Raw genomic sequence first — 72,089 nt, 5'->3', positions numbered from 1 at the left:
ATCGACGGAAAGCAAATAAAATAATAACAACGCACGGCGTGTACACGCGGAGAACGAGAAGCGAACAGTATAACACGACTGCGACGGTTTAATAACGTATACGAACCAACGTCGTTACCACGCGACCACGCGCGCGAGTAATATTAATAATAATTTAACCGTCGCGCAAACGAATAATACCGTTACGTACGCATAAATTACGGTACATTGGTAATGCACGGCGCGTAACGCCGCGGTATAGCGTTCGCGGCACCGACACGTGGGCCTGGCAGAACTCCTGCGCAAGATGAAAATATTCTTTACATATTGTATCCCATATCCGTGCGCGTTAATGATTGCGGTTTATACCGTCCGTTGTTAATCACGGTGTATGCGTGGCGGGCGCCACCGAGGAGTTGACATTTTAGCAACGTCTCGGAAACGTCTTAGCCGAATGGTCGATACGGGTTTTTTTTTTACACAACGTCGCGTGCACGATGCGTTTCAAAAGCGTCGTCCTTGTACGTTCACACATGGGCAGACACAAACCTCGAGATTTTAAGTCCAAATCTCTGTCGTAAACAATTGTTTTTTTTTTTTTTTTTTTTAGTAAATTAACCTAAGTAATAAAATATTTTCTTTTAATCGTTATTATATAATATTTTCTCTTCGTTGTTCGTCGAACAACACAACGTTTCAAAACTATTTTAGTTTTTTCAAACGATATTAGGAAAAATTGAATTTTCAATATTACAATTAAAGTATTCAACAATTTATTGTTACACATAATTGTACGTTAGTTCTTACGTTCGTTGCGCGAAAACTGTTATCTATTATTTCTAACTTTGGTTTCACGTTTTAAATATACGAGTAAAACCGTTTTTATTTACAACCGTTAGTACATTACATAACAAGTGATATGGAAACAACGGGATTAAAACGGGATAAAAAGCGTCCCATCGAAGTTTGTCACGACAACGTCTGGTCATCCTAAGACTGTGTGCGCAACGTGTGCACCGCAACGAACGTTTATCCAATCCGTTCGCAAGACGTGCACATGGATCAGTGATCCTTACTTAACCTGTACGGTACGCAACCTACCCGCGCGTGATGTTAACTTAAGACGGCGAACGAGAGTGCGAATTGGTCGCTAATGAATGGACCCGAAGTCCCGTGTTCAAACGAACACAATAATATGCGCGTACACGTTTCTATACATTAGCAGTGCGATGCTAATCGAGGGACTGGCGATAGGATTAAAAGCGTACACGTCGTTGTTCATTGACCCGTTCCGGCTATCAACGCACACGTTGCAGTTCCCGTTGGCACATTGATTTTTTCCGAATAAACAGCAAGAGGTAAATCGAAATCATTTTATAGATGGATTTACATTTTATAATTTTTATTATATTTTTTTTTAAAAAAACTTAACCTAAATTCCTTATACTTATATATATATATATATATATATATATTCTGTCCGAGAACGGAGATAGCGAAATTATAACTTTTCCTTGACCGGTAGAATATAGAGCGGAATGCAAGTGCTTCCAAGTCCCTTGAAATGACGTCACCGAAACTACAGATAAGCTCGCGATCGGCGTATTGGGTTATTGTATAATTTACAATTTTACAATGATCGTCACGGGTAGGGGATAGGTACACGATGTGAAGTAACAATAATCCGATTAAATGTTGCAGAGTAGAATGAGAACCCGACAGCAGCAAACCAACAACAATAATGGGAAAGTCATTCAAGAGCTTGGAAGATCAAAGACATTTCGGCCATTGCTATTTATTTATATACTTGTATTATAAAGTTTTAAAACCTACATAATGTTTAGATTATGTATGTTGCATATGCCTAGGTGTTATTAACTTGGATTTATTTTAACTTCAAATCGACAAATCAAGAATTTTAATGTATATCACTATACTGCATAATGTGTTTTCTTAAAATAATTTAAAACAATAATCGAATTTCGATTATTGAATAATTTACCTATGTATAATACTCTAAAACCGATTTAAATATACGGTTAGGATAGTGTATTTAGGTACTGTTTAGATTTTAGATAATTATTAATTAAAATATTATTCGACACTACTTTTAACCCCATTGCAGCATTTATTTTTTTTTATATACAATGTAAGCATAATACAAGTAAATCTTAATTCTATTAATTGACTGAATCGGAAGAAAATATTAAGATATTTAAGACCAACGTAGTGTTTCGCAAGACGTGGGGTGAAATTTGATTTAAGAATCAAAGACTGAGGATAAAATGGTGTGATAATATAGCCTTTATAATTAATTAAATTTTGGTTGATATTAAACAGTCGTATATTATAACTGCAGGTTTCGATTTAGAAAACATAATTATTCTTTCAAAAAAAATATAAAAAATTGTTTTCATTTCAAAATTATAGCTATATACATATTATAGTACTAGAAATATTAAACAAATATAAAAAAAAAAATTATCTCGGATTTATAAAAACATGAATGATTATATCACATTTTTATTTCTTTATTCTTCTATACAGTTATTGCAGACTTCATTAAGAATTATTTTTTTTTAATTATTTTAATCGTGATGTAACTATCTGCAAGCTTACAATAACACAGTACAATCTGAGACAACCATCATAATTGCTAGTGTCAATAAGTTTTTATTTTTATTTAACGCAAGGTTATAAGCAAAATGCTAGTTTCTTGCGAAGTTATAGAAAATCTCGTGATTCAGGCCGGTGATTTTGTTAGTTTTACTTACGTGTATAAATGTCCATCTACTACTCTAAGATGATATATCTACTCATAGATTTATGGTTAGGATAAAATACAACCATTTACTAAAGCGAAACATCGCTGCGTTATAATTAGAGTCTTAGGGATGCAATAACTACATACTTGCAATATGATTGAGGGAAAAAAAAAGTATAAATGAAATAATTGGTTTTATTGAAATGAAATAAATTTTATTATTAGGTAAAATATACATATTTACTGATATTGAATTTTTCCATAGTTTTCCTTCAAAGAAGTCGTCAGAAATAATGGGTTTATCCCACCACAAAGACTAAAAAATGTACCATGTCGACAAAATACATTGCATATTACTATATTTATTCATTGGAAATGTTTAACGTTCTTTGTAGTTCGTTTTGAAAACTAATAAATCCTACGTATCTTGTGCACTCTTCCTATATAATATACTAATACTTTCGAAGCGCCTACGGACGTAGGACTACGACGGACGTCAAACACACGTCGGACGAGTGTGTTTGACGGATTTGATGTAAAAGGTTACTACAAAGAAGAGGTAAATACAGGCCTTTTTACCTTTATAAAACATATTTTCGAAAGTATAAAAATATGTACATCGACTTTAAACATATTTTTTTCTCGTCTGGTTATGAAAACTGTCTTCATTAGCGTTGGTAACAACTAATTATCAACAATTTATTAACCAGTCAAAAACATCCAAAAACAGTCACGAATTCTCAATAGTTATTTCTTTTCGGTTAATAACTGTATTAAAGTTATGTATAATTGTTTATTCAGATGTGTAAAGTGAAATTTTTTGAAATAATTTGTAAGTTGCAGAACTGAAATAGCATGCTCTTAAATTGCTTTCAGTGATATTTGTGCTACAAATTAGAAACATTTATAACACGCAGAATTGACTAACCACTAAAACAAGAGATCTTGTGCATCGTGATCAATTATAAAAATATCCCAGGCATACCTATCAATAATTGAATATTAATATTAAAGGTAAATATTCTATAACATGTAATTATTAGATTATTATTATCATCCACTCGTAAATAAATTCGTAAATAAACTCATAAAAATTACATGAGATACAATTATTTATTAAGTAAATGTATTGTGTATGACGGTGTTAGTTATACAATTATCAGCAGATATGAACTTAATCTTTTCCAACTTAAATTGACTTCCAACATTTATTTTCGTTCAATAGATTTTTGATTACTCGGAAGTTTTGAAACGCAAATAAATCACGAGTATAATAGTGATAACAATTATTTAGATAAAAATTGTTGATTTCTGGTTTAGTAATATTTTTGTGACGTAATTAGCCTCTATTCAAAATACTATTCATGTATTTAAATATACTTGTATAATGAATCACTACCACCACTACTATAACTATTGTATGATAAAATTATGTGATGTAATAATACGTATGTATAAATAATAGTATAATAATTAGTGCAGAGTTTCCCTACGATGAATTTTTCAAGTAAACAGAAGAGAATGACGTATTTTATATATATTAATTTTATACTAGGCGATATCCCAGATATTATTGGTAATATGTTACCAATCGACTAAACGTAATATTCGCTGAGTCATTTCAAATGTATAACAAATTTAGAAAATTATTGGTTTTACCATGTTTTTTTTTTTTGTGAACACTTTTTTAAAATAATAAGCAGTATCAAACTTTTTATGTGGATATTAATTTAATAGGAAATTGCAGGACTGAGTAATACTTCAATTTTCTTTGAGTTTATTTTATAAACGTCGGAAATATTGAGTTTTGTATGACAAGAAAAGTTTTTACATTTCCATTAATTTTGATGAAATAGATAATTTCGTTTTATGGTTTGAAAATTTAGCGTAAATGGCACCTATAATTCAGAAATTAACCTACATTTAGACCATTTATAGAAATTTTACTATAAAACTGACAAGTTGAGTCTGTATATTAAAAAAATTAAAAGTAAATAAAATTAAAAGTATTGCGTATATAGATAATTTTTTTTATTTTTTTTAGATGCCTGCTGTAAATAATGATAGCATAACAAAAACAACATAAAAAAAACTGTAACCATAGTAATAGTAATAATGGAAACATAATAGAATGATGATTACAATTTTGACCATTAATACATTATTGAACATAAATAATAAGTACGTATAGTATAAGTTTTTCCAAGTAAATGTGTTTGTTAAAATATATTTTTGTCTAATAAGTGCCTATGTTTCGTTGTTGAAGATTTATAGTTTTTTACAATAATGTAAAATATATTTAAGTTTTACTGTGATATATTTAAATTTAAATTAAAAAATATAAATATTCAGTTAGTGGTGCATTGCTCCATCTTTGCTCGAGATCAGTTATCTGCTTTAATATTTATATAAATATTACAACTGTAGGTATTACACAATAGTTTAATTAATTAATTATTATTTTTTATTGCGGTCTATAGTTCCCGAGAATTGAATGCACTTAAATGTTAGAATAAAAATATTTTCGTTCTGATATTTTTCACACTGTCGTTAACAAATGTTTAATTTTAATTGATATTAAGATCATGTTCTATTGTTCATTTAAAATATATTTTCTAAAAAATAAATTTATACTAAAACATACTCGTAAAGTATTGTGGTATAAATACTGCATCTTTACAGTATTGAAATTTTATTGTTTATAAATCAACATATGTGTAGAGAAATTTGGAATATGCAAAATGAGACGTCTCTCCTTAAGTGTTAATATAATGCGATAACATATATTATATACGATGTGAAATTTTCAGAGTTTTCCCTTTTCTGAATTTTGGTTTGAACGATCGTGAGCTTTCTTGAAGTAAGATTAAAAACTGCCAATAAGATTTGAAACCGCATAGCAAAAACGGGAAATACTAAGTCAAAAATAGGAAATGGGTAAATACGAGTATTACGTTTATATTGCTTCCGCGAGTGGCTATTACAGAATATACATTATTCAGTGATTTCAAAAACTTAAGAATTCATTAATTTTATTGAAATACGAGAAAGAATAATTTGGTTTGCTCACAAAACATTTCAGCACGAAGTTATAATCTTTAACTGCGTTATTGTGTGGAATAAATAATATACATTTTATATGTTAATTTTTCTAACGTTAATAAGATAACATTTTTAGACTTTTAAAAATATCTCTAAGTTCAAAGAAAATATTAAAAACTGTTATTACTCGATAAAAGTATAAATATAGCTACGATAGAAATTTTGATTTTAGAAAATAAAACAGTTTTTTTTTAACAATTAAGAAGATAATTGGAATAAAAGAATAATATGAATTAGTGTTTAGAGAGTAAATATCCATGAATTTATTTGATAAATTTGGCGTGGTGTAGTTGGTTTCGCTTTGAGTATTAAATAATTGAATATTCAAAAAAAGAAAGCAAATGTATACACAAAGAGGACGTGAATAGTGTTTTTTTTTATTAAAATTACAAAAGTGTTATATACTTACAATTTTGTTAGACATTTTTTTTTTTATTATTAGAAGACAAAAGACCTAACTAACCTATAAGATAAATCCTATGTTTAAAGTGATGAGCAATTTAAATAAGATTTTCAAACATCTTATTAATATAAGTAATAAATATAAAAAATTACTAAAAGCCTTTAGGAGTTAATATTGTAATGACTGAACACGAATATTTGGTTTTATGATTAATACGTATAAAAATATAAGATCATTTTATATAATAAAAATGTATTGGCATACACTATACAATATGTATTAAGGTATAATACCGTTATTGAAAACTAAACGTTTATAACAGACTTTATATTATATTATATTATATTATATTATTATAATATTTATTTTATTAAATATACTTTTAGGAGGAAAAAATTCAATAATAACAAAAAAAAACTTATTGTAAAACTGTTTTTAAAAATTGTAATGTACACAATTTCTGGTACAAAGTTATCGTTTAAAATGTAACTAATATAGTTTTACATTAATTAGGCTTTAATTACGGATCAATCAATAAGTCTGAACAGTAGCTAACTGTATGAGAGAACTTCTTTTATTTTATAACTGTAGCAACCTATATTTGATGTGAAAGTTTATCGTCTTTCACTTTTTCTTAAGGATTTTAAAAAGTCTTGTTTAGGGAAAATGCAAATTATTTCAATACTTAATTTACAAAGAGCCATCTAATGAATTAAAATATTTTTACATAAATATGTTTCCCAATCAAAATTCATTTAAAAATCATCGAAGCTATTTATCTATATTATATTTCTTCGTCTTTATGATCATATTGTATTATAATTAGAATCCAATTACTCAAAGTCAATTACAAACAGTAAAAAATTCTTTGTAGCTAAATTCTAATGTTGAATGTATAGCATGTAGAACATTTGTTATTGTTCCAATAAAATATTAATCAATGTTGAAACTAAACATAATTATATTTCACATTAAAATTATTTTTAAAACCGGATCCTTCCCATAATGATTGAACCAAAGCTAAAAGAATACATTAGTATATTATACTATTGTATAATAAATACGATAGGAAATAGTATAATAATTATTATCAAATGAATTGTTCATCAAATTTTTTCCTTAATTTTAAATTTCAACAAAATTTACACTTTCTTTTTATGTATTGTTAGTGTGCTATGATTTTGTGAATTTAATTTCTCTTTCCATAAAATTTACCACGGTTTTCCGTTTAGAGTTGTGAAAAGTTTTATTAGAGCAAGTATGAATAAACAATATTACATTTTAAGGGTGAATATTTTATTTTACATAAATTAAAATGTGTATAGTGTATTAAAGGATTTCTACTTGATAATACTATTAAATGTGTATATACATTACAAAACAAATATTTTTTTTTCGTATTTAAATTTCGGAAAATTTTTTATGAATCATGATTTTATTCGAAGAAAAAAGTGTTTTTATTTTTAAATGTTAATTTTTAATGGTTTAAATGAATATTAATCATGTTCAATTTTCATATACTCGCAAAAACCAGAATAACCGTTGTTTACATTTAAAGTCCCAACGTTGTGTTCTCATTAATACAGTACAATCTACGAAAACGTAAATAAATCATTTACAGTAAACGCATTTAAATAAGTGAAAACATCGTGACAAAATCAATATCCTGCATGTTATCTAAACGCATGCATCTTGAAGAAGATGACGAATTAGGACGTAGGTACAAATTAGTTTCGTATGCCGTAGTCTTATGCGTGTAGTATTGCTGTTTATAATAATAATTTCACCACCATTACATTTCTTAATGGTATAACTTGGTGTTCGTGTCGACGGTTATTTGAAATAATTTTATTTTTCGACCAACACCTGTTAATGGTGTACAAAAATTGATTTATTTTCTTTACACATTGTATCGATTGCACGCATCCATCCGTTCATGATTATTCGTAAACCATAGACCACTAACTACGTTTAGGTGTAGATATTTTTGTTCGTGAACCGTACAATACGGTTTTATATGATCCGGTGGACTTGACGTTTTTTTTTCTCGACTTTTAACCAATGGTTCGCTCAACGTGATCGATCAAGTCGTCGTATAATCAGTGGTAGTACGAATTAAGCTGGTTTATTTAAAATTAATAATATCATATTACCTTTCCGTGGAGCACAAAATTAGTGCGCACTTCAAACGGTTCATTGTACGCGTCGTGTTATCTTGTTAAACTGTTGTTTCGAATTTTCGATGTTTACCTGAGTAACGTCATCGGTTTATCGGCGGATGTAACGTTTGATCGATGCATACGTGTACGGTTTATGCACACATGACGATCGATTGTTATGATGTTGCTACCAAAATTACATTCATTATACATTATTAATTAAGTCGCGCGCGTGCGGTCAACATTGTACCGGTGATCAGACCTCGGCGGGAGAAACAAATACCTATATTGCATTCGATTGGGTTATTGAATACTAAATACAATACGTCTATTGAACGAGCGACGAATGCACACTCGTTTGGAACGATTTTTTTTTTGACAGATCTTAAAATACATACAAGCACCAAAAGTTTCAAGTAGCAGTTATTTAGCTTTGAAATCGGACATTTAATTTGAAGATCGTTCGTTTTTGGATATTCTCGGTATTTTTCTTCTCGAATTCGTCTCGCAACCGTTTACGATGTTTCTTTCGGTGAAATTAGTATAATTACGTGGTAGTTACCGTCAAAATAGAGCTGTTGAAATAAAAAACTTTTTTACCCTCCACTCATCGGCTATCGAAACTCCCCTTAGAGTTATTTAGCAGTTTCTATCGAATAATACGAACGAACTATTTCCGAGTTCGGGTACCAGTCGGTTCCCCCGCCGGTCGATCCCTCCGCAGTTACAGTCAGTGCCGTAACCAAACCACCCGAGTCCCGTGTGCTTATCTCAAAATCTTGAGGCCCCTTACGGTTGTACGTTTTTGAGCGTTTAACCTTTTGATGCCCCTACGATACGGTACGATGGTCCGGGGCCTGCGCGCAATGCACACTCCGCACACCCGGTTTTCGCGGCATCGGTTACAGTTATTCGTTTAATCAAATATATGCGCATACGAGTACTGCAAGCGAATACCATTTCGCGCACGCTTTACCGTCGTTTCTTTCCTGGGCATGTCGCCGCGTCGTCCGCCGTTCACGCGTCCCACGATTGATATCGTCCCGCGCACAACCCGACTGCCGTCGATTGAACATCGTACGCAGCGCCGCGCACATGTGCGTACCCAGCGACGTACACGGCAGGTTACATTATTACTTTCTTCGGCATCCACAACGCACAATCGCGGTGGTCATAATATATCATTCGCGTGCCGAAACAAAATAGAAAATCGAAATCCAAAACCAGTTATATTTTGTTTTTTTTTTTTTTTTACACACATATTACATTAGATACATCTTCGGGTCGTGTGCGCGTGCCGTGCGTGCGCGTGTGCAAACACGTATCGCATTCCGACCCACTGACACACTTCTAGGTGACAACTGTGCGCGCACGGCAACGAGAAGAAAGAATATAATAGTAATGGCGGATGAAAAAAAAAAAAAAAAAGGTCTGTGACTCCACCTCGGGCCGTACCGGCGGAAACAGCTCTCCGCGCGCGCGCTCAAAGCTGCCCGGCCACCGCCGCGAAACGATTCGCTTTTTTCTCCCGCGCGCCCGTGACTCGTATCGTTTCTGGTCCTCGCGTGGTGCAGCGGGCGCGGGGGTAAAAAAGTGAAATCCGCCACGCGTGCTCGCACCCCTAAGGCTTTTCGGGACCGTAAACATTCCTGCATACCATTAACGGCGGTCTCCTGCCGTATAATAAACACCGAACGCGGTGAAATTACGATTTGCGATAAGTCCGCAGCAGGACGAAATAACGATTTTCTGTTCTCCAATCGCCGGCACACGAAACGTATTCGCGGCTGATGTCGGTCGTGGAATTCGGTTGCGGTTAACCGCGCGGTCGCCGCGCGTTTATCGGCCGAGAGTTTTAATCCGGGCCCGAGCGAAAATCGGTAACGTCGTCGCCGTCGCCCGGACAGCGAAACCCAACCGCGACCGCATAGCTGAACGATAATTGTTCCCTCGTTATTCGTCGTTCCGGGCGCACTGCACGTGTGCAGGAGCGGCATGAATGTCGTTCAAACGTAGAATTTTCCAACCTAATCGTCTCGTTTAAATTCCGATGCACGTTTAAAAACGCATCTGACACACGCACCAAGAATCACAATTAAAAAACCGTGCGACCGGAAAATCGGTGCCGGTACACACAAACATGCACTATTAATTCGGATGTAATGACCACGTTTACCGTGTGCGGTATGTGCAACTAATAATTTTTCGATTTGTTGCGGCGCACACGCCTACAGCCGAAATGTATTATTATGTATAATGTATACTATTACAGTGGTATCGAAAATATGTGTAATGTAAATACGCTTTGTAGTAACGCAGTGTGTAAATATAAGTTCAGCATAAGTATAGTTAAACCGAGATAAAATGATTTTCGTCCGTAGATTATGTACATAAATAATTATAATAGCGCCATTCCGATCCGAGATCAGATTAAACTAACAACGTCTCTGTTTTCTCTAATCATAATATCGTCATCCGCAGGAATAAATCTCCTATGTGAAAAAACGCTACTTTTCAGTAGAGACAAAACAGTTATTTATCTATCTATTCCCATACGACACTAACCTATACACAAACGACAATACCTCCAATGTGATTGCCAATCATATTTTTATTCACATAGGAGGTATTTATAAATTTTTCTAAAACGTCATACACATGAAGCTTAAGTATTGACATTGGAGGTATTTCAGAAACTTTTATGATTAGCCCTACACAAGGGAGATTATTTAATTTATACTATATTTCATTAAACATGGAAGAAAGATACCACATGGGAGTTTTATTCATATTGAAGATAATTTTTTTCTGAATTTAGTGATACCAAAACCTCAATTTGGTAATTTTTCATAAAGGAGATTTATTCCCGCGGACGATGATATCTACTATTTTTTCGCGACGATTTATTATGTTTTTCTTTTCGAATAATAGTTCTACACGTTTGACACAAACGCTGTTGGTGTTTGTAGTATAATACACTTATATTACAAACACCAACATCTAGAATCGTAATTTTGTAAACGTTACTCACAAAGTGCGGTACGATCAAAAAATGTTATCATTAAAAAATTAACACGCGATTTGATCTCGGATAGCGAATTATCCGGTCAGCGATTCGTATACATTGGCAATCGTCTTGCTTCGCTCACTTCGGCGCCACTCAACATCACGTTAATGTATACCTACTTGAAAAGCAACGATGAATCATTGGGTTCGAAAAACGGTTTAGATGGATTTCAGGTTTATTCTTTGCGTGGAACTTGAGAGTTCGTTTTTTGTTATTTTTTGAAGCCTGAGAAGTTCTATGCATATAGTTTTTACGTAATTGAAATTATTTTATTATAAGCGTCTTATTTCGTTCGATTACGTATTTAAGTACTCCTTCACGAAACTGGAAACCATTATATAGTGCAGCAAAAAGTGTACTAGATGCAAAAGTTTAATGTCACTTAGATATCACTAAGATAGATTATTATAAATAAATTTGGCTTTACGAATTTGGAATATTTGACTCTTGTTAATTTTTTTAAGTTTAGAATATGATGAAACTCATTTTGTTCGCGAGAACTGATAATTATTTTTTATTTTGTTTGTAAATATTTTTGTCTGCCGGTTTTGACAGAAAATATTTTTTCCTAAACATTTAATTTTGTGTTTTAGAAACGGAAATCGTGTACAATTATTCTTGTAATATGTTGTGCGATACATTAGAGTTATAGTAATATATGACAAGATAACATTAATGAATATATTCACATGCGCATTAATATATTATAAGTTATTACATTACCTTCACTCAAAACATTTTTTTTTTAAATACGATGATTCATTGTTGCTTTCAAACTTTTACAAAGTTTACTATCAACATGATGACAGGTGGATATGACTCGATTTATGTATTTTGTGTTTTTTAATTTGAGTAATAATCATATTATATACACACATAATATGTGTAATAACATATTATGTACATAGTTTAAGTTCAAGAATTTTTCAATAGCGGTTTCACTCTACTGTAACCCGTTGTTAAATTACAAGAAAACTTTATAGTTCTTTACAACGTTTTATAGACTCATCGGAATTTAAAATAGAAAAAATAATTCTTGTATTTTAGAAATTTGGTAAATGATAATTGGTATGGATAATTTTTTATATTATTATTAGAATTTAATTATTAAACAAAGTTATGGTTCATAGAGTTCGTTCAAGGAACGGAAATACGATAATCATAAAGACGAGTCAAGTAGTGTCAAACCGAATTTTAAAAACAAAGTCTGTCGAAGGAAAAATCACACACACATACACACATACACACAAGTCAGTCTATGTGATTCAAGTGCTATCGGATTGTATCGTCGAAGAATATAATAGGACCTTACGCGAGACGCAGTAATAATAATTTCAAGACATATCTCGAGAATTTCATACGTTTTTGATTAACACAACTCTCTCCGACCGACGACGTCAATCAACGGACCATCCACGCGGGGGGGTCTGTGCGGACAACGAACGCCCATATATTACATTTTTATTTGTTGCGAATAGGCCTCTCGAGTATGTGCGGCAGCACGATGGTTCTCTCCCACCCCATCCCCTGTCCTCTCCCCCCTGTTATACCTATTATAAATAGGTAAAAGGTTTTAATTTCTCGGAGTTCCCCTTTTATATATTATTACACCTATGTAAGTATTAAACATTTCAAGTTCTCCGAGACAAATCTATACGTTATTGTTATATTCTTTTCAACGAGCACGTTCGTGTACCGACGACCGACTCTGTTGTCCGGGAAATGACAATGAACGATACTCTGCACGGCGGTGTGCTGAATCGGTGTAACAGAACGAAAACATATTATATACATCGTTACAGCACACATTTGATGACGGTGTATATATATATATATATATATATATATAGTGGTTAATGGGTCCACGAGCGATCTCCCGTGTTCGACGCAGACTTAATAAAACGCATTGTGACGGATATAGTGCACCGCAATAACCGTTAAATTTAATTTCTAACTTTTCGAAACCAACCGGTTCGGGTCGGGGAATGCGTGTCCGAAACGTATACGTCCGACGACGCCATGGGTTCGTGAGCAACGAAAACATCTGGGAAACGTCAACTGTCGCGGTTTTACGCTTTTTACGGACGACGAAAATCCTTAAGCGTTCGTCGAGCGCGTAACATACAAACATTTTAAACGCGATGCGAAAATACAATTTTATATCCTGATGCCGCCGATGAATGATCGTACATTGCAATATTCATTCTAATATTGTCGATGAGTCATCTTAAAATGATGTGCACCTCTAATTCTACACTTTCGTCTTTTACACCGTACGTTCGATTTTATTGCGACGCCTCAAGTCCTCGAGATTCCTGTCACTTTTACGACACGTGCTAATTAAAACATAAAGCATATTTTCAAGCTACGTCGTAGCTGCGCCGAAGCGATTTCACGCATTGATAGTGATTTGCTTAGTAAGAATCAATATGACCGTGTGATTTAGTTTAGTTTCCTCTTGTACTTAGTTGTCAGTGAAATATTTGACAGCCGTACTCTGTGTTTCTGAGAAATTTAAGAGATCGAAATTATGATATTGAGCATACTTTTTCCTTTTTTTTTTTACTGACTGGCCCTCCTGTATAGAAACTCTTGGCTATGGTACGGATGTTTCCCATAAATTATTTAAACTAAACAAATCATATTGTAGACGCCATGTAATTGAAGTAATAAATTATGAAAATGAATAAATGATAAAAAAAAAAGAAAGAATATTGCCCCGTAAGCCATATTTAATACTGAGAACATTTTCAAGAGTAAAAACAAATCGATTTATATAAAATTTGGTTTAAACTTGTTTTCGATTACATATTCACAAAGCATGGAGAAAATCGATAGCATTCAGACTCTGAATTTCAGCCACTTTTTATTTATTATATTTTTTCGTACAAGCGTCACAGCATTTTTATTTCGATTATATTATTGTTATAATATGATAATTTTATCGCAAAATATTTTGAATTATTTAAAAAGCCCGGTTTATTATTTATTTTTTAGAAATATCTACGCCATAGTCATAAATTCTTTCAAATAAATTTACATTTTTGTGGAAAACCAACGGTTTGTGGGACTAAAGAGTATTCTTAACGTAATCGATTAAAGGTAATGTTTTTGAAATGTACGTATATGGAATTACGTACATATTCAGCGAATTTTGTTTTTTACGTATAGAAGAGGCGAGTATAGGATTATTTGTAGATATTTTATAAACATAAAACGTCTATGTATCTTATGAAAGGCATACTAAAGGAAAATGTCAATACATTTTTGGCGTCGACCCGAAATATTTTACTGAGTATAACCCATAACTTTGCATAATATGCATACAGGAATTTAGGCAAAGAAATATGTTATGTTGAGAAAATATATCGAAATATTTTTTTTCATTTGATTTCTTAATAAATCTGTTAATGTGCCTCTTTAAAGCATTGCAGACTGTATTCGCCAAAAAAAAAAAAAAAAAACTATTGATTTTTCCATAGTTTTTTCCCCATACATTTTGAAACATTTTTACTTACTTGAAAGTTTTGCGCAGTTCATAATGTAATTAATAATTAGTTTTGCAATACATTGTGTAAAATGTATTCTATAACTTACCAACGAATTGCAAATTTATTTCGTGAAAAATAAAAGTTAAAAACTATGTTGAATAATTATAATTGTATTAAATTAGTAATATTAACATCGTATATTTTTGTGGTGATATCCCAATTAAACAAAAAAAGTTAGGAACAAATAAATATTTTTAATAAACTAACAGTGTTTTTATTCTAATTGTTGTGTTTAGTATGCAATTAATATAGGTATCTATTTACAAGATTTTTGAAATAAATGAATTTAAAAATGTACAAACGTTGTTAAAAAACGTTGGTAAAGACATGTTTAGAAGTTTTAATATGTTAACATGTTGCAAGTGTCACTATCTTCAATGTGTCTTGCATCAAACGGTGGACTATTCAACATATAAAAAATACCAGCTTAAGTTCGTGTGATGATCTGAATATTTTAGGAGCGTATAAATATGTCATGTGTATCGCACTGAAAATCTTGGGAGTTATACCAGAACGTAAATTTGATCTACAGAAGGACAAGGACCGTCGCAGTAGCTGTACATATAATTACCGGCCGCTGTGCCTTATCATAATAACTTATCCGGTATTTATAATAATAATATCGCATTGTTTTTTTTTCCTACACTGCTGCAGGTATCGATCTTCGGAATCCTGGGAAAATAGTTTCCGAATAAAACATTACATAATGACCACAGTATTTCCGTTATCGCGCATTCGTGCCATAATATATTATGACCGTTGTTATAATGGTGAGATTTTTTTTTCTCCACTCGTACCTCATTAGGAAGTAAATTATTTTTATACTTTTTCATATATTAGCACCGGAACTTTAATACTGTTTTATAATTTTTACCGAGCACTGCAACGCTTAACGACTCTGTACGACCTATGAAAGATGTCGATGTCTAATTGCGAACCGTACACTCGTCAAATCATCCCGAGACGATTAGATGTACGTAAGTTATTTGTCTTACCGTCCGGAAGTAAATTGGATTATTTGTACGTACATGACGTGAACAAAATAAACGCGTGAGCTAAAGTAGCTTTTTATTGCGTGCAACGTGTATACACAATTATATATATATATATATTTATGAATTTATACACACGTGTAACAACAGTATGCATATGGTTACGCAATGTTTCCTCCTGAATTTTAAAACTATTAGACCGAACGGTTGTTTCTGGCGGAAAAACGAAGATTGCCAGTGCGCCGTAGTACGCTCTTTTACGATTATTATAATTTCGTTAATTAATAGTAAATAAAAAACCTTGAGTATCGCGGTGCATAGAAATCGCATTACAATGTACGCGTATGGCGAACGATATATTACGAGATGAAAAAGTATTATAATGTATTATTCACGTTTTGTGATGTTTGTTACACAACCGTCAACAATAATGGGACTGAAACGTTGGAAGAAATTAAACGGATCATATTTGTTTAAAATACGATAACGACATAATAATTCCATGTCGGTAAAGTCTTAAGTCGTACGACTACGTACGGACGAAGAATTATGTTTTCAAATGAATTATTTTGAGGAAAAAAAGGAGACGAATGAGACCAATATAACGCGTGCTGTACCGTCTCGGATGTACATAGAAAAGAAGACGAAGTTATAATAATGCTATTGAAATGCGTCTACATGCACCTATTATTTTATTACCTACATTGTGCAGAACTATGGTATTTTTATTTGAGTTTTGTCCATTTTGGACACTAGTTAGGTAATAGACCAATAGTTGTATTTCACTCAAAATTTCGGTACACGGTACGGATATATATTGTCCATACAAACGTACACTACAATATTATGAAATGAACGGCAATTGCGTGTGTTGTGTTTTTCAGTACACATTCTCAAGTGAAAAATAGAAAACAATTTATACCTCGAAAAACCTATAAATCAAAAAAAAAAAAAAAAGTTTACACTCCTCTTAGAGAATAAACATTCGTATGTATTGCCTTCAGTTTTGTATTTTCCTACTAAATGTTAGATTTTGCCATTACATTTACGTGAGAGGCAAGACAGTAAGATTATATATGGTTATCTGAAAATAAAGAAGCAACGTTATGTAGGACAATCCACGTATACACATATATGTAAGCACTGTGTACATTACAAGAAGTACGTGCGACGCTAAGAAAATACATTTTTATAACTTTCTTCTGTACAGCTAGTGAAATGCGTCAACATCAATCATACGTATAATTAAAAATTATATCAACTCTTGAATGGGTTTGGTTATATTTTTATTTTTTCGATGCGATATGTTATTTTTATTATTATTATTACATGTTCACACGTTAAAACACACGTGCAATAAATGTGATTTGATTAAAAATTAATCGTTTTGTTTTATATGCTCGATAATATTATTTAAAATATTTAGAAGTTACTTATAGAATAACACAATTATTCAAATATGTTAATAGTTTACAGAAATGTGCGTAAAAAACCAATGTTTTCAGCAACAACGTTTGTAGTCGCTTAAAAAAAATTAATTAATGCGCAGCTTAATTTATATTTAAAATCGATGTGTTAATATGTTGCATGTGTACATATAATAGTGTAATAGTAAGTGCGAAATTCTGTAAGGTTTGGTTGTAAAACGATAAATTTAATACGCAGTGTAGGACGTAAAAACGAATACCTATAGCGATTGGTTTGCAAATGAATAACTATAGTTAATAGAATTTTTTAGTATTCCCATTTGTCCATTCGAAAGAATCTTGCCGAGCAATCGGTAGAAAACTGCTCGAAGGGCTACAACGACGATCGTATTAGACCTATATTTAGGCAAACACGTGGAATAGAACTATTTAAATAAGTAGGTATAGATAAATGCATACGTAATGCAGCAAGCCTATAATGTATAATATAATCGCACTAGATTTTATTTTATTTTATTTTTTTTTTAATCGGAACCCACGTAGACCTTCACTAACAGACTTCATTACAACAAGGTATACAACAAAGGGAACCGTGTCTAATATAATTACGCATTATAATTTTAGTAACTTGAATTCGATTTTTATGTAGGCTAAATTTTAAGAACTAGGCTGTCTAGTCATTAAAACACCTCTGGATAATGCGTATATGTCATATCTATAATAGTGTAACATAATAATGAGTGTTTATCCATGTGGGCCGCGAACAATTTCAAACTATAAAGATAATATTAATAATAAAATTAAATTGAAATCAATATATTTTATTACCTATTTCTTTTCGTATACTTTCTTATTTTATAACACTTTAACGATTTAAACGAACTATTTAATTTGTGTTTTCAGTGTGTAATAAAATAAACTAGTTTGATCCCTAAATTAACACTAATGAATGTGTTAACATTCAAGAACGTCAAACCAATAAGTGATTATTATATTTTAGTTTATGCTAATTGTAATAAAATTCAATTTTGAACTATTCGTTAACTGCCATGTTCAATTAGATAGATACGAAATATAAAATGTCAAGTTTAGTCAATGTTAAGTTATCAACAGAGATTATACTTCTTTAAATAATTAAAGCTATTTTTTCAAGTAAAAATGATATATATCGATATATTTTTTGATAAAACCGTATATTTACAGTACGAGTAGCAGTTGACGTTGAAATTCCTTCGGTAATCCTATGTAGTTATTTATACAACGAAATAATATATTATTAATAATAATTTATAATACATAAGGCACTATTGCTTAGAATTATAATAATGAAGTCTACTCGTTGTTAAATGATAACCAAAAGTATTAACATAATTAAACGTATAATAATAATGCAATACAATAGATTTCAAGTAGAAGTGGACCAAGGGAGGGCGCCCCGTTCAAACATCCTCTCAAAATTTCAACGAATTAAGAAAAAATGTATTGCTCAATATTTTTGTACGATTTAAGTTTAATGTCATAAACATTTGCCAGAGTTATTCGCATAATTCAATGTCCATCAGTTTACTATCATAAAATTAATTATTACCAAATTAATTATATTGTGAAATAAATATACGTGAAATTTATGGTAGTAAAAGTATTGATCCTCTTACCTGAAAAATATTTCTATGCAAGCCCTCGAATTCAATGCTCGATAAAACTTTTCGAATACAATTTGCGTCTGCCGGGAGGTACACGGCGTGCAATGAGAAACCGAGTCATTAAATAGTGCGATTTAATATATCCTAAAGACATAGGTGTAGATATTCTATAATAATAAAGTCTCGGTAGTGTTTGCGAAGATTAACCACGTCTGCAACTAATAATTAATGCCGTAACAAGCTTTTGCGTGGCCCTAGGCAAAGTCAATATGGTTTCCTCCGAATTTGTTTCAAGTGTGAGGTCCTAGGTAGTTGTCTAAGTTGCCTGTGCGCTAATGACGACAATGCCAACAATTCTGGTCGGACGAATCATATTCTAGCAATTATGACCAAGATTTTCTTTTTTCAGTGTACTTATCGTTCAAATGTATACGTGCTTAAAGCACGATATGCGCGTAAGACCGACGAGCATAGCCCTGCAAAACGTCAGAAACTGAGTAATAGGGGGTGCGCATTTGAGTGAAACTAAAATCAGTTTCTTTTTTTTTTTTGTTCACATAAAATAAGTGCCAAAATATAATTGGCCAAGGGCTCCGAGGGCCGGCACTGGCTGCAGCCGTTCCTCCGGAGCTGTCCCGTCAGTCGCACGTCGTCAATACAAATAACACATGTCCTCGTGCACGCGTGTCCTGCGACGTGTTGTTCAAACGGGTTTGCGGTTTGCAAAAAAAAAAAAAAAAAAAAACTCTGTCTAGACGAAATCGGGTATGTCCAGCAGTGGACGCATGGACGCACTGGAGTCCAAATATTGGGGGTGCTGAAATTGCTGAAAATAAAATTAAATGGTATTTAACTGTAATTACTATAGATTACATAGATCTGAGGGGAAAAAAAAACAGGAGTGCTACATTTGAACTCAGGGGTGCTAAAAACCTTATTGCGCCCCCCCCCCTAGTTGCGCCTACGTACGGGTCTGTTCTCGCGCGATCGTCGTACGAGACGTCGCCCTTGTCGCGCGTGTGCGACGTTGTATCGCTACGTAATTTGACCGTTTCGTGCCGTTTTTATTTTGGCCGTTTTGTGCCGTTCTTATTTTGTGCCGGTCTCGAAACGTATTTCGGCCGGAGCCGCAGCCGTCGATGGGCACCGGCGGTCCGAACCGCGCGCGCCGGCCGCCGAAACGGTTTTCTCCCACGGCGGCGACTAGGAGAGGAGATAGTCCGTTCGTTGGTCGCGGCGGTCAACCGGCTCCGCGCGTTTATTCCGGCCCGGCTCTTCGCACACCCAGTCTCCGGAGAGTCTCTCACCTGACCAGTTTCGCCAGCGTGTCCATCCGTGCACGTCGTCTGCGGTGTTCACTCGTCGTCCGTGATCGTCTCGCGCACGTCGTCGTCGTATTTACCACAGCAGTTGCGTACCGGCGCGGTGTATACAGTGCGCTCGTTTCGTTCGTCTCCGTATTTCATTTATTTATTATTTATATATATATATTTTCTATTCACTCCCCCGTCCGATTTTCATCCGTTTCACCGTACGTGGTACAGTAATCGTCCCCGCGATACCGCATCCGCCCCCCTTCCCGTGTTATGCGCGCGACATGAACAGATACTACGAGGCGTACCCCAAGACCGGCAGCACTATGTTGACGCTGCCGCCGCCACCGTTGTCCGACCCGTCGGCCACGTGGAACTCGTACAGCTCGGAGCCGGTGAAGGCGTTGCAGGGCAATCGGATCAAGCCGGACCGGAACCGGCACGCGGTCAACGTGCAAAAGATGCAGTGGCGTAACTCCAACTGGGTGGACGGGTTCCCGGAGCTGGTCAGCTCGATGACCATCGCGGACGTGAGCCCGAGGTTCGCCGTGAAGCGCATACTGCTGCTGTACGAGAACGCGCAGTACCGCGAGGCGGCCAACTTCGTGAACCGGCTCAGCCATGGCACGTTCAAGGCGATCCTGGATCAGCTGCCCGTCGACCTGTTCGTTGAGGCCATGCCGCACAGTCTGTCTATACTGGAGGCGCTGTACGCAAAGGTGTTCCTGTCGTCCGACTGCGGCATCAAGGTGCTGCGGCCCGACCACGTGCTCATGCGGCTGGTCAAGTTGTTCACCGGCACCACGGGCGGCGCGGAACGATGGTTGGGCAGCACGCGCAAGCTGCTCAAAGTGATCGTGTTGTCCGAACCGAAGCTGCGCAAGGCGCTACAGGTGCGGCGCCGCTCGCTGGACAAGGCGGTCGAGGGCCTGGGCCAGCACGGCCTGGTCGGCACCAGCGACGAGACGCTCACCAACCTGCACGACGCGCTCAAGGTGGAGTTCCAGAAGTTGGTGGATACGTACAAAGCGGCGCTGCTCAAGCTCGAAGAGCTCAGCTTATCCGGCAAACGGGACGGCGTGAGTAAGGGACCGGCGCCGGTGCAGGCGTCGCATCAGCGGCAGTTGTCCCTGCAGCAGACCGACATCCAAGAGCGGCTGATCAAGAACAAAACGCTGCTGAACGTCGTTGAACCCGTGCTGGAGAACAAGTCCATGGCCATACTGCTGACCATCCTAAAACGGCGGGTCGAGTACGACAAGGACGCGTTGTTCCAGTTCACGCAGCTTAGGAAGGAACTTAAAGTCGAGTCGGAGCACGTGGTCGCACCGCTGCTAATGAGATACTCGCACGCTTGCGAACAGGTGAGACTTTCCTTTAAGCGACTATACTATACTTATGTTTTAGTCATTATTATCTTTATACTACCTTATTTTACTCTTATCCTCAAAGACGCAATTAGGGGAGGCTGGAAGGGCTAAGCCCCCTCAATAATATTCAGAGCCCCTCAAAAACCATGTCGAACTTTATATTATTATATTGATAAATAAAAAAAGAAATATGTGATTACTACTGAAAAAATTAAATTAATATTTATTTTTAAATTTTACTTGCCTTCCAATAAACACATTTTTTATAGAGGGTGAAAGGTGGAAAAAAAGTTTCTGAGATTGAAAAACATATGGAAGGGGCTGAAGCCCCCCAAATTTTTACTCTAATTGCGTCTATGCTTATGCTGTTACATATGCAGTATCGTAGTTCACTTAAAAGATTTTTTCGTACGAGTATCGCGTGAACTTGACAATGGGAAAAATAATTAAAAAATCTTATGATAAGGTTTAGTTTTCGTTGTAATGTGGTAGGACTATTCGTAATGGTAACTGTGGACTAGCAATTTCCAATGTTTGCTTCGCCGAACCTAAGGGTTTTGCAAGACGTATGTAAATATTAAGAGTGGTATCTGTAATAAACTTTAATCATGAACTATCTTTAAAACGTTTTTAGAGTATTGGTGTTTCAATCAATAATTGAGAAATTGGGGTTGAGTTAAGTACGTTGGGGTTCCACGAAACAAAATCTCTTTCCTAAGGGTTCAAAAGGTTTTGTAAAAGTTTGGAAACCGCTGTAGTAGAACAATTTCGTGCGATTGCGAAATAATTATTTTTACTCCAGAAAGAAAAAGGCTTCGAGAGAAAACATACAAAATCGGTTTTCAATACTGCTTAAAATCAGATGCGTTATCAATCGCACCTCTATTTGATAATCGGAAAAAAAATCGAAATGTTCGCGGGTCCACGGTGGTTGTACTTGACGGCTTTGTATATTTTAAGAGATTTCAACGTGGCACGCGCAAGGGTGATTACGGGGCGGGTCGAATTACCCGGAGTCTTGTTTTGTCGGGAAACGATTACGGTAGCACACAACCGCACGCCGTTGTCGTGAGATTTGCAGAAATATCGTACGCGTTGCGGCAGTGATGTTGAGATCAATGACCGTGTGGACAAGTCGACTGTCCGTGTGGAGCGTTGCTATTATATCCGAGGAACAAGTCGCACACACGCACAACATCCGTTTTTCTCACATATTCATATTTTCCCATTATGTTCGCGTTCTAAACGTTAACGTGGTGCACGGGCGCGTATGTGAACGAACTGACGTGCGTGATATGATTTTTCGCAAACTGCACCCATGTAGGTACTATCAGGTGTGTAACGGTGAATACGTAGTGCTTATACGAACACGGCGCTACGTGACGTCTTAGAGCACTGCCGAGCGATATCGATATTCTATAAATTTACATAATATTATTAGAGGTTTACGATTGATATGGTGGTGTGTACGTAGGTCCCCGATGATCCACATTTATTGGCGTCCGAATCGTATAGCGTCCCTGGTTTACTTTCGGCTACAACTATTGTTTACAGACAATTATTTCTGCGCCCATGAAAACGAGTTTCATCCGGTTTGTATCGGTTGCACTGCGACACCCTTATATTTATATCGAAAAACGCACAAATACGCGATGAGCACCTGTAACAGTTACAAAGAAATGGCGATCGGTCTTACACTTATTAGTGTTTCGTGTCACGTTTTCGTTTTATGATTTTATTTGTGAAATCGAAATATTTTATGTCAGATAGGCACATGGGGGTGTGGGAGTGTGGAGGTGGAATATACCGGGATTAATGAATTCTGGCGTTTCCAAAGTCTTGGACCGAATGTGCGCGCCTACGCGGTGGATCGTCGTCGTTATTGCCGCAACGGAGTGTTGACGAAACGCGACCGTCGTGTGCGCTGTAAAAAATGTTGTTAAATTTCAATTAACCACACTTTTTTTGTAAATTTACGTAGAAAATTGTTTACAGTGTGCGCAACGTTTGTTGGCCCTGCGCGATGCGATGCAATATCACGTATGAGCTTCACAACAGCGAACGGTGCGTGAACGTTTTGGACTACGGTAGTAATTAGCATTTTCGTGTATATAATATGTATACCGTCCGATGACGCAATTCGTGAATGTGGTGCGTATATTACGAAATCACGCGTTCCGATTGCTAGTCATTGTCTTCGATTCGCGCACGTAATGACGACAATCGCAACGAACAGCGTTCGGCGGTGTTATAAACGCCTATACATGTGTATTCAATTCGGAGGCCTCGCTCGCCGTATGCGTGAAATTAATTTTAATTTGCAGCGCACGGAAACGGTACGTCAACACGATGCTCCGGCCGGGATGCGATGCACGCTATAAAAAATTATATAAATCATGTATAATATATGTTATGATTTAGGGATAAATCATTTCTTGAAATCTTGATCGATCGTTCCTGTGGTGCCTACGTTCTAGAAACTTATTCGATTCGAATAAAATTATAATATATTACATTTTACAAACGAACGATTTCGAGTACCAATGTAGAATAGTATAAATATGGTGTTAATAATCGTCCGGTTCAAATCTTTGTAAATTCAAATAGTATATCACCACTAAACACTATACCAGTAACTGCTTTAACCGTGCCTACGTATAAATTATCACAACAAGATAAATAACGAAAAAACAATCACACTTACGAGGTTTAATGAACTTGCAATCATTAGACACATATTACGTCATTACCAGGCCGCAATGTATGCGTTTCGAATATCCTATTAAACGCCAGACAAAATAATCGAAGTCATTATTCATATTATACTCTGCATATTAAACGCGCGCCTATTTTATGGTACCAAAACTTCAAATGGTAAAAATTAAAATTTACAATATTTAGCCATCAATAAGCGTTATATTTCATAGTTCGCTAGAATAGAATATCTGTATCCCGCACGAATAAGATACCTCTTATTATTATAATTATATATATTTGCAAGCACACTTTGAGTGTTATTAAAAAGTGATAGATTCACTATATTCAAATGCATTACGTTTTTGTACAAAACAATGCATTTGAATTATTATTTTCTTCGAAAAACAATTACATAACGTTCTAACCGACAGTATTTTTTTTATAAAAGTATACAAATAAATCTATTATTGCACTTTTAATTTCCCACGCGAAAGTAACTATAGTAAAAAAACATTTTAAATTATAATAACAATAATCAACATGTAAACTAAGAAAGGCAATAAATTAGTAAAATTTTATAATCTTAATTTTTTTTAAATCCATATTATATAACCGAATAATGTAATCCTTATAATAATAGGAATTTAGTGAGGTAGAGGAAGTAATTATAGTTTTGACGTAAAATTATTTGAAAATGTCTTTTAATAAGAAAATAATTATAGATAATGTGAGAATCTTTTTTTTTTTTTGTACTGGTACATAAAACGTATACTTAAAAGCATTATTTTACAGCCTATATTTCGAAGCCTCTTATTTGTGTATTATAATTTCAAGTTATTAGCTTTTATACACAATTTATTCTTATGAACGAGTATAATTTAAATTAATTAAGGGTAAATGGAAAATTGATTTTTAGCCCACCTTTACTCCGTGGTGGCACGATGCGGGTTTTATTAAAGGAGCTGCTTCATGGCTTAAATGGTAGTGTTTAGTGATAGAAAAGTTAAAAGAATTGTTAAATCATTTTTATTTTTGAAAATGCGATGCTAAGCGAAGTTAAGTATTAAATATTTTATAGATTTTATTTAAATTGTTTATAGTTTTCCAACTTTTCTTAACAAAATACTTTTTCAATCAAAAGTTTTGCCACATAGTTTCTTATCTTTATACTAAATTTCTTAAATGTTGAATACGGTATTTTTTATAAAAAAGTCTATAATTTTTTATTTATTGAATTACTACAAACTATGTATAATATTATTTTATATACACTTTTATAGTTAGAATTATATAAAAAATCTTAGGCTTTTTACATCAAATTTCAATTTTAAACACTAATAACTTTTCGATTAATTAAATTTGGAGTATACTCAAAGTAATAACTTTGACTTTGGGTGTGGGTACTCGATACACGTAACTGCTTCATTGGAAATTAAACTTTGCGCCACCATTGCCTGTTCTTATAGTATATATTTGTTCGTTAAATTTATTATTAGTTAACATTTTTGTTTTTACGAATACCAGTATAAAAGAGGTATACTCGTATATAATTATGTAATATCCAATTGTTGCTGAAATTTTGTCCAAATCATTCATCTAGAAAATATCAGTCGTCAAATTTGCATTTATAATTTTTTTAGAATATTAACATATTAATACTTTTTTAAGAAATATATAGATCTATTATTAAAAAACTAATAAAATATAAAATTCTTTGAACGTGTTCGATTTGAAAGACAATTCAACGTTTCAAAAGAATTTTTAAAAACTCTTTAGGACAACTAGAAAATGAATTAAACCTATTATATTTTATACAAAGATCGGAAATAATTTTATGAAAATAAAAAATGTATTGGATACACCGTACGTATTTTATTTAATACGCATTTCATATATTATCGTGATGTCTTTATCGGCACGACCGCAGAACATAGCATTAAGGATTAACGGGTTTTAGAATTTCTTATGCGTAGGTATATTTAAATAATTGGTAGGTATGTAGGTTTATTACTTTAAAATAGTTTTCCAGTCAATGACATTTAAATATTTTCGGAAATTCAAGGTTTGCTTAAAACACCTCGGGACATTGACTATTTTACTTTACTGACCCACTGTAGCGATCTAGCAACGGAGTTATATCTTCTGTTGTGATTCAAACTGGTTAATGATGTGTTGTTTTGCATAATAATTACTACGATCGTTACAGCCTTTCTAACTGGTATTTTCAAATGGAAACTATACCTGATCTCCGTTATAAATTATGTATGCGTTTAATAACGATTAACAACAATATAATCCGATCGCGTTTAGAAAATTTAACATTTATTTTATTTTTTATTTTTATTATATATGTAAGCCGAGGAATCTATGTCCATTGACATACAAATAGTCTTAATGGTTCAAATTTTTGGATACATAATTACATATACAATTTACAAATTATAAACTATTGATAGGATTAATCTTGGTTATAAAGGTGATCATGAGGCTTATGTTGTCTGGGTGAAGTGTTTCCGACAGGATGTTTGATACTCCTGCTTCCCGTTTTAACATTTACTGTACATTGTCTTAAACGCATTATTTTGGTGTCGATTTCGAATCCTAATTTTTAAATAATCCACGCTGTAGCATTTAAACGAATCGAAAATGTAAATGGAACCAAGATAATACCTATACGAGTTAACAATAATGTTCAATTATTTATTTTATTTCACTGAGTGGTCGGAAAATAATATTTTTTTATTCGACTTTTCAAACTCAAAGAGTATCAACTTTCGAGTTATTTATTTTGCACTACCATAATTGTCTGTATATATTCAAGTCGCATGATAAATTAAGCCCTTCCTTTATCCTCTCACTCAAACACAAATTATTTCCTTTGTCCGGTCCTCGATTTGATATTTATGTTTACTTATGAATTATGGACTAGTAAATGTATTGACCGCTGGTTTTCCTCGTGATAAGCAGTTTGAATTCGTATCCAGTGAAATTATTTATAATTATTAATTTTTAGTATCGCAAGCAATTATTGTATTCTAGTTATGGTTTAGAGTCAATAAAATACGCTGAATCATTATTAATTTACACTGTTTATTATTAAAATTTCAATCGCGTTATGTGATGCAAATAATAAATAAATCTTATGGAGTTTAAATAATGCATAAATATTTCATAGGTTCGTGCTACAGCCTACGATTAACAGTGTATATACTAATGATAAGCGGAAATTCAATAGTCCACGCTTTTCCGAATCGATTCGAATATAATCGATTCGAGATAAAATGTACACATTTGCAGGAATAAAAATCCTTCCCCGCACACCTACACACTGTACAGCTTTGGGCACACTTGCTTCATAAATTATAAATAAAACAGAGAAGCAGTTGAAAGATTCAACCCAGCAGTTGTCATGCGTAGATTCGGAGTTCCGCTTTACATTCTTGGTGTCGAACGTTTACGATTTATAGTGAATTTTGTATAAAATATGTTGCTGCAGCCAGTTGCGCACACAGGATTTTTTTTCAGGGGAGTTTTGCTATTAATAATTTACTATAATAATTAATGTTGTACCTAATGTTACATTAATGTTAACCCTATGCGAACGTATTGTTAATTGTTGTACAAAAACAGTATATACGATTTATATATTTACATGGAAAATAAACCCCTAATATGATACTATTTGTTATTATTCTGTATACTTAATTATTATACTTCTTAATATAATATGAACAGTTTATAAGGTCAACGAAAACTAAATGAAAATTGTTAACTTGTTATACCAGATAGAATAGAATAATGAATAATGTAATAGAATATTGTATGCATAATAGTATAATTTTATAAATGTAATGCCAAAATCGTTTGTGATGCTTAGGTAAGGTTAAAATTGAATGAAGGAAGACATTTCGTGGGGGGGAATGACCTCTTAAACCCCACCCCCTGTGTGCGCCACTGGCTGCAGAATTTGGTGTTAAAAATGAACTTACACGCAAATCGTTTGTCGTAATTCGTTTTCGTTAAAAACAAAAGATGTTCATGTTTCTCCTTCGACGTCCAACAACACCGGACGGAAAGTGCATAGCTACTCGGACGCACACCGAAATAATTATCGGTCTGGAATATTGGATTTTTATTATCGGTTCGCAGTTGTGGAAATCACGCACACTATTTCGCGTTATTAAATCGTTTTCACGCGGAGACCTCTGACTGCAGCTGCATCACCACACACTGACCTCTCGTGTACGTGTATACGTACATTTACTATACGTATTTCTTAATACGTATTTATATATATGTTCCTACTCAGGAGTCCTGTGCACTATTATTACTGTTATTTTATTACACCACCAGAGCATCGTATAGCATACACGGTAATACGACGAGTCGCTGCGGCATTAATCCCATGCGTTGGTCAACTACACTACACTGCTATAAGAATGCAATGTAATTTGTTATTGTTCTCGCGATGGTCAACGCATAGCGCATGGTAGAGGGTTGATTAGGTTTTCACTACGCCAACCTTCGACCTCTGCGGTCGTTACAAATGGATCGAGTTCCAAATCAACAAATAAACGTGCGCTGCGCTATTTGTGTGTATGTGTTAGGGTATGCGTGTGTGTGTATGTGTGTGTGTGTGTGTGTGTGTGTGTGTGTGCTCATGCGTGTATCTTTCTGCTAGTAGAGTACATGTTATGTTCTCCTGGTACAATTATCGAAATATCGACGACGACGACGATGATGATGATGAGAGAAAGTATATCGATTCGGTCGACAAAACAAATAAATATCGAGATGCGAATCGTTCCGTGGTACCGACAAGTATAGATATCTTTGAAGTTTGCTCGTGGCTCGTCCGCGTGCCAACCCCAAAACGAAACTTTCTAATTACAGGCGGTCATTTTATGCATTCGTATTAAGCATGAATAATATAGGAACCGTAATATTCGGACGATAATAATATGATGTACGCAACGAACAACGACGATATATTGTTACATTGTTTTAAATTTTTTTTTAGGTTTTGGAACTGATGAAGGAAGTCGCCGAGGACGAAGATTCCAGCGATATATCTGGCTATCATTCGGACTCGGACAGTGCTATAATGATGTCGGGAAATTCACCTTATGTCACCAAAAGAGCAAGACACAATTTCATTTCACGATCAGGTAGTTTTACACGTTATTTGTTGGTTGCATTTTTTTTCCTATACATGTGAAAATCGTTTGGTTAGTGTATATAACGGGGGTGGCCAACTTGCAACCCTAACTTTCGTATGTGTCTCTTGTCATTTTCAGATGCGGCTCGCTTTTATTTATTAAATTAAAATTTACTTATCATATAATTATTATTTTTGATTTAAATTTTTTAGGTATACATTTATAAAAAAATGATCAAATTGTTTAAAATTTATCTATAAACATTTTAGAAATAATTGTATTTATCCGTGTGCCCCGCGAATCTATTCATGTTGGCCACTCTTGATATATAATGTTAACAATTTACAACTGTAACTTTAACAAAATAAGTTAAAGTGATAGCATTTCTTTTTAAGTTCTTAAATTGAATAATTTTTACAGTAAATTTCAAACATGTTTATTTTATTATTATTGGTTCGAAAATAATTATACTAAAATTTAAACGATTACGTAATCTAATTAATTTCATATTACAGTTCGAACTTAATTGAACAGAATATTTCAAACACTCCATATATCAATAAATGTATATGTATATAAATATATATTACATAGAGTACCAATAACAAAGGTTTTTAATTAAAACGTTTTGAAAACGTAAAGCCATTAACTTTTAAATCTTAATAATGCGTGTAAAATATTTGTCAGAATTGATTAATTTTTAAAACACACACCTATATTAAAATAGTGCAAAGAAATTTTTTCACACTGCAATTCTGCCGCATTGTAATCATATGTTTATTTTTTCTTTAAGTATACCGCGTTTATACCACTTAATAAAAAAAAAAAGTGGAAAGTTAAATAATGAATTTCTATGTATACATACGAGCATGGGCGCCAATTATTGGGGATGCTGCGGTGCTCGAGCACCCCATGAAATAAATATAACATACAAACATTCAATACGTTAATATTGTACGTCGTTTAGAAATAACCATTTTTAATAAATATATGTTTTTGGTTTTATTGTTATTTTGGTCGTGCTGACGACGACGACTGCGACGATAACGGTATTATATGCAGTACTTACGTAATAACAATACAATAATTATTAATAATGTATAGTGCGTGTAGTAGTCTGCACTTAGTAGTTCGGTCAACAAATGTACAAAAATGATATCAACGGGTAATGCTTTGTTGATTTATTTATTTTCATTACATGATTATGATTTTTATTTAGGTACAAGTTAAATAATTTAGGATTTCGGGCACTCCACGGGAATCGGAAAATTCGACGCCCATGCGAGTACAACTGGTCTACGTACTAAACCAGGTTTTGATGAAATTTATTACAGAAACTAGTTGAGAATTAGTATTACACGCATTTCCGCAATAATACGACCGGCCTTCTACCCTCGGTGTGTTGTGGGGTTTAAAAAAAATAAAAATGAGAATGCAACATAAATCATGAGCGGGTCGGGAACAAAGGGTTAAATTGCTGTTATAAATTTAATCGTTGCCTCTTGCGTTCGAAAACGCTCGGGCCATACGTACCGGAAATCTTGCGGAAAAAAAAAAATAAATAAAACAATCCTGGTCCAGCGGAGCCGCTGTATAGCCGCTTGACCCGCGCGATTTGCGTCCGCGTGCGTGATGTACATGCGCGCAACAACATCTCGTACGCGTATAACAATGACCGTAATGTTATGCAGATCCCCGGCACTTCTAAGGGTGTTTCGTCACGACTCGAATGTATTAACGCACTCCGACCGTAAGCGCATTCCGACCGCGTCTCGTCCGCGACCCTTTCGCGATCGCGCGCGCACCTCACGACGACATTGTACGTGCACGTGCACGTATACGACATGGGTGCGTGCGAACGGCCGGAAGCGCCGGGTTACGAATCCGGAACACGGCGGGACCGTTTTCGTGCGCGGGCACGGTGATGTGTTCATCTCGTCCCCGTCAGCGGTCCGCCGAACCGTTGTACAATTACCGCGCGGTGGGCGCTACGCGCACGTCGCCGTTGACCCGTTGTGCCCCGTGTTCGCATCCGCGAGCACGCGTGTTCGGGGACGACCGGTGCGGAGAAAGCGTCGCTATTATTTTTGGCGCGCGCGTGAGAACGTCCGTCGGAGGATCGGCTGTAACAACAATGAACCGGACAACAGAAATGTTATCGTAATTCTTTCCTTCCCCCCCCCCCCTTCACTCCGTCCCGTACGTCGTGCGACGTCCCGACGCGCGTTTCGGGCGCGCCCGCGGCCCGGTTCGTTCTCGATCGTCTTCCGTTCCGCGGGCGACGACCACCGCTCCCGCGGACACGTGTGCGTCACGATCGCGTCTCCGTCGCGCGTTACGTCTGTACGACGTCGTGTCTCCGGGTAATTACGGTACCGGGCAAACGCGAACGGTTATCACCGCGTTCGTTAGTCATTTTCCAGCGCGTTATTTTTCACGCACACCGTTCGGAGACCACCTAGAACACGCGGTGAGACGCGTTTCCGGTGCGTACGGCAAACACAATATCTAGCACAGGTGCCGCGCGCGATGTCCACCCGTAAGAAAAACGTGCGCGGACCGACGGCCCAAGCCCGGATTAGGAGGGGGGGCAAGAGGGACGCGGTTCCGGGGCCCATATTTATCCCCGAAATATATATATTTTTTTAACGTTATTTTTTCGTGTTTTCGAATAAAAAAAAAATATATATAGTTTAGTTACTAAACTATATATATGTATACTTTTTTTTATTTACCTATTAAATTTTAATAGATAAATTATTAATAATATATCAAATATGTTCTTAATTTTTTATCACGAAAAATAACTAAATGATAATACATTTTTAAATTTGAAAAAGGTATCATTTGGTGAAAGTGATACTTTTAGTTTAGAAAATGTTTTTATGAAAAATCATTGCAGGATGTATTCCGAAACGGTTTGATTGCTCTCAGATTATATTTTACTATCCCAGTCACCTATTGTTCAGCCGAAAGAGCATTTTCAAAGTTAACAAGAATAAAAAATAAATATAGAATAAGCCAGACTCAAGAAAAATTAACATCGTTAATGATATTATACTCAGAACATGATATTTTGCAATTGATAGATTTCAATGGAAGTTTACAACAGTTTGCAAAACAGAAAGCAAGAAAAAAAATTAACTTATAGCTCTAATAACCTATGAAGTGTGTTCTTTATATTTATGTATATATATATATATTAAATTAATTTATATGTCTTATATTTTTTTTTTGTATAGTACAATCGTATATAATAAATAATAATATACAGTCCTTAATATACGAAGTAATATAATTATTTTTAAGTTCGAGTTGAAAGGAGGGCCCACTAAGTGTTTAGTGTCCCGGGGCCCAATTGATCCTTATTCCGGGCTTGCCACGACCTAGTGGTCTTGGGCGTCGTTGAAACAATAATTTATTTTACGTGTGTTCCGATAATCACTTTTTTTTGAATTTTTGACGTGCAAACTAATTCATATTATTACATCTCTTGTACGCGAGTTTGCACTGTAGGTTTGATAATATTATTCGTATTTTAGCTTCGTTTCAATATCATAACTTTTCTCATTAAAATGTTTTTTTTTCCTTGGCGATATTTTTGCAGGCAGTTGACGGAAGGATTATGTTGGTACATTTATATCATATTTTCTTGTGGTTTACACCGCATGTATGAAATACGTACACATATATTGTTTACATTTCAGGTGCGCGCACTACATTTTTTCGTCTATTTTCTTTTCTACACGACTTTATTTATCGGGAGAAACGCAGCGTGTGAATCGTTTGAATATTAATTTTTTAACTCACTAATTAAAATATTCCGAGCAGAATCATAGCGTGTGCAGTATAATATTCGATGTATAATATATACTATATTACTATACTGCTATACTTACTATATAATATATACGAACCTACAAGACATTAATCTGGATTATTTTCGGCAGTTGTTTTATCACGACTTTTTTCGATATCGATGCAAAACTATTTCCGCTTAATAAATACACATTTAATTGTTACGTCGAGGGCCGTTGCATTACCGTCAAAATTAGATACCTATGCCCTTGTTATTTCACAGCTTCTAACCGTTTTCAAATAAAACGTCTCGTAATTCGTTGTTTCCGATGGGCGAATATTATCTAAATTGAGTGTTCCTAATTACAAATTTCTGTTGACGAGAAAAAAAAAATCACCTTATACCAAATAATCGAGCAACGACGTCTAAACGTAAGAATCGCTTATTTTTATGATATTATTAATATTACTCTATAGGAAGGTAAATTATAATTTATGTAGATAGGTTACGTATCCATATAGCGAATGGTATTCTTGTAATTACGGTGATACGTTTTTCTAGGACACGACGTAGTATTAATATTACGGTATCCACTTTTTTCCTTATGATACACATTATTTGATTTGCTCGAGAAAAATTAGCCGTAATTGACGAAAAAAGTTGAACTGCAACATTCCTGTTGTCGGACGCGATGCCGCGGGGAGTCGAACGCGACGCGGGAAAACTGTCTGCGATTGTATTTATTTATTGATTTTCGTCCGACGATAATTCTCTTACGAATGCGAGTTGGGTACGACAAAAATAATTATAAAGAATGAAAATCGATTTATCGGCAAGGCGTGCGGCGGAATAATCCGGCGACGTCTCGACTGTAATAATATCAATCGGTACCCGCGTGCAGTAATGACCGGCTGCGCGTCGTACCTCGTGTGTGTACAGTTTCTATTTTCACGTGATTAACCTCCTAACCATGTGGGTTTCGTTATTTTGTTCCAGTGCGATCGAGCAGCAATCACAGCACACGCACCAGATTGGTAATGAGCACCGGATCGAGTTCGGCGAGTCCACCGGACGGCGCGGAATCGTCGACGACAGGTAAACGCAATCATCATCATTACGTTCACCATCGTTACAATCGATTCAACGCCATACGTGCCGCATCATCATCATCATCAGAGGCGTATTTAGACTTACTTCTAGGGGGGGGGGGTGACTCTTTTCGCTAATTCAGGTTCAAATTTTACAAGTAAAATTGTTGGTAATATTTAAGCCAGGCGAATCCTTAATATTTGTGGTTTTTTTTTTTTTTTTTTAAACTAATGCCGGATCCACTTAGAATCGATTTTGTGTAGTTCTTTTTTAACACCTATTTGTGTTTTGAAAGTTACGCTTGTATTTTATTTGATTTTTCATTAAATATGGAACCGACAAAAAGCCCAACTTAGTATTCACAGCCACGCGTAATTTGATTTCGTTATAAAATGATCTCTATATTAATAAAATTTGAAATGTGTATCTCACATAAAATTAATTCCTTAAATACGGTTTCAGGGAGGGGCGATCACCCTATCACCCCCCTTAAAACACGCCCATGATGATGATCATCCATCATATCGAATCTCGTATGCAAGATACTACGTGTTACAGTAACTCGTGTTGAATTTTTGTTCGTGTGCATGGTAGAAAACGACGGACCCATTCGTCTCTATCTCCTCATCGGTGTTTATTTAAAAGACTGCGCACCGCAGTCACTCGATACGCCGTATTTGCCGATGGAAATCGATATTTTAATCAGAGTCAATTTCCGTACACATAGTCCATTAATTCGAACGGATCGATTTCAGGTTTCACGGACGTTATAGTATAATAATCTTCAGTTTGCATTGTAGTCGGATGCGAATTATTAAACAAAATTGGGACGCCGACAAGTAATTGGTGTTGGCAATTTTATTTGGTTATTTTGTTTTGTTTTTATACACCCGTCGTTGATGATAGTATAATATAATAATTCCAAAATAGTTCATAACATATCTATTTATTATTATATTGTTATTATTGTGTTATAATTTTTTTTTTCTTCTCTCTCGTTATTTGTTCAGCGGCACCGAATTGGGAATGGTCCACCGAGAAATCGATGAATACGTTGACCTGTTGTCGTAAGTGTGGACCGCAGGCGGCTTTGCAATTGCAGAACGTAAACGATGACCGAGAAAAGTTAGCCTTGCAAACGGAGCTGGAAACCACCAAACTCGAACTTGAAAGAACTAAAGCTAAACTCGAGTCCTTGGCCAAAGCTGCTAAGCAAACACAGGCTTCCAAGTAAGTTTTTTCTCTAATTTCATAGTTTTTAAATTTTTAATATCTGTAAACCACTCGATTAAAAGGAATACTTGCGAATACAGAGTAAAATAAATATAAATATAAATAATAAATATAAATATAAATAAAAATAAATACAATAAAAAGTTATTGTCGTTAAGTAATAACCATAATTAAATAATTATAACGACCTTCCATAATTGATCTTGATGCAAGTTTATAATATAACTTACAGCTGCAATGTATAGATACATAAGTTGTAGGTCACTTGATATAATTTTACTCTTACGAGGTACAAACTTATAAAGTATAAAATAAAACATATTTTTCCGTAAATGAGTAATTATTTTAGATAATTTCTTTGTAACCAATACTTTTTGATCGAATTTTATCGAAACGTACAATCACCTTTAATATTCTTATTATAGGAAATCAAGACATTGTGTTTATTTATTTTATTTATTTATTCTTATCGAAAATTATTTATTCGGTTTGCGTTTTATTAATATAATTTATTGAGAGTTAAATAATCATAATTTCGATCGACACGGAGAAATATGTATGAAGTATTTATTTTTAAATTGCAATACGCATATGGTGGTCACCCAATTACGGTAAATGTATATAAAATAAATTATATTAAATTTTAAACCATTAAAATAATTGATATTCGAGTACAAAAATAAAAATAATTCACTCGTTAGTATAGCAAAATTACACGTTTTAAAGAATACTGATTTGTTAACAATATCCAATTAGGTCGACAATTTTCAATTATTAGTGCTTGATTTTATCCAATAATAAGACCCTATGGAAATAATAGAGTATTTTCCTATAAAATAAGTTTACTTTTCATTGCCCTTGATAACACGACAAATAAAAAAATAATGCTTAACTTGGACTGTGTGAAATCGAGGGTTTGTCTCTTTCAAATGGAATTCATTGTTATTTCAACTTTGCCTGTTCAAAAACTACACGAATCGCACTGTTACAGTACAATTAATGTAGGTACGGTTGAATCTAGTAACGAATTAGCAAATTACTATTGTATTTGATAAAGGTCGACCAAAGGGCACATTACTCTATCCTCCTTCATCGAGTACAGATAGTGGAAATTCCACAAATGTTTAGTACGCCACGGACCAGACGCATTTTTCCCGCTGTACATATATAACGTCGAGCGGAAAGTTGTTGAAGAACTGTGCCAGGGGGAACGCTCTTCCCGCGGTTGTTTTGCCGTATGTTTTGCTTAATATTCTAGGCTTAATTCAGATGCTTCATTAAGTACGACTTTTAATTGAATTATATTGTACTCGGTTCGCGCTTGTTTCATTAGCAGTGACTCGCGTAGTCGCTGTACGAAGGATCAGACTGCAATTACACTGCGGGTCTAAATGTGTTTACTTTTTTATTAATATCTTGGTCGGCCGCATGTTCGGGGACCGAGGGGAAGTTCGAAGTAATTCAATCTTAAGTTTCGAAGTTTTCTATTTGCTGTTTCAAGTTTTGCTCAACGCGCCACGTTCGTCTCCCAATTATAATACTGTACATGCCAATCGTATAAACGGTTTATGTATGGACGTAGTAGTTGTAAAATGTAATCACATAGACATAAATGAATTAGAAAACAGTTCATAATTTAATTTTCTTAGATAACGATAATGTTTGATCATTTATACACCTACTCGTGTTCAACTGTACGATGAAATATAAATAAGTAAGGTTATAACACGAAGTATAAAGTTGAATTATATGAATGTTATAAATTATACTTCAAAAGAAAAATTGAAAATGCTTAACTTTCGTTTTTTGCGAAATTCAAATAGACGAGAAAGTTCTTAGTAATTTGTTTCAATAAACCATGTCGGATAGTTTAAGTTCGTTAATTTTTACCCATCGCTATACCAAATGTATTAAAATACTTTTAAAACGTTATGGGATTTTAATTTATAGTTTGCGTTTTATATTGTAGTTTACACTCAAATAAATTTCTCGTTAATTTAATCGGTTAACGGGTCGCATAGTAACATTATGGACTAAGAGCTTTAGTCGGATATATTTCGTACGAATATGGTAGTCAAACACGGTATAAATAAAAACGCTAAAAAAAACTTTCTCTCGAAATTTCTAGTGTTATTTTAGATGTTAATAATTACTAGGACGAGCCAATAAAATATTATCACTATCAAAGTGGTTTTAACAAGAAAATTGTATTGAAAATGATACACATGTCACAAAAGGGAATGTTTTGAAATAAGCTCGCATTGAATCTGTTGCCATTAAAGCATGTAGTATTCTTACCTTATGGTTGTTAAATGATTCACTGGACGAAATGAAATTATAACTACAGTTTACCCAGCTAAACGAGAATGAATGTATAAAATTTCCACGTAACGGACGAAATGTATGCGAATCTAAGTGACTAAATAAATAAATAGCTTATTTTTTTGAGAATTTCACTTGCAATTTGTGTTTTGTAATGAAAACCGAGAGCTTATCACGGAAAGATTTTATTTATGTATATATTCGTGTACACGTTTCTCTTTAACTGTATGTGTGTGTTTGTGTGTGTTTGAGCATATATTAATAAGCATTAGATAATATCGGTTCAAACAAATTTCGAATCCATAAAAAAAAATATATTTTTAGAAAATAATGAGTTTTACTTCTCCTCCACCGGAATCATGGAATATAACAGCTATTGTTCAAAGTAAATCAATAAACCATTCGGAAATGTAGACGTTTATCAGTGTTACTTTGTGCAAGAGTTATTGTACTTCAACGTCGACGAATTTGTCGGTCCAATTCAACAAAGTCGGATAAGTACTCATTTTCGCTGCAAAAGTATACCAGCACCTATACGCCCGACTACGGCGTTTAACAACATTTCTCCAGCCGTACACAATACGCTTCTTGTTAATGTATATTAACCTGTAAAACGCGCAGCTATTGACCGTGTACATAACAAATCTCCAACGCGGAACATTTCGGTCTGCAGACGATATCAGTAAAAATAATACAAAACCGTGTTATACTTGAACGGTATATGTTCACATCGAGTCGTACGGGATGGGAGGGAGGCGTTGTTTGCGCCGGGATATGTCCCGAAGGAATATTTTTTGCAATTAAACCGTCGCTCTTGATGGATGATTTACGGTTCGGACGAACAAGCCAGTCTGATGCGTAGGCTCTATTCCTTGGATGTCTCGAGAATAATACAAATGTGTATAATTTGCATCGTTCTCCTTCGGTCGGTTTATAATCCGTTTTTCAATTTATTCCACTGGATTGTACGCACGCACACACACAAACACATAATACATTGTAGTCGGATTGCGGGTCGGGATGGTTTGAAAAGATAATGAAGATTTTACCGACGAACCATCGCAAGTGTACACGAGTTGGTTTTTGTGAATTAAAGTGCCCGCCGCCGCATTGCAAATATATACGTCAGAATGGGATTTTTACGTAAAACAGATGTATCTCCACTGCTCAAGAAACACAATAAAGAATATTGTATGTTTATTGTAAAACGCACTTAAAAAACATTCGTACGGCTTCTAATAATTATGTACGGCGTATTTTATTTTGTAGGCCATTTCGATAGTATCGAAAGGAAATTAAAATTTATTAGCAATTACCTACACTCTCGTAAATGTTTATTATTATTATATTGTGTGTGTTTTTTAAAAGTTTAAAAATTGTTAGAAATTCCACTGCTATTAATTAGCTCGCGTTGTGTTTATAACACGTATAATTGAGCTGTTGCGAATTGGAAAAAGACGCGTCCAAGAGCATAGTAATTTTATATTGTGCGTGTCTCACGCCGTTTTACCTGCGTGTATCTTTACCTTATGGACAATGACTTTTTAAAATTTAAATGTGCTTGCCATAGTAAATTGCATAAAAAAAAATGTAATTTGTTATAATCTGCGTTCAAAGAAATATACTGGATGATTGATGATGATGAGAAAATCGTAACTAATTTCTAAATTTTAAATTGCATTAATAATTAGGCGTTTAACGAATGTCTTTGTTGTACGGTACTCGGGATATTTTAAATGTTTAATATTTACTTGATAAGTACTTAAATGCATTTCTAAATAAATGAAAATATGATCGATTGAGTGAACCGATTGGTTTTTATTCATAAATAATTTATTAAATAAAATAGTTGTAAATTCTTATGGTGTTTATTGTGTTTATACATGTTTAACCGCAAAAAAATTATTAATATGTATGTTGAAAATGCATTTGTTTTACAATAATAAAACAATTCAAATTTTTCTAATTATATATATATATATTTAAATTTTAGGTATACATATACTCAAGTATATAAACGTTTATACATTTTTGATTTTTTAGATATATTCTAACTATAAATTATTGTCGTAAAATAGTAGCTTATTATATACAACTAAGTTTTCCCCTGTAGATCTTCTAATAAAAACCTAATTATAATTAATATTGTTAATCAATTTTTTTTTTCCCGTAAATAAGTAAACAGAAAATACATTAAATGTTTAAATCCAAACAACTTTGACCAATCGTATATTTTCGGTTTTGATCCAAACAGTTTGGATACATTAATAATAATCTAAAAATAATTTCTCCGAAAAATGTACGATGCAAAAACAATTAAATTTCATGTTTGGGACGTACTAATCGATTGTTTAAGATACCTATCGAAATATATTAAAATAAAATTCGCTCGTTTAATAACAGCGTGAAACGGCTAAGCCGAATGTAACACTGTACGCGCTCGACGAGATCATAGCGAATTATTTTAAGAGAGTGAAGAAAAGATACAATTAATGACGGGTACGGTTTCCTTGCTGTGTCTGCGTCCGAATTTCATAGACTATTATGTTAACGGAATCTTAAACGGATATTGTACTTATGCGCGATTATCAATTCTAGGGAGTTGAGCGGCTCGAGATTGGTAAGATGTTACGGCAACTTGTACTCGCAAGCTCGCGTTGAAGCGCTGGAAAAATTAGACACGTTGCCGCAGCTTGTCGACGCTACAGAGCTTAAGTCGAAAATCCTCTTCTCCGTCGTCGTCGTGAGTACAATAACAATGTTATATAATCGAACCCTTCGACGGTGATTCTGACGCACGTTATCCCCGTCTGGCTCAAATTCGTGTTTCGTTTTCAGTTGGCGTTTAGGTCGACGCAGGCCATGTTGAACCAGAAGAAAGAGCAAGTGAAACGATTGTTGTTCTATCCAACGCCGTCCGGATCCGCGCACGTCGAGCTCGAAGCTTCCATCTGCACGTACCTAAGGAGAACAGTGGATACGTTCGATTTGACCCAGTGCATCGAGGTAAAAAAAAAAAATCGAATCTCAGATTCGTCGTCAAAATGACGATTTTAACAATCGTCATTTTTGCCGTTACTATTATTATTGCGATTGCTGTTGTTTTTGCGTTCGCGTTCACGCGCAACACTCGTAAACAATGTATTATTGCGCCGTCAAATATAAATACGATCGTGTCGTGTGTCCACAGGAAGTGAGTTCGCAGTTGTGGGCAACGTTGTACGACTACCCGTGTTTGAAATCTTGTGCCGCACTTCATCAATACATCTGTGACGCGGTGCGTTTAGCTTGGGCACTAGTGAATCAGGTAATTTTCGTTCCTCCTAGCATACCGTATTCATGTACACAACGGCGGCTGAAGATGAAATAGATACGGGGAAGGAAATATTATTCCTGATTTCCTAACGTTATGACTTGATAAAAATAACAGTCAATTCGGACAAACGTGTCGCAGCTACTAGTGTGTATTTTTTTTTTATTTTTTTTTCGTAAAAGACTAATCGATTCGAGTATAGCATTCCAATGCAGTCTTTGAACCAGTTTATTTTTCTTTCTCTTTTTTAAACGTTAAGTATAGAAACACGTACGATAGAAACCTACCTAGTTTTGGACCGGCAAATTTTTCGTGTAAAATAACTATGTCAGATAATGACAGATAATATTTAACTACATGCAGTTATACATTTTTTTTCTTTTATTTTATTTATCGTTAAACGATTACCATACCGCGAAGGTCTCCGGACCGCAGTCCATTCAGCTTTTCCGTAAATCCGTCCAGGAAGATAGATCAAGACATATTCGTACTATTCGTGTACGCGGACAGAGTTCAATGTGTCACAGCTATAGCTGCCGATTAAGATATCTACTCACATACATATATATGTATATATTTGTGTTTGTGTGTATGTGTGTGTATTTGTATAAATATACTTAGAGTTAAGTAATTTTGTTTTGCAGACGCCAAGTTATGTGTTGGAATACGAGCAGAGATCGTTCAAACGGGACCTACACGTCAGGTACCATTCGTCGAACTTGGAGAGCAATCAGGTTCGGACATACTTGTGGCCCGCGTTGCTTGAAGGGTCGACAGGGCCGTGCGTACACAAAGCGGTTGTGCTGACTTAGAATTTCGTGCTAAGAAAATGTTGTTAAATTATACTATTATCGTAATACACGCACGCACATATCATTTCGATGTATTTAGATTTGGCCAATAAGTAAATCGTTAAGCAATAGTTTATAATATTACATTTTTTTTTTACGTAAACGTTAACAGTATATTATACACAGTACACATTCGTATTTGTATTTTTTTAATATAGATATATGTAAGACTAATTTTTTAATAATAATTTTACGACTGAATACCGAAATAGAGTATATAATTATTAAAAGTGGCATAGTAGTAAGTTTAATTTATGTAACTTTAGTACACGAAATAGTGTAGAGTTTAAGCGTACAATTATCTTCATATTAATTTTTTTATTTGTATACTTAAATTATTTTGTATAATGTATACGACAGTATAACATAACGCCAAATTATTGCTCATAGATGTTAATAAATCATTGTAGTATTTAATCATAAGTAATAGTATGTCTTATCATTTTATTTTCACACATTAGTGTAAACTCGTATTATAAACATTGTTATAATTATATTTTTACGCACTCAATATCCATTTTAAGCGTATACGAACTGTTCGAATTTAAAATGTGATGATATGAAAATGAAAAACAGTAAGAACGAAATCGATTAACACAGTACTTTTCTAGGGTTTTTAATGTGGTAGATAATATTCGTGACGTTTTACATGATACCGTACTTTGGTATAACAATACTGTACAATATTATCGTTTGGTTGCTTCGATAATAATTGGTTAATCAAGAACCGTTGGAATTAAATTCTTCAACCCTGACGTACAAACGTCAACGAAAAAATTGTAATGTACTGTGTAGAGTCCCAATAACCGTTAAAACGGCAATCGCAGCTTTTTAAATGTTCTATCCGACGGGCTCGTCGATTGCGTTCAACGATGACGTGCGCACACACGTACGGCGGGTGTTCATGCAGCCCAGCGAGACATCGATATTTCGAAGGCCTAGGGACGAATAACGGGGGAGACGAAAGCATTGGAGCCTTCGAGAATTTCGAGGTATCGAAAAACGCGGATTACGTATAGCTGTAATACGAATATAACAAAATATACTAGAAAACATAAAAGAAACCTTACGGGGATCTGTTTTTTTTTCGATCCGTAACGAGATAACGATTTGTACTATACGGTGTACACGTTGTCGCAAGTTGTCTTAATTCTGATTGCTATATCGACTTTATTACTCCAAGCCCTGCAAGATGTGTACGTATTACACTTCGACGGTCCGCGTAATCACTGAAAACTCTATAGAACCAATGTTTTTTCGTTGTTCCACGGTTTTTCTATCTAATACGGAAGGGTTTTTTTTTTTACCGAGACACACCATGTCGTACAGGGATTTAATACGCATGTAAGGTTTGCCGATCTTGCACTTCTCGGCGCACTACTCACACACTGAGACAAATTTCTCGATCACATTTCTATACATCCGTAATTCACCAAGACCTCTCGATTACTACTACTATTATTAATTCTGTGCACTTCGTTTGGCTTGTCATGGTTATTTTTTTTTTTAGTTTTCCTGTTTGATTAAAGGTTTTCCACGAAAACTAGGGTTGTCATAATATTCTCTAAATCGACTTCGACGTAATAATAAAACACGTAATGCTCGTTGTATGTATATTGGTCGGTAAACATCGGATGAGATAATACGTCGTGTTGTGAAAAAATTGATACGTTAAACAATATAAGTACGACGAAAAATAAATGACGCTATGTGTTTTGTATACATATACAGTATGAATAGCGATCCCGAGTACGTATAGTATACTGTATTTAATTATATTTACTTTTCAGAGGTGTACGCGTGCATTCTTGTTGTTTACTTAGAAAATATTAATATTCAGAAGTTGAGACGCCAATGGTTAACTTTTGAAATGCGCCATATTTAAAATTGTAATAAAAGGGTAACCGAAAAAAATAAAAATAAAATAAATAGCGTATAAACGCATGCATTTCTCAAACTATAATATCTTTAGTCAGGGGTGTATTTAGGCAGGCGCTATGGATCCCGTTGCCAAATTTTTAAATATTTTGAGGGATGGAAAATTTTTATTTCGTACTTTACACACTGACACAACATACCCAAATGATTTAGCAACATGTTTCATAAATTAAGGTGTACATTTTCAAGGACATATAAAAAACATTAAAGTTAAGCTTACAACAATACAGATGATACAGTTTATAAGAGAACATGATTTTACTAGTGTTCATCCCTATGTTGAAGTAGCTTTACGTATTTTGTTGTATACACCATTTATAAATTATAGTGCAGAGTGTTGTTTTTCCACACTAAAAAAAAATAAAAAACTATTTACCATCTACAATGGCACCAGACCGCTGTTCGGCTTTAGCGGTATTAGTATTGGAAGCTGAAATAACCACTTCATTAGATTCTGAAAAAAATAATTAATGATTTTTCTAGTTCTGAATCAAGGAAGAAAAAGATTTGAATTTTGTTTTTATATTGTATATCTAGCAATTAGTAGAGGTTTTAATAAATAGTAATAATAACAAAATTTTTTTGTACTTGGGGGGGGGGGTGGCAAAATATGTGTTACCTCTATTCTGAAATTCTTAAATACGCCACTGTCTTTAGTTGGACTAACGGTAAAATAGAAATTTATAAAAGTCAGTATACCTTGAATTTCTACTTGTATTAACAATCGCCATACGATGTGCACACGACCCGCGGTAGATTTAACTATATGTTGCGTTCAAACTTATCTGGAAAATAAAAACGTGTTCTATTATAATGCATATATGCCATTTCCTGTTATTGATATTTTTCCGTACTTGCCAAAGAACTCGATGATGAAACGAGCATGGCCGATTTCGGCCAAAAACGCACCCTTCCCTTTTCGGTCAAATAAATAAATAAATTTTTGTTTTGGTCGAAAAGTGAATCGGCCAAAAAGGGAAGGGTACGGTTTTGGTCGAAAACGGACTCGCCCGATTAAATTACATTTGTTAAGTAGTTCTGAATTTCGCGGAATATTTAATATTTTTCAGAAATAATTTTTTAGGTTTTGCGCGTTCATGTGTACACGAAAAAAATGCAACACAGTCACACAGCAGTCCGTATAACATAATTGTTATCGTCAACAAACTACGTCTTCACGCCTTTATTTTGGTGGTCGGTCGATCATAAGGTTTCGATTTTTCCAATACGCTCACCGGTATCTCTACTCGGGTCGAACGTATCCGTAACCGCGACGACGATGGTGGCAATTGAAGCTCATGTCAGGAGGTGCCATGACTAGTTTTTCAGAAGCACCAGTCGGGCGGTAATATAATCTTTGGATTTGGATTGCGACTATTATTCAAAACAATGTCCAGTATCAATCACATTATAATAATAGCGTACACTTGAATATTTAATACATACTCAATGCATACTACAATAGTTATCTATGTACTACAATATTTTTTTTTATTATTGCGTATCTATTGCGAACGACATCGATATTTGAAAATAAACTGTTGACCAATTATTTTTTCAATTATGTGCCATTATTATAACTTAACTGTTTTTTTTTTTTTTTTTTACTTAAATTGTTTACCAATACAATTATCGATAAATACGAGCAATTCTTATTGTATTAAATATTCTACGTTGTAGCTTCTGTTGGTTTGGTCCCAGTGACCGGGCCAACTACTCACGCAAGTACAGTTGCCAACTATTGTACTATGCATGTAATGTAACACACGTGCGCACGTGTTGTAGCACCGAGAAAAAAGGCGGAAGAAAAATATCGTGCACTCGACGTGTAGGAGATTTAAAAACGTAATCGTTGAACAGGGCAGATGCCGTCTTTAAATATTTTATGTTCATCACTATTATATCGTGCAGTTCATCTCTTTCGTCTTGGGTGCATTTGTATAAAACGGATCTTTGTACGTATGTTTATTGTATAAGCAGATAATTTAATAATGGTACCGAAAATGCTTAATGAGCAGAGACCTCCTTGCAGTGGCATAGCTAAAGGAAGGGAAAAACGGGGATATACTCCCCCATGACCTGTATTTAAGTATATATTTATACTCCATTTTACGATTCAAATGGTTCCTAATGTTTAAATAAAATTTATTTGATAGGGTTTTATACTAAACGCAGCATACAATAATCATTGTGACGAATATTTAATGACGTTGTTTCAATGGGAAATAGCATCAGTATTGAAATACAAATTTATTGTATTATTAATACGTAAAAGACAAACTCATAGAATCAATTTCACTACTTAAATTCCAGAAATATATTTTGAGTGTTCCTTCTTTATTTCATTTCTCGATCTCTCAATAAAATCAATGAATACTCGTTTCAGTAATTGGCTTGCTAATGTTCCGCTACTCGAAAAATTTATTTCAGGCAACTTATATTGGTACAACGAAGAAAATATTATAATAGCTACTAAAATATGTGTCCAAGATCTGCTTGATGATACAAAACCTAAACTCAGAGCTTAACTGTTCTTATGGAGGCAACAACGGAAAGAAAATACTAAATCAGAACCAATGTCCGTTGTTTAATCACTCGCTCATTGCAAAAATATTTAATCTAACATTCAAATACTCTTACAATTGTTTACCACGTTGTCGCTTACTCCTCCCACTTCTTTTACACAGAGCCGTATGAGAAGCTACTTGTGAAGCATTATGTCAGAAATTAGAATCAATGTCTAATACATATAAACAAAAAATAAAATGTTAATGGTAATGAAATAATTATTCCTTTTGTTTAAAATTGTCCTAGAAGGATGCAGTGGTCAAAATGAAAAAAGTGACTATAAGTCATAACATTAAAAACATAAATATATTATTTTTTAATCATTAAACAATGGGTACAATCCCGGACACAGTTCCCGGGCCCGTTGATTTTGAGGGCCCATCTTTTTCCCCAAAATATGTTTTTTTTAACGTGTTCAAAGCAGTTAAAAAAAATATATATATTTATTTTTTATTTACCTAATAAATAATTATTTTTAAGTGGAAAGGGGACCCACTAAGTGTATGATGTCCCGGAGCCCAATTGATCCATAATCCGGGCTTGCTCTCGAGCATCTTACCTCGACGAGTACCTTAAGGGAACCGTGTCGGAAAATTTAAAATTGTTGACTTTACGTAACACGCATAGTCATGCAACGTTATGAATTATAACTGGTGCGGACCGCAATCAACGGTTACGTATTGCTGCAGTGAATCGTCGTGGATAGACCCGTCTTGACGAAGGAAAAATTATCATTTCGTAAAGGGACGGGCGCATATACGTTAGGGGTGGCTCCAGGGGAGTCCTAGGGGCCGTGGCCCCTCCCAAGCCCATACTGTATTTATAAGAAAATGTAATTGTTAACAAAAAATGCATATTATAATATGTACTGTATGTAAGTATGTAGATAGAGCCATAGAGGTATGACGGTTGAAAGGTGTTTCTTCACACTTCGGAGATTAAAAACCTGGCTTCGTTCAATGATGACTGAAGATTATTGCCTAATTTCGTCTATTATGTCTGCATTATTTCTAATTAATTTATATCATAAAGTAGATACTCTAGATCAAATAGATCATATTATTGATATTTTTGTCAATTTTAAAAATAGAAGACTTGTATTTGTGTTTTAAAAAATATTGTTTTCTTTTTGTTATAAGATTTTGTAAAATTATAACTTACCTTCCCCCCCCCTAACCAAGGTTCTGGAACAACCCCTGATATACGTATTGCGTATAATATGCGAGAGGACCGTTGTTTCGGGACGTATTATTATTTATTCGAATGAACACCCGTGACTGACGTAGCGACGGTACTATAGTACGCTTGTGGCATTAATTTGAATTAAGATCCGTCGTAGTCATGAGTAAACAATTTAAAATATTAACACAAAAAAATAACAGTCGACTTATAATTTAAATTAAGGTTCAGAATATCATGTCATATTATGATAGGTATCTAAATCGTGACTGGTGCTCGACAGCTGTAGAAAAACATCAATCTTACTGGGCGAGTAACAAGAGGCCGAACTGGGGCTGCCATTTATTTGAGATTAAAAATCGGGACATTTAATTTTATGGACCCCTCCAAACATTTGAGCTTTGTATGTACATATTAGCTGTTTCGATATTCATTATTAATTGTATACAGTACCTAAATCTGAGAAAAATTAACCTTCCCAGCTTTCATTTCTCATTTCTCTTTTCATGAATATTTTGAAGTTTTTTAAACTTGAATGAGTAGATTTTTGTTTTTCGATATTTCGTCATAGAACTCTTTGCAAGGTTTATCTTCTAAATTAGTTACAACGATTAAAGTTGCCTCAATCATATTTAGTTCTAAACTATTTCTTGAATTTATCCAATAATTATTCATCAATGAAAATATTTTTCCTACTGGAGCATTGGAACCAGGCAATAGAAATGTAAATTTCTCTAATTTCAATAATGTAGGATAATCGGTGCTTGGTTCCATAAATTATTTAAATATAGATATCCATTTTTCTTCAAATGTTAAACTGTGCCATTCTGCAGATTTTTCTTTAACAAATTTTTCAAATAATTTAAATTGTTCAAACAGTTCTTCATTTAAAACAATGTTTAATTTTAATTTTACAAAAGTGATTGACAGTTTTAAATTTGAGCAGCTTATTTAGTTTTTTTTGCAACATAAAAATCCATGATAAAGAATTTAATTCAGATATGCCTTTATTTGAAGCAGTCCAATCCCTTAAATAATTTATACACAAATTATAAAATTAAGTATAAATGTCTGTAAAATGTTTTCTTGTTACCTATTACTATCTAAAATTTCTTCCATACCACTCGTCAAAAATAAATCATATTTTTTACTCTTTAACTTTTCAATTGTTTGATTCATAATGGATATTAGTTTCACAGTACACAATTTTTGTTCTCCAATTTTTTTAATGTATATATTAATAGTTTTTCTTTGGCTTTGCAAGAATTTTAGTCATAATAAAGATGTTTTATTTTCAAAAAAAGTATTTAAAATCTTAGTTGTTTTGCGATAAAAAGTAAGATTTCAGCACATAGCTATTATTTTATCGATTGCTGGTTGCAAAGATAACCACCTGGTTTTTGAATGCGATAATATCTCTACATAATGAATATTAACAAAATCACAAAATTCTTTTAAGATTTCGAAACAAATGGTATAAATATAGAAAATTCCGAATATTTTGCAAATAATTGAGTCAATATCAATCGGAAGAGTATCTGCTGCATACTATTATATACTATGTGAGCCAACATCCTAATCCTAAAATTTTACAATTTAATGTATTTTTTAGTTTAACAAAAACATTGTTTTTCCTTTTTCTTTAAATACCGCCGAAATTAGTATTTGTATTGTCTCCCGAATGGCTAATTATTTTCTCTTTGCTTTTAAATTTTTTTAAAACGCTTAATATTTTATTATGCATTGAATCTGTTGTTTCTCCTGACAAATTAGAAAAATCTAAAGTCTAAAATTCGTGACTCGACATCACTTATCTATACATTTAAATCTTTTCTATTATATTATTATGTAATAATATTCGGCGTGTACTTAATTATTTTTGATCATTATTTCCATCAAAACAAGAATTCATAATTTATTTTTTCCATTTTATCCATTAAAAACACGGTGTTTTTCGTACTCCACGAAAATACTGTAATATGTTCTCATATAATAGAAGTATCTAAACACTGAATATAACGATTATGGTTTATTCAATTTTGAAACAATTGAAACGTTAATTTTTCCAACAATGGATGGATTATGTTTACAAACAAATGACCATTATTACTACAGGAATGTTAGATTGTACTGATTTATAGAAACAATGTAAATGATTTACTACTATATTAAAAACAAATGGGGTGAAGTAAATGCGATTGCGTGATAAATTTATGAGCTTACAAAAAAATAGCTATCGTTGGTTAAAAAATGCAGCTGATAATAAAAATAAATAATTAGTTATAAATATAATATATCGTAATTGTTCTACATTGTTTCTGTGTCTTGTTTTTTTTTCTCGAAAAAATGTTAAGAATACAATTTTAACATGGTGTCGCGAGTATTACGGTACTGTGAAGAAGGGAGTGAGGTACCAAGTCCATAATTCCTTATACTAAAATCATTATGGTTTTCACGTACATTGATCGGTTGAAAATGTTGTATTATTGTAGTATTCTACGATCGTAACACTCGAGTCGATAAACGCGACGACTTCAAGTTGCACCTGAAACCTTAATAATTGGATATTATTAAGACGTTGATCATTGTCAGTTTCTGGTTCCGTATATGTACAAGTCCAACAGCTATTAAAAATGATTTCCAATAATCGATGCTGCGCTAAACGAAATGTGCAATAAAACTGATTGCGAAACGATCAAACAAACATCATAGTAATAATTACCGGTAAGATTAAAACAGCAGGAATATCGCGTAAAGACATTTACTGATTTTACGGCCAACATTCGTTGATGGGTGATGGGCGTCCGCAGGCTATTTTATATCACGTTTACCAAACACGCATCGTTGTTGTTGTTCCCCCACATCGATAAAAATCGCGATTAATTATAAATTTTATCTGATCTAAGCTCATAACACTAAAAATCGTGTTTGATAGTTTTTATTTCGAAAAAATATGCGCGTTTTCTTTTAATAATAATTTAAACATTATACACGTTAAAAATATCAGAAAATCTTATTATAATTCTGTAAATATATTTTTATTAACATTAACTTAATGAACTTCGGATCTTGTCCGAAAACATTAGTACGATTCCCCAACGCCAACTTATTTAGTTCTAAATATTTATTTTTTTTTTGCTAAAAATTTAGTATGTAATTTGTATGCATTTGTATGCTCATTCGCTAAATGAATACGAATTTATTTCTCGCACTACAAATGAAAAATTTGGCGGTACTGGGGAAAAGTTTATCAAACATCCTCAATGGAACCGATAGTGGTACTACAGTTTTTTCGATCTCATAAATCGTAAAAAATTGTATGCCTATTCACAAAATTTGTTCTAACCGCTTTCCAAGTTCAAATCGGAATTTTCGCATTCAGACGTTTTGAAAATTGAAACCCAAAAAGTCAGAAAAAAAATTATAGTAAGTACACCTTAAGTTTTCTTGGTGAACAATATTTTTTTTCATGCTTGACGATGTATTGATTAATATTAGTGAAAATATTTCAAAATTATTATATTATATATAATATAATAATATTATTTATATTATATTGTTGAACACGTATAGGAAAATAATATGAGTATTTGCAATTGAATCTAATGGTAAACAAATTAAAAATATTATCGCTCAATGCATTTAGGCATCGACGGAAAAACGGGTAACCAATATCTCACCTATAAACACTATCCGATTCATTGATTTAGAATACCGAGATTAAGTTTAAACAAAAGTAATTATTATGACTATTTTAAATGTATTGTATTAAATTTATCATGTTCTAAGTTTTCAGGAAATATTATAGGATCATCGCAATTAATTATATAAATCCACATGATATTAATGTACAAAAATGTTTTCAAATTATCTTTACTATACTTAAAAATCCAGTGACTTTTAATTATGTAATTAGAGAAAACAATCTGAGTATTAAATCCAGTGTTGAAAATCAGGGTGAATCTTTATCTGGTGATTTAATTTTAACGAACATATGACGCTCACTTGTAACAGTGCATTACGAATGATTTTACTTGTTTGAAAATGTTATAATGTTCTATAATACGTTTATAAGTTGATTATGAATCAATATTATGCAGCCTTATATTGAAAAAATTATCGTTCATATCTCGCTAGCAGAAAAGTTTAAAAGCATTTTCTTTATATGATAGGATACGAACAATGAAAATACTAAATATAATTATTATAAGTATAATATTAAGTAAATCTATATAAAATGACAAGCTAATTATCCTAGATGCCGAAGTACTTTCCCTAATAAAAAAAAGAGCTATGAACACTTTTTTATGTATTAAATAAATTAAATAAATAAATGTATTATACATTAACTGAAAAAACTTAAATTTCATTCAATTACGCATGTGTGGTTCTATACCATGGTAGTGATATTATCTTTTTATACAAACTATTAAATAGTTTAATTTATTACCCAGAGCTATAAGTTAAAGTTTCTTTTAATACACCTCATAATAATCTCTACTCTATAGCACATTCTAAATTAGCAAATTTATTGTTTTTAAATAAAACCTAACTCATCAAAAATAATTTTATTAAATGATCGATTTTAAAAAAATGTTTTTCCTTTGATCAACTAAATGAGTTGAAAATCTCCAAATTATAATTTAGTTTTTATTTTTATAATACAAAAAGTACTAATAGTATAACTTTAAGTAATCTATTTGGATTAATTTGATTTAAATCAAAATGATTTTATTTGAATTTAAATTTTTTTATCGGGTCACTTATTGTTTTATTGTTTATCGGGGTTTTATTGTTTGTAATATTTTATTAATATTTTCAGATTGAAGTACTAAAGAAATATTTAAATGCCAAAAATGTGATTTGGAATCAAAAGGAGGGGGGATTTGTGTAAAAAATTTCCCGAATAAACATACAAATTCGTAAAAAGCACATACTAAATGTTAAGCTAAAAAAAAATGTACTTACTCATTAATTGAAAACTCGTTACGTTCTATTGACTTTGAGATGCCGGTTATTGGTATTGACCGAAAGTCAATATAGTATTAACTACGTATATTTGACCTATTTTCTACTATATGCTTAACTTTTTTTTTATGATTTTGTTTACCTTAGACCCAAAGTTATTTATAATTATATCTGAAATCGTAAAAAGGTAAAAAGTAACCGATCCAACAGTCATGATTATTATTAAAGTATCTAAAAATAACGATTACGAACATTTTTTTTATGAATAATAATTATTCAAAGATATTTTGACTGTAATTTGTACGAACATTACATGCGTCTCAATACATTCGTTAATTGTACTCCATACATATCTGAACCGCGTTGTTAATTGTCAATAGTTATTCAATTTTCATAGAATTATAAAACACGCGATGCATCATAGACTATATGACACGGTATTATGAAATAATAAGTATAAATTATATATATATGCTAATTATATGCTACTCGTGTTGAATTGAGTTGATAATAAATACATTATTGTAATATTTATAACTGTATAATTACGAAATTCTAATAGAAATAATATTGAGGTATTTTAGTATTCTATTCACAGTGACATTATTGTGATGATAAAACAAATGGCAGAAAATTGAATTGACAGTGGAATAACTTCACCGTATGCCTTCCATTTAACTATAAATAATAACTATGGGTAAATAATTTTAAAGCTAAAATAATATTGTTAGTGAAACCATGTTAATAATTTTTCAAACATGTCATCAACAAATCAATAATATTAAAAATAGTTAAATTATCTTATTTATCACTTCCAAATTAAAAAAAATATTTGGACATTATAGTCTTCTACTTACTACGTTTCGTTAGTGCTATACTTTTTTAACTCAATTATATATTTTTTTACAAGGCTGAAGTTTAGTCGAAAAGTTTGTGTACGAATTAACAAAACACTAGCTATAAAAAAACAACCGTCGGTTAACGACTGCACTTGATCAGTGAAAGCAAATAATTTACTAGTTAAAAAGTCTGAAAAAAAAATGTTGATTAAACTTAATAAATATTTCTTTTGAACAATTAATGACTAAAATACGATGTGCATTAATCATAATTACTATCGATCTCCGTTCTATACTTATTAATTACTATTATTTCTTCTTTTTTTAATTATTTGTTGTGGAAAAAAAGTAACTTTTTACCTAACTTGATGAGGGGTGGTTTTTTCTATTAAACCTTGGAAAATTCTGTTATTCATGTTTTCAAAGTAAACTTGACATCCTAATTAAAAAAAAAAAGTCGATTAACTTGTCTGACTTTTGGCGTTCACTTTTATACTGAATGTCGTTTTTATTTATTTATACTGTGTCAAAGTATTTTAAAAATACGTACGCGTTTTAATAAAATTATGTTCAGTCATTTCGAATTACACGTTATTATGTGTACTTAAAGAATTCAAAATGTAGGTACGCACTTTACACCATTACAGTAATGTGTTACAATCTCGTATAACGGATCCGAGGGAATCTCCGAGTTCGAATCTATCGATCGATTTGATTTACAACGTTCACTATAACATCCACGCAATATATGCCTATACTTACCATACACAGCCAGCAGACTTTTAATTATAACTTATGCGAAAACGCATTTCAGTGGGTTATTGCAAAATATGTATCGTCGAACATGGACTATGGTTGCACTTCTATATAATCGTCATGTTACGTCGGTGTACACGACCGCGTGTCTGCACAGTATTCATTCGAAGAATATCGAGTTTCTACGTAATTAAAATCGAATTAGAATAATTTTTTTACAGAAACAAACGTCTAATAATGTGTTATTGATTGCGTTTGACCGTAACGAGGAAAACTTCCCTTTGACTTGTTACGGAAACGTTATTTGAAGGTAAATCGTATATTTACGGCAGAGAATAAAAAAAAAAAAATAAATAAAAAAATAACGTAAGATCCGTTTATTCGTAAGTCGGGCGTAATAATATTTGTCTAGACTCGTTTTGCGTGGGTGAATATGATTAAATCACAGCAAAGTTTTTCTCAGCCGGGAGTAAAAGTTATGCGTTTCGATTTTTAAAACAACAACTTTCGCCTGCGAAAAACGGTTTTTTGCGACGCGACGAAACGCGAGTATAAGTTTAGATTTTGTACAACGCAGATGTATATATTTTTTTTTAATCAAAGTTAACAAACCATTTTACTCGAACGTAAACGAAATACGGATATGATTTTGCACAATGTACTCGTAATTACATTAAACCTCGCGGTGAAGGTTGTTATTTTTTCGGTACTCAACACCAACGCAGTTGACCGTTGGTATGCCCGGCGACAAGTTTTTGTTTTTACTCGCACGCGTTCGTGTATGTTTACGGCGATGTTCAATTCGATCGTAGCTTGTTCGCGTATTCGGAATTGAAAACCATATTATCCGCGTGTACAACATATGATAGTATTCCAAAACTTTCGTGTACCAACGTCCGATGTACGCTCGACGATAATAACTATGTTAATGAATAGTAAAAATAAAAAATAAAGGAAAGGAAAAAGAGAGAACACAAAAAACTTAACACGCCGGTAGGGGTTTTCGTCATACGGGTTTATTAAAGTTTTTCTCGTCGTCCCGATATGACATCGCAATAATAATGATATTATACGCGTAATTTGTTGTACGATACTCGCGATTTTCAACGGTGTACGGTGAAAATCTCGCCAGCGCCGTCGCCGAACGGGGGAACGCCGTGAACCGATGTAAAAGGGTATAATTATAATGTTTGGTAACCACGACGAAAAAATTAGGCACGTCCCGGCGCATTAGAACGTGGGTTTGCGATGTTATACGGTTCGGGTCGACGGGTCGAGGTTGGTACACTCGCACGTACGAGGTGAATTAATTATTTAACAATCAGAAATTAGGTCCGTACGAGCCATTATTTTTTAGCTATCGACTTTGACCGAAACCGAGAGAATATTAACAAAAAAAAATAACTTCTCGAGCAGTTGGCTACGATACACATCTGCAGCGCGCGTTTTTTTGCACCGGATTTTTTTTTCTCCTCTCTTTACAATGATAGCTATTCGTAAACACTGTAATGCACACGATTGTTTACTTATATTATGTTTAATTTATATTTAACGCATGCGCTCGATTTTTTAACGCGCAGCTATACCATTAATCGTACAAACAAACTGGAACATTTTTAAATCTCTAACAAAATATATTTTGTAATAAACATTATATGTATAGATGTAATGCTTTTAATTATACGTTATTGTCTTAACAATCGTGGTTTCCTGTCCATCAAAACCGTTGAACAGATGTTTTTTTTTTTTAATCTATGATAAAATAACATATATTTGTTCACAGAATACATATAGGTCATTGCGAAACAACAAGTAATTATATATATACATATTTATACATAAGTAATGCATTATATATTCATAACAATCTAACATCTTAAAATGTATATATATATATATGAGTTGGCAAATGTATAGTTATCATTGTGTAATGTATTTAAACAGTACTAATATAACAAACTTAATAGTTTTAATCAAAATATGACGAAACCGTTTTGAACTTGAAGCACGCGTGCATTTGCACCCTTCCACGCTCGAGGTCGAGTTTTGATTCGTTCTAAAAGCATCGGATAAATCATTTTTACGTGTATAGCTAATCTGCCAGAGAAAATGTCTCGCACGTAAATATTACTCAATGATTATGATAATCTTAAATACAAGACTTACTCACGAGTATTACTACGTATACACAATGGTCCTAGTAAATAATAAAATGTATCGTACGCATTCACAGGGTATACTGTGCAATGCGATAATGATTGATCATTCCCTCCTCGTTTTTAAGTTTTATAGTTCATCCGTTAGGATTTTTGTATTCAGAAATTGATCCTATTGATTCAAACGTTTGTAGAAAAAAAATATGTATGTTTTTTACTAAGTTACAATTGTTATAAGTAGTATGTACCTATACTCGTATAAATATTTCATTACATATTTTGCTGCAGTTTCGTTGCATACAAACTGAATTAATAGTTTATTTATAGCTTTGATGAACGGAGTGAGTAGCAGCCGGGCTACTCCAAAAAATATCGGAGTGTTAATCCGGCCATTCCACATTAAAACGTTCAGAACGAACTACTGGATCGATCGTTGTACATCTATAGAAAATAAATCAGCTTTAAATATTTATTGAACAATGTAAGTTAATATTCAAAGACAATTTAAAATATTAAAATGTCCAGAATAAAAAAAAAAAATAGTTATCCCCATATAACGGTTTCCGCAAAAATCTGAATCAGTAGGGCGAGAATACTATTCAATGGTTAACATTTGAATGGAATATGCATTGTTTTAGTAGAATGATTAATAGGATATTTTTTAAATAACCTTTGGGTACATACATAGAAATTAGGGTAAGAAGTTATTAAACAATACGTCAGTGTTTTAATAAATATCATAATAATACGAAACGCGGATCTATAGTATAAAATGTATATTATACACGCGATAAAAATAAAAATAAATTAATAAATACAAATCTTGAATGTATGAATATAATCTTGAAATCTATGAATGAAAAAACGGAATCGTTGCAATGGAACGACCAAAGTACTCGTATTATACACAGTCAGGGAACCTGATAGTCAGGACTGCGTACGTGTTACAGAAACGAGTAGTAGGATTATTGTATAGTCCGACAGCACCACTAGATAAGTGCGCTGGTCATTATACAAATGACAGAGTGTGTATGGCCGAGGAGTTATGACTGACGCACATACGTGACCGTATTAAAAATTCATGAGACTTCACTTGCTTATATGACATTATACACAGTTATACGTCTACCAAACTCGATCCGAAAAAAAAATAATATTATGAGCTTCGTGGTAGGTGAATATCAAGTTTATTTTTTCAAAGCTCTTCCAGAATCCTAAGTAGATGTAAAATATAGATGAATCGAGAAGTTGTACGAAATAAAAACGAATACACTTTATGACGGAAGCGATTCGAAATCACAATCTAAGAGTCCAACGGCCACGGTATTAAATTAAAATTGTTACGTTCCATTTAACATCGTCTTGAACTACAAACTTTTGTTATTATGTTATGAACAAATAAGTTTACAAAATTTTTGCCGGTATAAAATGTCGAATTTTTCTACGTTTATTATTTTTCGAGAAAAAAAAATAATAATTGTTTAGATTTTTTATAAATACTGATCCGTTTTTTTAGCACGATTTAAATAATAACTATGGACAAACGATACTTTTTAAAAATTATAATACAACGTTGATGGGTCTACGTGCGATTCATGGAGTATCCGAATTTTATATCATTTTAAGAATTGGTTTAGAAAACATGAATATATTGTTCCTATGTTTATCTATAAATTAACCTCTTTTACATAAATCTAGATTTGCGTGAATGCAACACGAGTAGATTATTTTTATAACACAATTATAAATTCAATAAATAAATCAGATAATGTTATACCTATTTTTAAAGTGTAGCGATAGTTCAATAAATGTATATAATATATCAGTGGCGTATTATGGGTTTTTTTTGTGAGTGGGGGGTAGGGGTGTCTTGACAATACTTCATTCTCCAAAAATACGAGTATTATCATAGTTTAATAACAAATTCCTATAGTAAGCTTTTCTTTCCCATAATAATTGCTCAAAATATTGTTAAGGTTACACATTTATTGAAAATTGTTATTATTTATAATCAACTACATTTTATATTAGAGGAGTGAAAAATTAACAAAATGTTTCATTGGTGAGTAATAACGCTTATACTTTTATAGTTTTATAAAGACTTATATTAATAATTCAATTATATAAAAAAAACCTTATAGGTGGTTATAATTTCGTGTAAAAAAAATTAGGATAACTATTTAAATTTTTGACTAAAATTATAATTGGAATAAAATATGAAAATTAGAACCGAATAACATTAACTAATTTCGGATCAGTGGGTAATTTCACAAATCAATTTATTAAACTTCGCGTACATTTATTAATTAATTTTACAGTTTTAAAAGAAAACATCTTTTTTTAAGGCCAATTTGTCCAATACTTGATTAATTTCAATATAATACTTCCGATTGATTGAAATCATGGCTAACCCATTAAATCTTTTCTAGAGAAAATAATTATAAATTAATTATATACATTTTACAATAATTATAATACTAATTATATACGTAGACTAGATAACAATTCTTATTATTTAGTTTAGTAAAATAAAAAAAATAGACTTACTTGGCCCATAGTATTTCGTAGATAAGTTTTTAATTTTTTTAATGACGAATATGATCTTTCGTTTTGTGTAGTTTAAACTAGTGCTTCCTGTTTCACGTATTCCCTTGAAATTAACATTTGAAAATATAAAAACGTATACTTGAAAACTCCGTGTACACATTTAATTATTCACATGTTTACGTATATTCCCGTATCCCGTATTTTTTGCTTAATATTTTTATGTTCATAACCATGTTTTTTTTTAAATTACCACGTTATATTCGCACTACCAATACTACATAATATATAATACATAAACAAATATTCGTGAATACAAATTTATCATTCACGTGTTCACGTATGTATTAACTCACGTTTTCAATCAAGACCTCTAAAATGAAACAGGGAATGTAGCGAAAATTATTATTAATTGAAATATATTTGGGTATACTCGTATTTCAGGATTACATATAGACCTAGTTTCTATTGCGTTGACATAACAATTTTTTTTTTTTTATTTTGGGTTGTGTTAACCTCCAAAACATCCCTTACTCCTCCTCTCACATAAAAAAACCAAAATTACGCCACTTTCATTATTTCAGTTAGAACATTGTCTACAAAATGTAATACTTAAGAAAAAACAAGGAAATATATATACACATGTAATGATAGTTCCATGTTTTAAATTTCACATTAATGTAGGCCAAAATTTTCGTTTAGCAATTAATTCAAATACTTTTAGATGTGAAGCCTTAAATATTTTTCTCGTACTACGTAAAATAAAAACGTTAAATATTTTTCTCATAAATGAAATAACTTTGAAATTTTCTAGACTTTTGATGATAAATTAGAGGCATATAATCTTATAATATAATTGTATACATGTAACATTGGGTTTCAACCTTTTTCGGATCGCTATCCCCCATTTTTTATTTTTTGTAATGCGACCCTTTCAAAAAAAAAAATGTTGTTTTATTCATCAAAATTTGATTTAATTACCAATAAAATATTTACAAGATAAACAATTTTGATTAATTAACACTTAAAAATTTCACAAAATAAATAATTTACTGTTTTTTTTTTTTAAATAATATGGAAAAATCATTTCATCCATTATTTTTAACGACGCCCAAACCTATGGTTCGCGACCCCCTGGGGGTTGCGACTTCCCGGTTGAAAACTACTGACTTATAGCATATTTTTTTCTCATCGTTAATTTGGCATATAAAGTCACCTGCGCTTATTTAAAATCTTCTAAAATAACTTTCATAGTTCGCATACTTGTACCACTATAGATTATTTTTGCATATCGTATCTATCTAAATCATCTTGTACAATTGTGTTTAACAGAAAATTTCTTTTATCTATTCTCTTTTATCTAAAAACATTTATTTATTTTTTTCACTTTTATTTTTTTTATTTTTATTTTTCTAAATTCGGTTATGCTTTTAATAACTATATAGAAAATAATAAAATAAATTAACCTAACACTTAGCGTTGAATATTTAATTTTTAATTATGTAATCAACAAAATTAATTAGTCGTACAAATCAAGGATATAATATAATATTTGGATTGAGTACTTAGTTTGGTCGAAATCATCAATCCGGATAAAATATATCATTATGCGTAAAATGTGTAGCTATGGAACACAAATGGAATAAAAATATTATAATTTAAATATTGTTTGAAGCACAGCAATTTAAATGTCGATAAGTGTTGTGATTTAATTTGTTAACGAGGTTTTTCATTGAATGTGTTGCAGTTCTTGCTGACGTTTTATGATATCTTTATACTGAAACTTGAAAATCTGTTAATTAAAAAAATATATGTAATTATTTATACACGTAGAGTAAGATATTTTGATTAGATACAGTATAATACGATGATATTGGTCGTGCTTGGTTCGTGATTACATCTTAGCATTATTGTATTCATTCGTTTTTTTTCTTACAATCTTTGGAATTGTCGTCTCAGATGACTCCGTAATTTTATTAATACTATTAAGCGTCAGTATATATACATGTATACAGTCAATACCGTAACAATTGTTGTTATCTATAAAACCGACGGTTGTCTTGTGATATCTGCTCGTAATAGAAATTGGAAAGCGGCTTCTATATTAATCTTCTCCGAATAAATAGTAAACATTTTAAGTCGAAACATTACTACAGTATAATAAAATATACACATATTTCATCGTGTATGGTGAAGTAAGGTATGGTGAAAATTACATTGATTCTTAAAATTACTGTGTTTTTAAGGATCAATATAATGCTCAATGTTTTATTGTCCCAATAAAATATTTTTATTTTTATTTTTTTTTATGGGAAATTTATTTCTAAAAATATTTTGAGGTGAAGTTCCATGGTTTCTGTCAAGGTGAACCTAATGAATAAAAATATTTCACGATAAACCCGTACATATTTATAACGTATTTTAGAAATGATTTAGTATATAAATTTTATTTTACACATGTTATGCAAATAGCCCAAGAATAAAGCTGGTAAATAATACCACGAAACGAGTAATTCATATTATTTACGTAATGAAAATAAAATTTGTTTCTACCAAATAGTATTATTGTAATAATATCGTTGTTGCTATTCGGCCAATTTTTCTTTATTAAATATTACCTTTTTCATTTGGATAAACAAGAATAGAATGCAGGAATGTTTCATCGAAAATAATATCTATAGCCTGAAATATTTGTGTTTGTACGTAAACCTGTACCAAATATCGCAGACTAGTACGAATTCACAAAAACTAGTCATTATAATTTTTTTTGACTTTTTTTTTTTGGTACAATGAGTAAGGTTTAAAAAATACGTTTTACATATTTCTCTAAACTTCGGTAGAAATAACTCATCGAATACCTAAAAAAATAAAAATGTTGTAAACGTCTTAGGTTTTGTCAGTTTTATGTGTGAATAGTATAATTTAGCTGTTAATTGTTGCTATCATTTGCGTGATGAAGTTAAATTATTGGTAATTTTAGTATAAATAAGAAACCAATAAATTGTATAAAATATGTTATATTTTTCAAATTTTAATATATTGTAAATTACACTTTGTAATGCATAAACTTTATAAAATACAAAACCTTAAAAACGAATATTCTTACGTATTAAAAATTCATAATAATTAATAAAATAATACAAACCAAAACAATTATATATTAGGTGCTTGTCTAATCAATTTTAGTTTATTTTAATCGTTTATTTGTTAATACAGCTATTAATAAAAATGAATTGAAACGCTGTAATCGAAGTTCAAGTGATCAACATCACTACAGAATGAGGTTTATAATTATCTTTTATTTTTATTTGACAATTGTTATTAAACATGACTCAATGACCGCGGTGATAATTTAAAATAAACATGATTGTTCACTAAAAGATTAATAAAGATTTAAAAAGACGAATGTTATTTTTAAAAGTTCTAGGATATCCGAAAAGTAGATTGTTTAATTTCCAATATTTTAAAGTGCTAGAAAAAACTTTTTAATGCCCTGAAAGATTCTAGTCAAGGAAAAACCCACGACATTGTAAACTAATAGCTTTCTTATTGCTCTCAACACCTAAAATGTATTAAGTTTTTAACCCGTATAGACGATCATTATGGAAATGGGTTAGAACGTTCTTCCTTTAACAAAAAAGTGTCAACAGACAAAATGCACATATCTATATACAGAAGTTGATATAAAACCGAAAAGTTCTCTCTTTCATGGTAAATAAAACGGTTTTTATTTTTTTATTTTTCTGACTTCGATACATAATTTATTTAAGTATAACATTTAGACGTTATATATAATATAACATGAGCAGGGACATTTTGTAAATTTAAATTTCAGTTGGGTCAGGACTTTTACCTCCGGCAAAAAGAAAAAAGAAATACATAATACGTATTTTATACACTATTCATAACATAAAAAATTTCATTAAAATACAATTTTAAAATTATTATGTAATATATTATTTTTTGCATCATATAAAAACTTAAAGTCACAAATAGCACTGTACATAAACATAACATTATATAACTATTTTTTTAAAGAGAAATTCACAATCTGTACACGGAAAAAAAATACAATAAGCAAATTATTTAGCATAAACGCAATAAACTAAACGTAATTATGTGATAATATAATATACTATATAACTGTATATGGTTCATGTTAAAAACTATCTAGTAATTAAAATTGAAGAACACTCGCATCATGAGAATTATTCCTGGTTCACACCAATGTATATATTGACATTATGGTTTCTCTTTTTCTGTAGCTATATAATTATAAATATTTCTTTACTTGAATGATTGTAGTTTTAATCACCGTCTCGCGATTTCATGTCGAAGAATTATTGATATTTTTAATCGTTTATATTGCTAATAGAATTTTTGTTTGTATAGTTCAAACTTTTAGTATAATGTGCATTACATAGTTATAAACATCAACCAGTTTTAGTAGAAATTAATCTCGTACATTCCATGTTAATACTACTATAAGTACGTACACGAATTATAATATTAAACAAACAAGCACGGCGGCAGATTGATTCGACGGTGGGTCACACGACGCGGTGACGTGTCATTTTCAAAAGTGGTAGTTTCAAGTTGTAAATTATTGCTTTTAAAATAAGATTTCGAAATTCCGCATATAAACTAATAGATTTATTTTTGAAGACATTGAAAATCACATATTATATCGCTTGATATGCGTTTAATAACCTTTAATTAAAAATAATCGACGATAGTAATATTACTGTTGTTGGTACACAAATAAAAAATAGGTTATGATATAACTAAGTTATTTCACAATTTCACAAAAATGTGTAATAATAATTTTAATAATTTAAATGCATTTAAATTTCATGATTTGATTTTAATATTTAAATTATTCATAGTGTTTTCAAATTGCATTGCTAATGGTTTGGCTGGATTCAGATTCATTAATAATTGAATATACTCTCTCTCTCTATCTGTCTCTCTATCTGTCTCACTCTCTCTCTCTCTCTCTCTCTCTCTCTTTCTCTCTCTCTTTCTCTCTCACACTCTCATTTATCTCTCTGCCTTCTATAAAATAATATTGAAAGTATATTTATGCTACTAATGATTACAGAATTTAATTAGATTATTTATTCAGTATAACGTGCGATCCCGTAAAAGGTTGCTCAAACAAAAGAATGCTGTGTAAAAAAAAGGCAAAAATTCTAATAATAAAGCACAGAAAAATATTTTTAAGATTATTTAAAAAAAAAAAAAAATTATAATTAATCATATATTTAGACTGAACTAATACAAATTTTTATTAACACCAAAATCGTTCGCGGTTTTAGATTAAAACGATTTCGTTCGTTTAAAATACAGAAGAGAGTGCAGTTGGTCGATTATTGTTTTGACGGAAAGGAGAAAACGGTGAGGAGATAATTGAATATTTCTATGAGGAAAGTAGGTATATGCGAATTATTTATTATGTTCTTACTGTATTATATACTATAGTCATACAAGTCGACGATGGATTTTCGGTCAACCGAAACGTTACATAAATATACTACAGCTACACGTAACACATATCTATCTTACTATATACACTTACGTGTAGGTTTGAGAATTATTTTCGCTTAATGTACGGTGGCTGTACATAGGATTTTATTTCAGACGCATGGGATTTGCATCACATACTGTATCGTGTATGATTAATCGGCGAGCGTACCCACGTATTATTAGTATGTTAGAAAAATTAAAAAGTAAATAAACATATGTAATACGGACAATGATTCTTGAATTGTTGTAGGTATTGGCGTTCAGTTTGACAGTTGTTAAATATATAAATATGGATAGGTTAGATTAGGTTTATATACATATATTCATAGGTATTGTTCATATATATATATATATATATATATATATATATATATATGTATAGGATTATAAAAATGTAAAATAACTTTTAAGTATACAATACAATATTATATATTCGATCCATGTGGGAGCGTCCCGAACCGAATAAGGAGATTATATTGCGATTGCGATTTTCTATTATAATTTTGTCAAAGATAGTCATGGCCCTCCATTACAACGAGTTTAACGCTTAATTGTTATTATTGCATACAGAAATTAAAATTATATGTCCACTAGTGACTTCGTTAAAATCGTAAAAATCGATTTTCGACCACAAATTGCTTTTAGTGTAATATATATATATTCGGTGATATATGTGAACTTGGTCGCGTGTCCTATGGTTATGTTAAATGCTATATCAGAAATGAAAGTATTTGAAGAAAATAGTCATTATCGTATCTTTGTCTATCAATTGAACTGACCCTAAATGCCTAATACTTCTTGAAAAATTGTTGTAAAATTCGGACAGCTAAAAAGACCCTCATCACGTCCTATCATCACATACCTATCCTATTCTATATCCCGACCGATACCCTTTCAAAATCTAAGGCTATATCAAGAAAACCCCCATCATTCTTGTAACCCGCACACAATAGTATAGTGATATATAATTTCGTGGAATACGGTGTAACCGAAACGATTCCGAGAAAAATGTATGTTTTTTAGCTGGTATCTGTTATCAAATGACCGTGGTTACCTTTTGTTCCGTATGATTTATAGTAACTGATATACATCAATATAACATTATTTTAAACAACGGTCTACGCCTTCTGAATGCGTTTTCTTTACTAAAACACATTCCTTGTCTTAACATTGATTAAGACGATCATTTTATCTTGATTATATTTTCCCGGTGTCCTGTATTATATTTGTATATTTTACGTGCACACATGGACACACGTGGACTATTTTCATTCCTTATTTCGGATCAAAATATTTTTTCTAAATAATTCGAATAATATACGGAATACATACATACATACGTACATGTATTAATGATCAAGCTTACAAGTTGTACGAACTTTTGAAAAGATTGTAGAAGTGGAGCACTATAATAAAATGAGATAAGATGACAATACGAGAGAATATATATACTGAGATAGTTTGGGCATATGATGAGGCGAAAGGAACAAAAGCAATAAGAGTGATTATGAAAATCAACGTTGAAGGGAAAAGAGGAAGAGAAAAATCAATAAATAAATGGTTGGATACGATTGAGAATGATATGAAGGCTGTTGGTGAGCGTAGGGAATGTAGAAAATCAAGACGAGTGGTGGTTCAGGACAAAGGTGGCCGACTCTAAATAGTTGGGAGAAAGGCAAGGTTAAAGAAAAAGAAGAAGCAGAGCAATGTAGAAATAGCATATTGCGATGTATTTGTGCACTACAATTATTTAAATCACACTCTTATGCATTTATATATTTTAAAACAGTGGCGTAATTTCAGTTTTCATTAAAGGGTGTCAAAAGTTTTGACCATCCCAAAATGAGTAACTTTAAAAACCACATCGCTTCGCTCATTATCATATATCTACTTACATTTTTATCAAATTAACTTTCCCATCACACATATTTTATGATTTAAATATTTTTTTAATTTTATTGTTACAATTCTTTTTATTTATATTTATATTATATATTTATAAATATAATCTGTGAACTGGGTTACAACATAATTTGCAAATGTAAGGCAGAATATAGGTATTTATCATAAAAACAATTGTACTTAGCAATTAAACCTCGTAATCTGTTATGTAAATTTTTATTGATTAATAAAAGCATTATTAATGTATTAAATGATATCACCTTTTTTAATTTTTTAAATAAATCAAATACATCATATAAATCAATTTTACCCGATATATTTCTTTCCACACATTTTTTTCTAAAATATTTGTCCATATTAAAAAATTAATGGAAACGTACAAAAAAAAATTAAATTTTTATACAGCAAACTAAATTCAAAACAATATAGAATAGTACATCACGATTGTCACAAGTTAATTGCGGTCTGAAATCAATGGTAAATAAGAGTATTGATCGGATGTTGCTTTTAGAATTTGTAATAGTTTTAGATTTTAGGAATAAAAGTACCAATATGGGATTATGATATTATATACTATTATTGTTGTACAAAAAGCAATATGTTCCTTTTCCTTCGCAGAATACACCCATTCATATGTACCAACTTACTTGTATGTCCTCGAACGCGTCAAAATAATTATATTCCAACGATTAATTATTAATTACCAATTTATCATTGTGACAATAATTTCTTATTACAGAATATACACATAGATATGTTTTGCGCTAATTTTAATGTTTAAATAGCCATAATCGGGCACCACTACACCGGCACATTGAGCTGATTTTAAAATTAGACAAGGGTAAATTCCGCACTTCCCCAACAAATTATATCACTGCTTTAAAATGTTATACGTATCGAAATAATAAATCATCTGGTTCTATATAATAATTGATATAAATGTAATAATATTTCTGAAACAAAAGATTTTTTAAAACCTTATCGAGTGAAAAATGGCGAAAACATGCATCCATCACGAAAAAGTAAAAGTCAAAAGAAAACCAAAAAAACGTTTTTACATAAAAATGTACTATATAGTTTTGAATAGATTGCCGATATACATTGTAGTATAATGCAACCATTCGTGTATGCACGAGAAAAATAAAAAATCGTAACGCAAATTTTATTCTCGTTCGGTTAAAAGTACTTCACCAACGCACACCGCACACTGCGTACGGCGTAAGTAATAACAATAATCGTATATAATAACGGGCGCGTATATAATCATAATGTGTATAGTGTGTCAGTATTATGTGCGAGTTTCGTGTATCGAAATCCGTTATATTTAGCCGCCAACGCGTCCGCCGGTTACGGTAAAAAGTGATTCTGTCGTCTTCGTTGTCGGAAAAAAAAACCCATGTACCGTTTAGTCGTCGGGTTGTGTCGAATGGCGATGGAAGACACGGTTTTTCTTTCGGTACTACCGCGTTGCAACCGTTTTAACGTCCAGGGACGTCAAGTCCGATCAGCCGATTGTAATTATTGAAAATATAAATATTCGTAAACGTGCAAGCACACACACGTGCAGAGGAAAAGAAAGGGAGAACCCGCGCAAAAGCGTGATTAAGTTGAAGCACATACATTTTCGAAGTTGCCACAGTTCTGGAAAGTTAATGATATTTTAAATTGGTCGCGAGAAACGGCCTCGAGCAGTTGTTGGTCGCGCGTTATATGTATGAGAGTGCCTTACAACAACAGCGCGGCGGGTGAGCCACCCCAAAATGTCTCGATTTATTAGCTCGCCGTTTGGTGGATGGAAAAAAATATTATTTAATGAAGTTTGTAAAACCATTAATGCGTGTGATGTGTAGAGAACTTAGTATATTAATCACGATTCCAATAACGCAACTACAGTGCATTAACTTCGATATTATTACTATTATTATTATTTTTTTTGTACGCACCTAAATCTTAAACGAATTTCAAATAAACGTATCGATTTTTCGTGTAATATAATCAATGCACGTACATTTTACAATACCGCTACGCATTATCCATTAATTTAATTAAATACAAGTTATTAATATTCGATAATTATTAATTATGGTGCTGTGTAAAATTTGTTTTATGTCGCGGTTGTTAGCGAACGGTTTCGTGTTATAATAATGTGCAGGTAGGTTAGTAGGCCTAAATCTTACACGAATTTGAAATAAACTTATCGACTCTCCGTGTAATGTATACAATGCACGTACATTTGCACTATACCGCTGCGCGTTATCCCATTATATTAATTAAATACGAGTTATTAATATGCGCCACCCTCTCAAAAATGACGATTGACGCGCACAACGGTATCTTCCAGAGGTGTCCCATGTACACACTTTTTTTTTCTGTTTATCGGCATTTTAAAAATTATCGCTCTAAATAAAACGTTGCGTAAAGTTTTTTTGTTAACAATTTTAAATGTAGAGCAAAGCGTATATATTTCCCTGTGGTACGTATTTATACGGAATTTACTCTGCTAAATCAATGTAAAAATTGTATAAATGGTTCAGAGAGAGTTTGTAAGCTTATGTAGCGACCGTAAAGGCTCTTAATGAGTCGTAAAAATGACGGAAGAAGAAGATAAAAAAATGCGTAATTCGCCGTGTCCAATAATTACCCACACACGGGTTGCATGCAATTGTTATATTTTTAAAATGTACAGCTGTTTTATCAAAATTATCTCATATGAGTTGTGGTAATGCTAAGGGAGTCATGCGGTGACTTCATAACAAAGGATGATATTTTTTCAGTTTAAAATAATGTAAAGCAAGGTTCGGCAACTGGCGGATCCGGACCGCAGAAGGCAATACTCTGGACCCTGTCAACTTTTATTTCCATACTTTTAATATTATAATTTTTTTTATAAATTAATTGTAATAACCAAATAATTATTTTTAATTTTATACTACTATTTTTAAAATATAATTATTTGAAAAAGACTTTTTTCACTGGACCTCATTGATTTATTATTTTAAACTTTAGAACTCCAATGTAAATTACTTGCCGACCCCTGATATAAAGTACAAATTAATGTAAATAACTGTATATAATATGTTCATCATTTATGGGAATAGTTTTAAATGTGTAGGTAAGAATAATACCAAAGATAGTGCTTATAATTTTATCATTTTTAAACACAAATCTAATGAAAAAAAACGATAAATAAATACTTTTGCTATTCCACATAATAATATTATAATAATATTTAAAAACGAATTATCAAAACTTAGCTTCAGTACAGTATTATCTAATTTTAAAAAAATGGATTATAAACTTATTTTTTGTGCGTGTGGTAAAAATTATATTAAAGCTACAGCTTAAAATTTTTAATTTGCGATCCTTGTATAGTATTTTTATCATTATATATTTAAGATCCATAGACATAAAAATTAATTTATAAAAATAATTCTATTTTTTTTCTGTTGATGTAGATTATATAAAATATTTGTTGGATAAATTAAAATAATCGTGTTACATTGGGCTTGTTTTAGTAAAGTTTAAGTTAAATTTTTGAGAAATAGTTTTTTTTTATTCCTTATAATCAATTGAAAATTTATTTGCGTCGAATAACATCTTAAAATGATCCCAAGGTTTAATCATTGATTTTCAGTTATTTAAACTTCCACTAACATATTACCTGAAGAGTTTCTCTTGTTTGATGGGCTCAAAAATAAATTGGTATTCAATTTTTATTTATTTTTATATCAGAAAACACTTTTATGAGTATTAAAAACATAAAAAAAATTTCATACAGCTTTCTGTAGATTATAAACTGAAAACAGCTGCAAATCATGTACTAAAAAGTTCATCGAGTTTATATGCCACAATCTAGTTTTTGAAAAACATCGTATAAAACAAATAAATGTATGAAATGAAAACCATACGTGCGGTTTTAATACAAATAGGTAGGAATAAATATAAAATATAAATAATATATAAAATTATTTATATAATAAATATCTCGTACTGTTTTGATGTTTATTGTGAATAAAAGAATTATTCATCAGAGTAGTTTTATGGAATTCAACAGTTGTTTGATTGTTTTAATTGAAAAAATATATACATATATATGTTATGTATATATTATAGATACTTTTTTTAACTGCGATAAGGTGAGTACAACAAAGGTACATTAAGTAAAAATCATCGCAGTAAATGTTTTTCTAAAAAAAAAAAAAAAACCGTAAATTTTTAAATTTTTATAACTGCAGTAACGACGTGACAATGTCTTATCTTTTCACGTAGTCTGAATAAATTAAAATGAGTAAATAGTAAATTCATCACGCGTGCTAAACAATTGTTAATAGTCTATCCGATAGCTCGACATAATATTATAATGTGTTATTTCCTGAAATGGTAAACACACATATCCTAAGAAGTATAAAACATTTTTATTCCAGTCGTCTATTTATTGTCTACCTAAAAATCTATCCGATCCGAGGGATGAAACGAAGCTCGCACGGTGTCTATATAACTAAATGTTTATGACATCCTGTCAACAAAATGTATAAGCCATTCAGACTTCGACACTGACCTACATTGATTTTAAAATTAAATATAAACTTTTGTTTGTTGGATATATTTTATACATTTTCTTTATGTCACGAACAAATAATCATAAAATATCAGTATTTCTTTGTGGACAAATAAACGGAACACCATTGTTGAAACAAACAAGATTACAGCAATTACACTTAAACGCATTAACATAAATTATAATCTCAATAAAAACAATGATTTTCTTAACAAATAATTCTGGTCTAATATCATATCTAAACCATCATCTCCTTAGAGGTAATGCATTTTTATGCGAATATCTGCATCATGGCGGTCTTGATGAAATAATATTTAGTTATACACATTACTATATAGGCATTTATCATTATAGCGAAATACAATAGTTATTATTAAATATTTATCATTAACTGTTAAGCGAGCTAAATGTGTTTCCTTTACAACTTTCACATAGGTACACAGTTGCGTACTTAGAAGGGGGCTAAGGGGCTTAAACCTTTCCCTCCATTGCCCATATTTATTATTATTTGTTTTTATATTTACCCACGAATTAAGATGGTATCTTAAAATCACGTTAATATCTGCCTGCGTAGATAACCGTGTTTAAAATTGTAATCATGTATTTGTCTAATCATTACAATTTATAACCATCGTTCATAGATATCTATGATTCAACTGATGAGGTTATTTCATCAGCTACACCAGAGAGAACATTATCAACATTGAATTTTGAGTTTTATTTTTACATATGTTTTTATATTTTATGCTTAATATAAGTAAGAATTAAAAGAGCACCTTCTTTATTTTTCAAACCTAATCTTACGACGGTTGAATAATTATTTAATTTCAAGCCCCCCCTTCCCCATTGAAAAATCCTATACCACAGTATGTACATATAAGTATAAAATTGCGCTCGGAAAACCAAGTAAACGTTTCAAAAT

General features: G+C 32.4%; 1 protein-coding gene across 1 annotated transcript; it reads left to right on the top strand.

Moving 5' to 3' along the window:
- Positions 1–20,316: 20,316 nt before the first annotated feature.
- On the top strand, positions 20,317–42,375 carry LOC112691367. Its single transcript, XM_025565602.1, has 8 exons — positions 20,317–21,764; positions 29,488–29,635; positions 34,422–34,520; positions 35,525–35,744; positions 40,668–40,812; positions 40,908–41,075; positions 41,260–41,376; positions 42,027–42,375. Exons 1-8 carry the CDS (start codon positions 20,685–20,687, stop codon positions 42,192–42,194), a joined length of 2,145 nt encoding a protein of 714 aa, XP_025421387.1. The 5' UTR covers positions 20,317–20,684; the 3' UTR covers positions 42,195–42,375.
- The last annotated feature ends 29,714 nt before the right edge of the window (positions 42,376–72,089 follow it).

Source organism: Sipha flava, unplaced genomic scaffold (assembly GCF_003268045.1).
Source record: "Sipha flava isolate LNK unplaced genomic scaffold, YSA_version1 607_pilon_pilon, whole genome shotgun sequence".
Taxonomy (NCBI): Eukaryota; Metazoa; Arthropoda; class Insecta; order Hemiptera; family Aphididae; genus Sipha; species Sipha flava.
The sequence above is the reverse complement of the archived record's forward strand: the minus strand, read 5'-3'. Positions and strand labels throughout refer to the sequence as shown.

Excerpts from the sequence above, each read along its gene's own strand:
- LOC112691367 (XM_025565602.1), top strand. The coding sequence starts at position 20,685 with ATGAACAGATACTACGAGGCGTACCCCAAGACCGGCAGCACTATGTTG. Across the intron at positions 40,813-40,907 it reads TCCTCTTCTCCGTCGTCGTC|TTGGCGTTTAGGTCGACGCA; the intron begins GTGAGTACAATA and ends TTTCGTTTTCAG. Across the intron at positions 41,076-41,259 it reads ATTTGACCCAGTGCATCGAG|GAAGTGAGTTCGCAGTTGTG; the intron begins GTAAAAAAAAAA and ends GTGTGTCCACAG.